The sequence below is a fragment of the Scleropages formosus genome, chromosome 7, assembly GCF_900964775.1.
Source record: "Scleropages formosus chromosome 7, fSclFor1.1, whole genome shotgun sequence".
Lineage (NCBI taxonomy): Eukaryota > Metazoa > Chordata > Actinopteri > Osteoglossiformes > Osteoglossidae > Scleropages > Scleropages formosus.
The window spans coordinates 13,267,108-13,339,196 of record NC_041812.1 but is presented as its reverse complement, the minus strand read 5'-3'; the positions used below and the strand labels follow the sequence as shown (position 1 = coordinate 13,339,196).

Genomic DNA, 72,089 nt, shown 5'->3' with positions numbered 1-72,089 from the left:
GAAAAAGAAAAACTGCACAGTCAGTTTAACCAATTTAATTTTTTTGCACATTTGTCTGACAATGCAGAGACTCTTGCAGCCAGTTTAAAAGATTTTTCTCTTCCAGTGGAACTTGACCTTCAACTGAAAAGATGTTTGTCTGTTTAGAAGTTTTTCTGTAGCTGACCCTTGTGTCTGCCAGCTTTCTGTTTCTGTTTTTTGTATTAGTAGGAACCTGTTGTAAAGCTGGTACGTGTGAAACATTCTGCTGTTAAAGGTGATCTCTGCTCTTACACATGAAATGTGTGCTGTACTGTAACCGCTGCGCTGCAAATGCTCAAAATTGCCGTACTTACAAAGACACATCAAACATCCATGGCTGTGGAAAGGTATCAGATGACCAAAAGGCAGAGCTTTTTAGACCCCAGCTAGGAGGTAATTCAGCCCGAGAGGGACGTTCCAGATCCCACGGGCCTTCATACAGGAGTTTAGTGGAACAATCATAGGCACACATTGAAAAGTACATTGATTTTGACAGGGGAATCTTAATGTGCCGCCGAGCTACAGTTTGATCATTGCAAGGCTTAAGGGCCGGTTTGAGGAACAGAGGCACGCCAAAAATGCATTTTAGAAGGAGCAATTTACTGACATTGGCCTTATTTCCCCCCCTTCGGTCTCACAGGAAATGTTGATTAGACATGCAATGCCATTTTAATAAGAAGCTGACTGGTGGAAGAAAGGAAGGACTAATATGAGCAGTTTAGCTGGTCCAGCATTTCACATGTGCTCATTATTATTATTATTATTATTATTATTATTTATCTGATGCTTTTCTCAAAAGTAACAAACTACTGTAACCAACTAATATTGATTTATCTATTAATGTAGATGGGAGATATATACTGTATGAGTTTAGAGTAAGTATTTTGATCAGCAGGAGAGAAGATTCAAACCCACATTCTGCATCTGCAAGGTGACTGCTCTACCCACACACACACACACACACACACACACACACACACACACACACACACACACACACACACACACACAGAGAGCGAGAGAGTCTGAACCACTTGTCCCATATGGTGTCACGGGGAACCGGAGCCTAACCCGGCAACACAGGGCGCAGGGCCGAGGGCAGGGGACACACCCAGGACGGGACGCCAGTCCATCACAAGGCACCCCAAGTGGGACTGGAACCCTAGACCCACCAGAGTGCAGGACCTGGTCCAACCCACTGCACCACCACACCCCCACCTGTAATTATTAAATGATTATTTCAGTGAAAGCATGTTCTGAGACACAGTTGTTACATTACAGAAACGGTATATCTTCCTGTCAGTATTTACATACCACACTGAGTCCTTTTCCCACAAGTTGATCAATGTGCCAACTCTTGCTAAAGTGATGTACTCACTGTATTTAAATACTGAACCTAGAGTACCATACCCACAGCATGCTGGGAGTTCGGAAGTGAGATCATCCTGCACCGACACTTCCCAACATTCATGAGTCACCGAAGCGGTAATCCTGAGTGCAAATGCACAACCGTGGACCTTTGCAGGATTCCCAGCCGAATGGGTTTTGTGCAACTGTTTGCCCAGCAAATTAAATCCGAGGGGCTCCCAGTCCCACAGAAAGACGCTCAGAGATCTGCCCGAGCACCAACACAAGTGCGGCTTCTCAGCTCAATGCAGCGCTGCCACAATAGGGGAGACTTTGCGAGAAAAAGACACGGCTCCATCTTGTGTGAATCTCTGAGTTTGTTGGCAGAATTCAGCTCAATGAGATTAGAAGCTGGGATGAGGGGGGTGGGGTAAATCCACTGACTTTTGTGCAATTAACCGACTGGGGTGGGTATGGGCCAGCTTTAAGTATTGAGGAGAGGGATGGATATTGAGAGGACAGGGTGGGAAAGTTGAAATGCTTCTGTTAGAGGACAATAAGAAGAGCTTTGGAGATCAGTGCAGCAAGGAAATTGGAAAGTGGGGACTAAGGTAGGTTCCGATAACTACACCCCCCACAGTGCCACCAGATGGAATAGAGCTAGGTCTGAAGTCATCCAGTAGTGTGTTGAGATCTTTCATGTAATCAGATCAATAATCTCTTCTTCGCACTGGGTTTGTACCTCTAACATCTGAACAGCTGAACCGCCATCGACTCCATATACAAAAACCACTGCATCCGCAAGGCCAACAGCATTGTGGATGACATCTCTCGCCCTTCTCATGGACTCTTCGACCTGCTGCCATCTGGCAGGAGGTACAGGAGCATCCACACCACCACCAGCAGATTCCGCAACAGTTTCTTCCCGGAGGCAGTTAGACTTCTCAACATCCAGCTACCTTCCATCACTCAAGCGGCTCCGTTGACCAATTAACTCAGCACTACACTACTCCACAACTGCCTACAGCTCACAGCCGTAACCGCATCCTATCCTGTGTATTTATTTATTTACTTATTCATTGTCTTATGCTATGTCCTGTCTTGCACCATGGTCTCCGAAGAAACGACATTTCGTTCCACTGTAGACAAGCTATGTATGGAGAAATGACAATAAAAACTACTTGTAACTTGTAATGCTATAGAAATTCCTTTGTTGCTTGTCTTTAATTAATATCAACCAGCAGGTTGCTGCCACCACAATGTATCATGCGCCCATATGAGATGGGACAGATGGGGCTTGAAGCTCTCCTTAGACCAAAGTGTTTCACACCAACTGAACGAGGAGAGCTTTTTGGGTCTGGGACCTTGAAACATAAATGATCTATGGTTAATAACTTACTTCTCCTTCTAGTGGAAAATGCCAGCTCTCAACCTTGTTGGCTGAGTGACTTTGTAAAATTCTCAACTGTCATTCTACAAGCAGCTCAGGCTGGTATTTAAAAAAAATATATATATATGCAGTGACATATAGGCTTGTCATAATAGAATTCTTTGAATTTCCCAAAAGTAAAGCAACCCAGCAAAACACTGCAGGCCTTGGAAACCTTTTCTGTCAAAACACACCTCGCATCTCTACAGTTTGTCCGGGAAAGTGCAAGCAGACTGAGCAGCGCCATGGGCTTGACCCGTTTAACTCAGCGATGTGCCAAGGGTAGGGGTGGGGGTCAGCGAGACTCAGCGGCGTGTTCGAACAGCTCATCTTGTCTTCACTGTGATGGCGGGGACTTCGAGCGAGGCTGCTGAGATGAGCGCAGAGGAGCGTGCCGCCGCCGGCTGTTTGCGCAGGAGCTCCTGGCGCTCACATACCCGCAGCCCTTCTCCTTGACTTATTGAATTATGAAGCCCGTGCTGACAGGTAGAATGAGTGCCCCGGAGGCGCCCACACGCTTAATGCTCTCATCGCTCTTCGGCGGCTGTCATTTCTGAGTGGCGGATCATCGGTCCATGTGCACCTCGGTGTTCCCTGAACGCACAGAGGACAGCTGGCTTCGCTCCTCAGTCACATGGTGTCATGAACAGATATAGCACTGCACATACAGAAATACAGACGATTCTTCAGTAATTCACATTTCAGCACATGCGGCCCAATAACGGCGTTTTCAATTCCGTGCAGACAGTAGCATGTGTTTGTTTGGGAAAATGTGCGCTCTTCGCAAGCATCTTAAAAAAAAAAAGGTCCGCAGGTTGACGTCTTGTCTCACTTGGAATTAGGTAACGAACCAACACCTCTTGGTAAGATATTTATTCATTTAGGAGACACTTTGCTCCAAAGCGACTAACAATGTTAAGATACTTGCAATCATTTACCCATTTAGATAGCTGCTTAATTTTACTTGAGCAATTCAGGATAAGGACCTCACTGAAGGGTACTAAAGCTGGAGGTGGGATTTAAACCTGCAACTGCTGAGTCCTAAAACAGCAGCTCTAACCACTATGCTACCAGCTGTCCCTGACATGCAAAAAGTGATCTTGTAGCTCGGGACCTCGGCAACAGTAAACATTCAGATTTTGGATGGAGAAACAGGGAGCCACACAGAGGACACCCCACCCCCCCCCACCTTGAGCCACCCACCTCTCGCTCACAATGCGCCGCCCGCTTATTTTGTTATCATTCTTCCGTCTCGTAAGGTCACTGCTCCTGTCACATTGTGTGGGCCGCAGCCGGAGCGTATGCACACGTGCAGCCCCAGCTGCATAAAGCCGCAGACCCCCCCACAATACGGCATGGCCTCGCTGACAGTCGGGGGACAACGGCGCCAAACATGGGTCACACTAAGCCCCTTCACCGACCCAAAAGCAGGTGTGGCAGAGGTGTCAAAATGTGAGTCGATCAGGGTTACGGTAGGAGGTGTTGGTGTTCCTCATGCTTTTATCATACAGTACCCGATCTCGTTGTGCGGTCTGTGTACCATGCTTTTCCATGTGACTTCCTACCTCAACTCTCTATCTCGTACCCTGGTCCGATAAATGGCGCTGTCTGAAATATGTCGCACATTTAATGGTATTATAGTATTTGCATATTTTAAACAACAGTGGTGATATTTTCCAGTTTTGGCTTTACACATCAATGTGTGACTTTGACCCAGTGGTGGTTAAACTTTAAATGAGCCAACAGTTTTGAGTGAGTTCAGTGTGTTAATAGATAAGACATATTATCTTCATGAAAATATGAAATCTGAGGACGCTTCCAGGCCTGAGGAGTATGACTTAGTCCTCTGCTGCAGAGGGGGGCTTTGGAGAGGCACAAAGGGGGGTGGCAGCAATGGGCTCTGTGGCGCCCCCCGTCTGCGCGGGGGAGGATTCCTCAGCTGTCCACCGGATTAGAGAATGATTACAGCATGGAGACGTGAGGCCGGGTGGCCGTCCGCGGCGCCGCCGGCCCTCATGGATGCCAGGCGTTAAGGCGAGATGGGATGCATTTTTCCGAGGGGCTGACGGAGTGCTGGGACATACCCAGGGGCATATTGTGGGAAGAGGGAGGGGGAAGCTGACTGAGACACAGACAAAGTAAAAGACAGAGAGAAAGAGAGAGAGAGAGAGAGAGAGAGAGCCATGGCTGGTCTTTCAGTGCTGACATGGAGCTCCTGCTGAAGTACACATGTGCTTTCATAATGTAACGCTGAAGTGCCCGTCACGTTGCCCACCATACATAAGCTTGCACTGGATAGCCCTTGGAGACACCACTGTCCCTCCCAGCCACATTCTGCTGTTTCAACACCATAGAGAGCCAAAGTCAGTTTCTGTTTACATGTTTTCTGTGAGCTCCGTGCCCCCTATGTCCAGCCCTCCCTCCACGTGGTTCCTGTCATGGGCAAGTTCGTGGCACCACCACCACTGCTCTGAAGAGTGGTGGCTCTCCATATGTGTTTTTCACGGAGCTCATAACAGCCATAACTGTCAGACATGAGTACAAGCTACAGGTTTATGGTATTAATTGTACAAATGGTTTGCATAAACTGAATAACACAGGTGAGTGTGTGTCTGTGAGTCTGTGTGTGTGTGTGTGTGTGTGTGTATGTGGCTACCCTGCGATGAACTGATGTTCTGTCCAGGGTATACCCCCCTCAGCCTTGTACCCAGTGGTTCCACAATAGGCACCAGACCCCTATGATCGTGATTAGGAGAAGCAGCTAATAAAAATGGATGGGTGGATGGATGGATGGATGGATGGATGGATTCTACAGCATAAAAAGTACAGTATGTGTTGAAGTTGATATAGTATGAGTGGTTCTAAATGTGTTTTTATTTATGCAAAAGTTAATATAATTTCTGTAGAATATCCAGTAACAATCTATAGACCTGTTGAGGCTTTAAAGTTCTCTTGACAAGTCATGAAATTTTGAAACTGAATATAACAGCGTAAAATATACATTACACACTGTCTACAACCACTTGGCCCCAGCAGGGTCAAGCAAACTCCAGCCTAACCTGGCAACTCAGGGCACAGAGTTGGAGGGTGGGGAGACTGCAGCCTGGAAGGGACACCAGTCCCCCACAAGGTACCCCAAGCAGGGCTTGAACCCCAGCCCCACCACACAACAGGCCCACTCAAACCCACTGTGCCACCACTTTTTCTGTAACATCAGTTTACCATGCTGGCCAAGAAAAATATGAAAGCTACGAAATACCTTGTTGTTTAACTGGGTTTTTTAAATGGTCACATTCCCAGCATTTTGGCACCCAGAATGACTCCCATGTGGAGGCAATGCCCATTTCCCGTGTTTGTACTCGTGTACAGCTCTGTGTATGTCTGTCGCCCCTGGTGACACATGGTTGCACATTCTACAGAATTTCTGACAAGGTCTGAAGTCCAGTAGTTTTTACTGCATGGCATCCAGCCGGGCGTCCAACACAAACCCTACGACGGCACCCATCAAAATGGCACGAAACTGCAGGCTTATTCAGAGGTGTTATTTAGATTGATGCAGCATGCTTGGTAACACGGCATCAGCAAACTGTCTTTACTGTTGCTCTTACTATAACTGTCAGGAATTCTCTCCAACCCTTTAGCCATATGTGGAAACTATACACTAAGATTTTTATGAAAAATAGAGATGCACTGTAGTCAGGCTGCTTGTGAGCCTTATTTTGTGCTTTTGTTTGTTATTTTATCAGGGGGAGCAGTGGAGCAACAGGATTGGGTGGGTCCTGCACTCTGGTGGGTCTGGGTTTCGAGCCCCCCTTGGGGTGCCTTGCAATGGACTGGCATCCCGTCCTGGGTGTGTCCCCTCCCCCTCCGGCCTCGTGCCCTGTGTTGCCAGGTTAGGCTCCGGTTCGCCGTGACTCTGCTTGGGACAAACGGCTTCAGCCAATTTGTGTTTGTTATTTATTTAATTTTTTAAAAAATCAACAGTGGTCCATGGGCCATACTTAGTGAAGAAACTTTGATAAGAACACATGGTTTGTGTCATTCCTCCGGATGTCCAGTCCTGAAGCTGACACATGCCGGTGCAGTAGGGAAGGAGTCACGCCACCTGTGCCAAGTTCACCTCGAAGATGGACAGAAGCCCTCAAACTCACCTTCTTGTTGGCATTAAATTCGTCAGGCAAATGCTCGGTAAAACGTGTTAATGTGCAGCCCTTTACAGAGACCGCAGCCTTGTAAAAAAGTGCATTTTTCAGTGCTGAGCATTTAATGCCTTAGTAGAAAATGACCTGCTTACATTGGCCACCTGTGTACATAGAGCGAGTACGGCCACTTACCTCAACGGCCACATTTAAAAATAGGTGCAGTGTTCACTCAGGGTCATGCTTTCATTGCCCATATGTCATTTATGCACAGGAAACTTGGCAGTTTCACCCAATCACGTTAATTGGTGTGTGGCATTCGAGGTTCCCATCCCCAGTATTTCTTATTTCCAACAGGGCTTTGACCTCAGACAAGGTGTCCCGTCAACAGAACACTAACCAGGAGTATGCCTTTCACCTTTGTGTAGCCAGTAAATAATAATCCCTTTTGCTTTGTTATATATGTTGAGAAATTTGGATGGCTGCTAAAACTAAGGGGAATCCTGGGTTCAAGTTGCATAAATGTGCAGTTTTTGTACTTTACCCCCAATAATGCAGAAAAAAGAGGAGAATATAAAATACGCCTCTGTTTTCCTACCCATTCTGCATGCCTGAATCGCTTTCCCATATTCTTGTATATTAAATGAGAGGAAGTTCCTGAAAATTTTGTGTGCATGATACAAGTACATCACGATAAATTTAATTTAGCATGATTATGTTAAAAGCAAATCAAAGGGTAAGACTAATGATTTGCATGACATATCGACATTCAAGCTAACTGATTAAGCACGGAGTTCATTTTGGATTTCTTTTTGTAGTTATTATTCAGAACATTTGACTTTGTAAAATATTTGAGTTTTTAGCTCTTTAGACCTAAATAAAACCATTTATTCGTAAATCTTCTGGGTCTATAATGTAACTTTTTGGATGTTTGGGACATAACATGTAAACAGAAAAATAAGGACAAACACAAAGGGTTGAAGGGAAGTATGAACACCATGAACAACAAAAGGATTACTGTTAAAATGTTCAAATAAAACAGTAATTCAGTTTCCCTAAACTCATTTCTTTTACCCCTAAGCCCAGCTGAAGTGACACAGAAGGAGGATTAGTTTCCAGTTCCTTGTGAGATCTTTGCCCAGTTCCACACCACCCAGATGATACTGGAAACCTCCATTTCCAGGTTTTTTAAACGTTGCCCAGTTGGATGGAGCACTTAACTTTCTAACACACTTCTTCTGCGCACAGTCTGTTTAAGCTCGAGTTTTTTGTCACTCAGCAGAAACATTTCTGTAGTTAGACACCAATCTACTCTATGAAACCATCCAACGAGTCATCTGTTGGCGCATGTAGTCCATTGGAAAGAGCATATAGAGGAGGTCAACGAGAGGAAGATGTTCAAGTATGAAGATGGGGTTTCCTGGGAAACACTCGAATAGGACTTATAGCGTGCCGAGCGTCACAGACCATCCTGATGCTGTTGAGCAGAAGTGAACTGTGGGTTCGAGGCAGTCCAGCCAAGACATATGCTGTTGTCTGATCAGCATTGTTGGATCACCTTGGTAACGGTGTCTGATTCTAGAAGACTCAAAACACGAGATAATTCCAGGTTACATTACTAATGAGGAGTCCGTGAGTATTGTGCAAAAAAATGTATTTTGAACGTAAAACTGAATGGTGACTTCATGAGAACAGGCTTCAGCTTCTTTAAAAAGCTATTTTTGAGGGTTTGAGGGTTGTGCTGGCAAATATTTGGCATTTATTCGGTTTGTCTGCCTCTTCCTTAACCATTGTTTGTGTCTCGTGCTGTAAGACCAACATATAATCCACTCCTTGTTTAATTGCCATCTTGAGAACATTTTTGAAAGTATTTTTCAGCTGTTGAAATCTTTTCCAGATGACCCGTTTGGTCAAAAAAATATTAAACCAAAGAAGACTTTGCTATGTCAGCTAGGAAGCACTTTTTCAGCACTGCTCATTTCCAACTGATTTTCGTTAACCACTTGTCCTTGTCAGGTTTGTGGTGGTCTGAAGCGCTAAGCAAGCAGGGATATGGATGGAATGGGATGCCACTCGGAAGGGGATGCCAATTCATTGCAGGATAGCCACAAATGCACATTCATTCACACACACATTTACACACCACACCAAAACTAGAGTGCCCATCCACCTGAAACACGTTTTTGGATTGCAGCAGGGACCCAGAGCACCTGGAAGAGACGCGTGGAGACTTTTATTTCTGCCCAAAAAAATTTGGATCCATCATGAAATAAGTTAATTCATGGATGTTTTTTTTTTTTTTTTTTTTGCTTCTAAGCATCTTCTACAAATTTGACAAATGTACAATGATTTTTCTGACTCCAGCTACAAAATGTTGGGTGGAAAGTGACAAGAGTCATATATGAAGGAGGGATTAAACGGCAGAGTAAGTGATCAGTGTTTCCTGTCATTGCGTCAGGTGCTTCACGCCAATTGCAGCAGCCTTTGTGCACGACTCGAAGGTCACGCTTGTGCGTCTTGCTGGCTGCTGTCTCCCACTGGTACACACACCTGTGAGAAAGTCGGCCCAGCAAACCAGGGCTTATTTCTCTTTTGAACGGCGTTGCACTCATACATATTCACTCCCCCATCGGGGGCCTGTCCAGCCTGCTTCTGCTAGAGTCTTTAGTGCATTCTTTCCCTCGGAGGCCCTGATGAATAATGGAGTAACGGGAGGTATTTCCTTTTTCAAACAGAATGTGGTGAAGACTGCGCCTCCTTTGGCAACTACACCTGTTTCCTGGTGCAAAAGATGACAGCGCTTGGCTTTGGGTGGCGTTCGACCCCCCCCACCGGGGCCCTTCTTCATACAAGTATGTACGCTGATGAAGAAAACATGCGCTAACATAATATTTATAGATTCATTTGTTTATTTGTTATGGTTGTATTTTTGCGCAAGGAAAATGTTGACTTAGGCGAGCTGAGCGTTAAGGGATTTATAATGCATTGCGAATCCTTTTGGGGCTCAAGCGGAGGTGGAATGTGAAGGTTTTGTCATAAAAAGCTGTTTTTGTGCGGCAGTCTGCAAGTATTCAAATACACCGAAGCCCAAAGTAATCAAGGTAACCCAGGGTCAGCGTCGGCATTTCCAAATGCACCGAGCAACACAAACGGCTTAAATTATACAATGTTTTGCGGATGTCAAACGAGCAGAGTAAATTCGTAACACACGGGGTGAAGTCTCCGACAGCAACCGCAGATCGATCTTTTGGCAACCATTGCAGGGGCAACAGAAAGCAGGTGTTTTCCATAAGCACATGGAGCAGCAAACCATGCATTCAGCCCAACAGAGCAGTTTTGTAGCAGCACAACTTCTCCTTCCAAGGGCTCATTTCAAAAAGTGCACAAATTACTGGCGGAAAAATCCGGATTGGCAAGGACAGGAGAAATGCAGAGAGATCGTCTTTGAGAATTGTGGTGGTTGATTATCGCCATCCACTAAACGAGTCCGGAGTGTGAGACGGATTTATTTAGCTGCGATGAGATGTTGGTTGCGATAAGACGTGCTCCGTGACGCGCAGAAACGGCGTCGCTACACCGTCTCGTCCTCCGCCATTCTCCAAGGCACGTGGCTGGCACCGTCTCCAGCTTGTGAGTGCAAACAAACATAAACACACTTACAGCGTGATCCTTGTCTGCGGTGTGCATGCTTTAGAATTACCTAAATATTTTTCTCTCACTTCAGTATTCTGTTTCACTCTTGTTTTTGAAGGACCCTGAGGGTGTGTGTGTGTGTGTGTGTGTATGTGTGTGCGCGCATGTGTGCGCTTGCAGCAGGCCTGAGGACCTGCTGGAAATCGTGACAGGTAGTTGAAGACAATAAAACAAACATGTGGAAATGTGATTCGTACGGGTGGGATAAACGAGGCTGTTGCTCTATCACACTTTCCGAAACTAATAAAAATGAACAAACGTTTTTATCCGTCAAAGAAAGCATTAAAAAAACTGTAAATTGTAGGGCTGTGAGCTAATTTGTTTGTACAGCAGTGGGTTGATTTGTGATTCTTGAACTGCTCCTTATGTTGTGACAACGCCAAAAACATTTTTTTCTTGAAAGACATCTGCGCAAGAAAAAAAAAGAACTATTGAAATGTAACACCTTCAACCGCAGAAGACTATGAACGCATAAAGGGCCGAGTAATTATATAGCTAAACCAAAATAGCAGCTAAGGTTTACAAGAATGGTGCTATAATATCCTTGCCACTCTCAGGGCTGCCAATCAGTTCTCATCACTGCATATTTACATTTACTTATTTAGCAGATGCTTTTCTCCAAAGCGACTCCCAATGAACTTTATGTAGTGTTATCAGCCCACACACCTTATTCACCAAGGTGTGAATAAGCCACCCATGCCCCATATGACCAGTTCACCTGAATTCATTTACATTTATTCATTTAGCTGACATGTTTCTCCAAAGCAACTTACAATACCAGTCCACTGGCAGTTGTTTGCCTATTTATACAGTTAGGTAATTTTACCGGAGCAATTTAGGGTAAATACTTTGCTCAAGGGTACTACAGCTGGAGGAGAGATTCGAACCTGTGACCTTTGTGTCCAGAAGTAGAAGTTCTAATCACTATGCTCACAGTATGAGGTGTTTGTAATGGATATCTTTGCTCATCTGTATGAGGGGGAGCAGGTAGTGTCATGGTGAAAGATGCAAACTGGGGCTTCTTGACTGTTTTGAATCATTCTGTACTTTAACAGGCCTGCACCTTCAACTGGTTGAGTATACAATATTTGTGCAGTTTTGGATGATTCAATCATACAGCCGTTACCTTTGTCCCAAACATCTTCTAGCTGTTTACCTTGTTGTACAGCTGGGTATTTCTTCAGATAGAGTCCACAGCTGATGCATGACTCTTGGGCTGTCCAGCAGAGGCAGGAAAAAGATGCAACCTTGAGTTTATAAATCACTGTCCCTAAAAACCACATTACTGACCATCTTGAGTGTGAGGACATACTTGCAATCCAAGTGGTTAAGAGCACGGCACAGAGCCATGTTGTTTTCTCCAGATCTTCATTGAGATCTTCCTGTCTTGGGTTGCCTGTTGCTAGAACAGGTCTTGTACCCGTCGTCTGAGATGTGCGGTTCCCTGTAGGGTCACACGTGTTTCTGTTTAGTTCGACTCCTTTCCCAGGGAATCAGTGTTGACAGGCTGTATTGCAGGAGGGGGCCTTCGATCTCGAGTGCCATGCTGTGGTGGGAAAGCGCTGGCGTGCCGTCCACAGCGGGATAAGCGTGGGTGTGATTGAGGCGTGACCTGTGTACAAGTTCTCTAACGTTAAATCTCAGCAGCGGTTCTCTCCTGGATTTTCATTTGTTTGTCTTGAATTTAGCTTTATTTACAGTGTTTTCAGCTTTGTTTATCGCTTAAAGCTGGAATGTTTTTAAATCTAAATAAATACCTTCCTGCCAGGTCTCTGCTTTCTGGATCTGGAAGCGCAAACACCTGAACACAGGTGTGCTTTGCGGTTTAGCCTTGGAATCCTGTAAAAACATTGTTCTGCTGGTTCAAAACAGGGAGAAAGTAACAGGGATACACTATAAAGAGACTAGTGCAGAGGTCTTCTTATCTAAATGTGATGTGACCATGCGAACCAGCAGCACCGGTACAGGTTCCACTCTTTGATGACTGATAAAGCAAGTGCTATCCCACAATTCCTTGGGGGGCTTTATTTCTTTATCCCATGCTTCCCGCAGTCAACCAGGATGGCCTTACATCATCGGACATTAATACACACTATTGTACTTGAACAGAAATGATGACAGGTGCAGTGCTGGACTGCCATCATCACCTGATAGGAGTGCTGACATGAGTGTGTTTAACTGCCCCTCGAGAACAGTGTAACGTTACAATGCAGCAGTGACCACAGTTGACCTGTGCTCCTTTCACACATCATTTTGTCCCTTTTATGATTTTGGATGCTTTTCTGCAGTTGGTTGTCTTTGTCATTGGACAGAATATCATGTAACAGATTATATAGCTAATAACCTTTATTAGGAACACTTTGTACCTCATAAAAACCCACTCACAGGGAAGAGATTTAACTTGTTTGTTCGTTCAACGATACCGGCATGGCTGATGCAGACCACCTTTTGCGACAAGCTGAGTCGAGCCCACTGACCGCTCTCCGCAGCGTCACCTCGGCTCAAGGTCTCCGTCTGCACTCCTGCCAACGTGGCCAGGCCAAATCCTCGGCGAAGCATAAGCAATAACATCCTCTGCTCCTGTGGGGGAGCGGGAGGCCGGAGGGCCGTGTGCTGCTTGCTGAACTCCGGTGGCTTCCTTTTTGTGCTGCTTTCAGCAGTTTCGGGCCTCTCTGCACCAGAAATCTCACGCTTCCAGGGGGCCAGCCCGGCTGGCCGGGGCCCGCTGCCGTGCTGCTGTGTTGCTGTGCTGCGAACCAGGGGACTGGGGCTTGGGAGGGAATGAGCCACACTTCTTTTCTGTTTTTTTCCTCTAAAGAGTCTGTGCTCCAGTTGCACCCACTTCCTCTATAGTCACAGCTGTGAAAACGCTGCAGGAGGCCTATGCAGTGCAGCTGTACGGGGTGTCCGCATTCGTTGCCGGAGCAGGACAGGAAGCAAGGAGGGATTGTTCATACCTGGGCAAGTCCAGCCGCTCAGCAGCTGGAAGCTGTGCAACATGTGTGTGGCTCCACATGCATGTGTACTGCTGAAACGTATGTGCTCAGAATGGGGTTTTACTTCTGTAAGCTGAATTTTTCATTTCTCTCTTGAAGCAGCGCTGGGAGTTTGTCCTCTTTCGGGCCACTGGTGAGTTTTTCTCATGACTCTTAAGGTTGGTGGAAACTCAGGAACCTCCAAAGCGGAACACTGAAATATACTGTACTACAATGCTGTATAGGGTAAGACATCCCAGCTCTCAGGGCAGCTGACATAAACTAAACCATATCTGAGTCAGAGGGTCAAAGAATAATTCATCTGACAACTGGGGTTAGAGCTTGTGTCTTACAAGCTGAAGGTTTATGGTTGAAATTTTATTCTTGCTGTAGCACCCTGGGTCAAGGTATTTCCCTTCAACTGACAGTAAAAATTACCCTGCTGTATAAATGGATAAATCATTTTGAATTTGATTACCTGTCATTGTAAGATGTCTTGGATAATGGCCTCAGCAATATGAATATCAATAACTATATAAAAGCCCCCCCCCAAGCATCTTCCATCGAGAGGCCAGTAGGAGTCGCTGGATTCAACACGAAAGCTCATACACTGTGTTCATAACATTAACTTTTATGTTTTTACAAAGTCTGTATTTGCTTACCTCAACTTTTGCCTTGAGGTCTAAATTTTATCACAAGAAAGTACATCTAAGAAATAAATCATTTGATCAGCTTTTCCACTGGAAACAAAGTGATAACCTCTCTCTGCCAGTGCACATGTGAAAATAACTATATATGGCATGCAGTACTTATGAAGATTATTTATCTGGCAATTTTATCCCAAACGAGCCATAAGACCAACTAGCAGTTCATGGTTGGGCAGCGTAGGGTGTAAGAATTTGGACGTGTGACCAGAAAAATGAAGGTTCCCTTCCCAAAAGCAGAATTAGTGTCATGTCCTTGAGAAAGGATCCGAACTGAGAATTCATCCATAATAAAAATGATAGTTGTAAATCCAATTTACTCATTCAGACCAGAAAAGAGATGAACAGCAGTAATTTAAAAATTCATTTATTACTTCCAGATTTTCTTGCCTTTGTTATACAAAGATGTTAAATAACTTAAATACATTCTTACCAGTCATTCAGAATCAGTTTCTATACCTACAAGCTATACACATGAGGTAGAGGAAAATAATTTAGGTTCCCATAAGACATGAAGAAGAGGAAAAGATGAAGCTCTGTCAGTATAATCCCCATGATGGGCATTAAAGTTTATTGAAGAAAAGTGCGAGCACAAAACAAATCCTAAAGTGGACAGGTCTGCTGAATATCAACACCCCCAGCCCTCTGAACATATATTCTGTTCAATTTTACAATTTTGTTCTTGATAATATGTCTATCATGCAGTATAGTGAGGAAGACAATGTGGAAGTGATGTGGTCTCTGTGGATCAGCTGAACCCAGTCAGGTGTTCAGTGCAGGTGTTAAAAAGGAGCACACCTGAGGCAGGTGGTAACGCTGTGCTCAGTCCCATGGCATTCATCGACATAAATTGCATTACAGAAGAAAAGTGAGAGATTAGTTTGTAAATCTCCTTAGCAAGTATGTAGTGTCTAATAAGTCCAGCTACACGCTTTCCCTGAACTGATTTTTTTTTTCAGGTAAAGCTGTTATGTGTGCATATAAATGAAATACAACCAATAGCTATTTTTCCGACACTGAAACTGTAGATTGCTTCTGAGTATCCTATTTTTCTTACTCTATAACAGATGCTGTGTCAGCTAGCACAGTTCAGGTAATGGACACGTAAAGTATTCCGGCAGAAATCGTGTCGGAACCCATGGAAAACACATTTTGATTTTAAATATGTTAATCACAGCATAGTTCTTTAAATACAAAGTCAGGGAAATTAGAATGTTTGAAAGAACATGTGTTATATAAGTTTACCCTGTGCTAAAAATATCTAAAAAAAAAAAAAAAATCTGCATAAATATTTAAAAAATCCCGGATAAAAACTTTTTTGGCAAATTTGTAGAGTGCCACAGGAAAGAAGTATTTACTGTAAAGTACCTTTTTAAGGTACACACAGTTCATCTTGTAGACTGCTTATTAATGTACTTTATATATACCAAGGATATATTGTATAAATATATATACAATGAATCCCTGTCCGAGACCTTCTACGTATATATTAATTTATATCAATGTTCGACCCCGTATTCTTGCCAAACGGATAAAATTTGAGTCAGATATACTCAAATAACAAAAATAACTTAGTTTAATCATGGCTTTATGTCTTAGGATTGGTTTTGTGCTCAAGTGGCAGGAAATTAAACAAAAATGAATCGAAACAAACAAGTGCAACACAATTCTTGAGTCACTTGAAGTCTGCGTTGCCTTTGTTGAACCCTCTGCCCAAATAATGAAGTTCCCCAGGCCTGAAGTAGGCCACAGTAAAAAATAACTGCTATATAATGGTTTTGACTTTACAGTATGTACACTAAACTCATGCTGATAATTCCAAAAATAATTTAATTTTCATTTCGGTTTTTCTTTTAGCTACAAAATAAGTGTTTGAAAGATCCAAAAGCATTTTTCATCAAGATTTGACTTCAGCAAAACCACCAAATAAGTCTACGACTTGAATCCATGAACTGAAAGATTTTTAAAATCATTTTATAGAGTAGATCTGAATATTTCAAGTGGTATGCAAAGTAAAAAAATAATATTGAATATCTGGACCATGTCAGATAAGCTCTATACAAGCAGAGCTAATTGTATTCCAATTCAGTTAGATTCGGTGGGGAAGTTTTCATAGCATCCAATCACTTTTAATGCCGTGGAAACCAGACCATGAAAATCCAACAGCCCCCCAAGGCCCATTCTGAGCTGCTCATGGTATCCAGCCCAGTCCATCTGCAGTGCTCCATGTACAAGGCCTCAATGGCGGATCAGCACCCCTTAACAGTCAATCACGCGTGATGCGTCCTGCAGATTCCAAGCCAAATAATGGCATCAAGTGCACATTAAGCGGTCTTGCATTCAGCAGCATCCAGTTCTTAGCTCGGCTGAAACCTTTCTTTGTGTGGAACTCAACCACGACACGCAGTGTAGCTGTGAAATCTGTATGTAGAGCTCATATAAATGCATACTATGTGTATGATGTGATTTTGTGAGGCTGAGGATCCTACAGGACAAATGCCAACCGTGTGTTCGTCACACAGCTCATGAGCTTACCCCTTTCCATCTCTTTCCACCTGCGATGTTCTGCTTCTGCTGCTTGAGGCTCTTTGCATAGCTATGTTGATTTTGCTTGTAGCATGTAGGGCTTTACCTGTATATCTCTGACTGCTCATTCATTGACTCACACCACGCTTCCTGAAGTTAGGCTCAGAAGCACCATGGCAGCCAAAGGTCAGCCTCACTGCACCGGATGCTAGGCCGAAAGCCACAAGTTGTGGTGGCATAACCCTGCTATCTCAACTGCATCTGTGCTCTGAAGCGCGAGTAAAGCAGTTATTGCGGTCAGTAGTTGGGCTGTTCCCCAACGTGCGAGCCACGATCACCTAAACAAGGACATAGTAGCATCGGCACTTGCAGTCCCTCGCATTAAGAGGGTTCACAGCGAATGTTCTTTCATACCCTTATTCCCATCCTTCCTGGTTACCACCCAGACTGCCTCCAAAATGGCGAGTTTTATGCATGTGCCTCAGTCTAGTCTCTTTACCACAGAAAAATAAACCTTAACTATTTACAACTTTATAAAGAGAAAAATAAATCCATAATATATGTATTTATAAATACAATTCTTTTAAATACTTAGGAAAAGCTTCCAGGCTTCAGTGCGTGAATGGGGCTATATTACAATAGAGGGTCTTTCACTCAGTAGTTCATTCACACTTGCCTAAGACAACACAAAACATTAATATGTAATTGAATGTTTTATATATATATATATATATATATATATATATATATATATATATATATATATATATATTTGTGTGGTAATATATATACACTGTTTATACTTATATTTGTAGACATATACATATGCTCAGTTTTGAATGGAATCACTAATTTGCATTTATATTCATGCTGTTAGATATAGCACTCATGTGTCGCATACTGATACGGCCAAGCATCCGGAGGGGTTCTTGTCTCCATGTTGTCATGTTCAGGTGAACTAACAGACAACTTTACAACGTGCACTGATTAACCTGCTACCTAGCAACCAAGTAACTGAGGATTCAGCTGCATCTGAACCCCATGTAAGCCTCACAATCTCACAGCAAATGTCTCACTTCAAACCCATAATGGTTGCAGCACAGTGTACATGAACACTGGCCAGACAAAAGTTTTAAAACTTTTGCACTGCAAGCAGTACTTTGGCCAGAGACATGATGCCCATTACACTATTGAATAGCCAATGATGGACCGCTAAAGGAAATCCTGATGGCTTTTGGTTCTAGTGAGGCCTCAGAAGACCAACCAACACCAGCAAAAATCTGGATCCAAATTTCACATAAAAATAACTGGAAAACCATTCAAGTAAATCCACCTAACCGTGCCAGGAAGTCGTAGCAGAAGTCCACAACTGTTGCTGAAAGACACTGGAAATAGAAGAGGTCAGACTGATAAGGTGGACATAATCTGACTGATAAAGTGGGCGTAATATGAGTTTCTAAAGAGTCTAAAGAAACAAGGCACTGCTGTTGCTTTTTATAAGGCAAAGTGAGCTCACTTAGTGATAGCCAAAGACAGAAGAGTACCATGTTGGACCACTGGGAACTTGCTGAGTTTGATACTTAAATCACAGCACACCACACACATTCGCCCTCCACAGGAACCTAATCAATGCTCATTTTCAGTATAGCACAGACAATAGTATTCGTAACTGTGAAGGCACACCACAACTGGGTATTCTTCATTCATTGCAAGTTTCCTAGAGCAGAAGAGCTACAAAAAGCCCAAAGACCAGTTTAGAGCCTATCCTTGTCTTCACAACCAGTTGATGTAACTTTTCCCTACTGCTGGTTTTCTTTTGACCCTCTTTGATGCCATATGTAGAAAAAACTGGAGCCCGAGAATGTGTCGTGTGCCAAACTAGAGGACACGCTCAAGCCGTCATGATCACTGCAATAAAGCATCACTGGCAGCACCACAGACAAGTTGCCACAATGCATGTTGTCTTCCCATCTCCTCCTAAGTGATACAGGACAGGTAACGGCTGCTGCGGTGGAGAAGAAGAATGGAGGTCTTCCATTCCTGTCATTTGGTTCCTGCTTCTCCAAGTTGTGCCATTGACATGCGTCAGCACGGCACCCAAATTAATAGTGGTTTCAGTCATTCCCTGAATACAAAACCGACAAGTTCGTCTCAGGCCAAAGGCAGCCATAAAATATGTGACTGGCAAGAAGAAGATTGTCTATTTCCCTGTACCTTCAAAGCATGAAGGGAAGTCCAAGGAAGCTTCAACCATTTTGTCTGCATTTGAATAACATTACAAATATTGCTTGCTTTGTGGTCGAAGAGTCAACACATAAACACAAATATCTTAGCTCCATAAATTATGTTCACAAGGAGATACACACAGCATAGATTTACTGCTTTCCGAAAGGCCTTGTCAAAGTAAACTAACATTTAAGGAAAAAAGCAAAAAAAAAAAACACACAAACAACTCCAAACGTTTGCATGGTTAGTGGTTGTCTTGGCTATTTAGATAAGTGGTAAATATAATTATAGCATAATTTAATATATTTACATACATATGCATACACACATGTGTGTCCAGGTGTATATATGTGCACGCAGAATGTCTTACACCTTGTGACTTCTCAGTTCCTCTTCAATGGTCTAGGGCATGATTCATTTCCAATCAACTCGTCACCCACTGTGTGTCAGTTACATGTCGCTGCATTTAGTTTAGTCAGGAAAGCGGAAATTACCCAGTCAAATGCCTTTGAGAAATTCTTTACCCTAACAGGACAGCTCCCCGCCCCCTTAATGGCTCATGAGCCCATGATGGCCATGTTCACCCACAGTTAACCTTTAAGGGGGTGCTCCTCCCTAAAGCCAAGCATCACAGCCAGGGGAGCTGAGCCGTTTGCCAGACAGCAGGCAGCCGTCACAGGTAAAAAGGGCCACTTTGAGCAGTTCATGGACGGGTTTCAAGAGTGCTTTCCATCTTCTTCCAGCTGATGTCTCCAACTCAAAGTCTCCAACTACATCCATTGTGGGGTGGGCGGTGGAAGGGTTAGATCTGACACCCCAGATAGGTAAATTCCTCCCGCTTTTCTTTAATAGTCTGCTCCAAAAGGGGTGAGGTTGGATGTGTGGGATGGCAGGTGACAGCGAGCGAGATATGCATGGCCAGGAGACTCGAGAGGAAATGCCTACCCTTTGCAGGTATACACCTCTTCCCTCTGTGTGCACTGCTTGCACTCTACGTAGCAGCACCAGCGCACCTGGCATTGGCAGGGCCGTGTCACCACCCGGCTCTGCGTGTTGTGGCCCCGCCCACAGCAGATAGCATCACAGTTCTTGTCCTTGTAGCACTTGCGGGCAGCGGTCCCTGGAGAATACTTGCTGGGACGGCAGAAACTGGGTGAATCCTCAATGTGGTACAGGTCCATGGTACGTGGGATGGGCTCGCTGGGGCCAGGCAGGGGCTGCTGGCCTCGCGCCTGGGCGATCTCGCCCTCCCCCGTGGCCTCGTTGGTCGAGCTCACCACCTTCACGGAGCTCTCGTAGCGTTGCTTCAGCTGCTTGCCAATCTCATGAAAGGGCAGGAGTTGTCGCCAGCAGGTCTGCACCGTGCAGGAACCTGACACCCCGTGACACTTACAGGTGGTCTCCACGCCAGCCCTGATCACCTGGGAAACGCAGACACAACACACAGTTAATCATCACTTCGCAAACGAAGGCCACGATATCAGTCAACAGAGCTCCAAAGGCACATTACAACAACTGCAACTTCACATCAGAGACGTCAAATTAACTAAACTAACAAAGCACAAAATGGGCTGTGTGATAAGTAAGTCAACAGAGCCCAAGGAGAATGTTGTGATAACCATATCAACAGAAAGTGAAATAGGGATAACCAAATTGATGCAACAAAGGGAAACAGTGAATAGCCAAATCAACACCTGATCACTCCCTACGGCCCAGCAAGAGTGCTGTGCTTCTTTATCTTTGGCATCTCAGTGGTCCCACTTACAAGGGTCAAAAATCGTAAGCCCATTCCTTCTTGGTTTTGTCCCCGATGTGGTGAAATGAGAACCACCTCTCTCCTGATCTGCTGACGGCTACATAAATGAGACTATCACCATCTGCTATGATTATTTATGTATTTGCTATCTGCTGTGAATTTGTTGGTTGTAAGTCGCTTTGAAGAAAAGCATGTAGCAAATGAAAAAATGTAGATGTACACAGAAAAGGAACAAAACAGCAAAAGTTTGTGATGCAAAGCAAATAGTTTAATAGATTCATCTATATAATCTTCTTATTTGTTTTGCTTGGATGAAACTGTGTCAACAAAGGAGTCATAAAAATGATTTTTATAGTTGAGAGATAAAGGCTTTGATTTATTAATGATACTCATAATGACTTAATGAACCTGTTTCTGTCAAATAAAATTTCATAATCAAAAACATCTGTTATTCTTTGCTTCCCTTTCATCTCTATATTAAATAGAACATCAGACAGGCTGCCTCATTCCCTGATAGCGCTGAAGTCTTCTCTGTAGATGACTCATTGCCAAAATACCAATAATCATTTATCAAAATCTAACAAGGAGTTCCACAGGGATGATTAATCTTAATGACATTTTTTGCTCTTTATTATCAAGTTGGAAAGTATTAATTTTCATTGCTCTAGTCTTTAATTTAAAAAACCACAAGAAAAGAAGAGTGTACAGGAGTTTACAAAGCTGGAGAGGCAGCAGAGGAATGCGACTGATATTATTACGATTATCATGGGTAATGGAGCTTGATTAAACCCAATCATAGCTGTTAGTAATAAGAGGAACACTGTATTCCTCAGCTGTGCTTTTTGAATAAAAGACCCATTGAGATGGTCCTGGGAAAAAAGCAAAGGGCAGCCCAGAGACATGTTAAGTGGCGACCGCTCCTCTGCTCTGACTGAAACCAGGTCCATCTGTGACGGACAGCCAAGCTGCGTCACCTGGCCTCACCAGTTCGAGCCGGGTTCAGGTGAAGGCCATGTTCAAGAGGGAGGGAACGGATTGATATTTAAAACAAAGCTGTTGGTCTCAGAAAGTGTTCAGTTGTGGGTCAAGATGAGCCTCCCTGTGCTGGTGGTGTCCTCCTCCCCGACTGTGGGGGCGCAGCAAAAGCCGACCGACCTTAATGCCCCACATCTCGGATTGCTCACTCCAATGCCTTTATTCACAGTGCACTGACAATGAACCGAAATAAATACTCCACATCTGTTCCCGCGAGTGTCCACGTTGCCTTGCAGAGAAGCCCGACTCTGACGTTTCCACAAAATTCCCTGCCACATGTCCCACGTTTTATCGGCCTGTGGAATACGGTTTGGAAGGCAAAGACATGCACTCATTGCTTAAAGCCCACTGAGCCCTGACCCTCACAGCTACGAGTGTTTCCTTGGAAAAATCATCTGCAAGGCAGTTTCATTATACTTTCACAAGTGGTCCATGCTGCCTCTCTAGGGGGTGTGCTTAGTGGTATGGTGGAACTTCTCTAGACCTTCTTTAGAGCTAGGAAGAGCAAATGCAGTGTGTCTTCACATGCCTTGCCTTGCATTTGCTGTGAGATACCGATGATTCAAATTTGGAAAAAAAAAGGATGTTGTGCAATTAAAACACCTTCGGGGAATGGATTTTGACGAGCAAATGGAGGAGCACACGCTTATTGCAAGCCCACGGGGAGCAGTCTGCATCTGATAACATTTGGACTGCATCCTTCGCTGTAATTTATATCCATACAGCACTAAAATGAAAATGGCAACAATAAGAGAAAATATGAGTAAAAAGGAGTTCGTGCCAGACTTGTAGTTAGCTTTGGCACTGGAGGTAGAGCCATTAACCATTACTGTCGGTGACATGGCCAACCCACGCCCACTTCCCCTCCCAGCCGGCACTTATGAAAAGGCCAAGACAACTTCAGCCTCAGTACTTTATCTGAATGAGAAATCAAATAGTGATTAACAAGCACTTTTTGAATTTCACAGTCCATTTGAGCCCTAACATTTGGTTTGGAATGTTATTGTGCCTTTTTGACGATTAATGTTTAATTCTTCAAACGGTTATAGTGAGCAACCAGCCAGTCATTTGTGTAAACCATCAGAAGGGAGTTTTATTGTTCAGTACGAAGCTTACTTTCTTCTGCTGTTATTTCCATTTTCTTAAGAGGGATAATTTAATGAAGAGTTCAAAACAAGGGAGGGATGTTTCATAGGTTGCCTTACAGGAAAAGCACTGTGAAATGTGCTCACCGAGATCACGTACTAATGCTAGAGCCAGACATTCAAAAGCTTACAGCTACGAATGGAAATATCCAAGGAGGATGTTGGAAGGATCTGGAAATATCCAGGGAGGATATTGTCCAAAAAGCCACAAACGTTTGGGAATCTGTGTGTCCTCTGTGGACATTTTTAATGTTTATAAAGCTGTTTATAGCACTTAAGTCCTCGCGTGCACTGACATGAGCTTCTTGAGACCTTCTCAGAACTGTCTGGCCATAAGAGGCTCCAACTGAAAGGCAAACCTCCTCCCCACGGCCCAGACACTGCAGGACAGCGGTATCCTTTGCTGTGCAGATCGTGCCGTCCACCACCCAGGCTTTTCAAGTGTTAATCTGTAGGTCGTAACAGGAATCGTAAAACTCACACCAAGCACTTTGACACATATGGTTTCCATTGCCTATTTCCACGAGGCCGGCCGTTGCCATGGAAACGAGACAGCGAGGTGGAGGAGGTGGGGCTCACCCTAGATGAGTTAACCTGTCAACGATCATCGTGATGGGCCAGGATGCCCTCAGCAAGCTGGGAAGGAGTTCAACATTTCCTGCCATTGTGTGAGTCACAGGGGGGCATCTGATATGGACCCCAACCAGGCTTTTTCCTAAAGCCCACTGTGGCCCTGAGAGCACCCCCATCCCACAGCCGACATGTCCAAATGTAACGTAGGGCACTGAAACCTAATGCTCGACTTCCAGAAGCGCACTGCTAAGGAAAACAGAACCTAGCTGTACTTTGTAAGCAAATGCTGAGGAAAGAGCTCAAGTGCCACTCCATGTATTAGCACTACAGCCGTGATCTCATCCCTGACAAAGTAAGAGCTTAATTTAGTTTGTACTTACATGGCTTTAAAGGTGTTACCTACATTAGCACTTTAAATACACAGAGAATTTCTGCCACAAACATGTAATAAATCTAACTTGGATGTAATATTATACTATGAGAAGAAAGAGTAGCATAAAAATTATACGAAGGACAGACGTATTTATATCACAGCTCAGTCCCACAAGAGGTTAGATTCTTTACAGCTCCCTTTCCATGTTTTCCAAGGGTCCATGCCATCGAAAGCCCAGAGAACCACCTCATCATTCGAAGAGGCTGCAAGCATTGGCCCTGCTCTTACCCTCATGCCCACGTTGGTGTTCTGCATGTCCACACGGGCACGCAGGTCCTTATAGGACCTCTTGCCTAGGAACTCCTTGACAAACTTGTGACTGTACTTGAGGTTGTCCCCACAGCCTCCCCACTGCCAGGCTTTGCGGTTCTCCAGGTCGGGCGCCTCGTCACAGGTGCACCGCTCCATGCGGCCCGCGCTGCAGGCCTTGGCCATGGCATGGGTGAGACCCGCTGAGGAGATGGCATACAGGAAAGCTGTCTCCTTGAAGCCTGGGAGGTGAGGGAGAGCACAGTGCTCAGTGATGCCGGGTGTGTTTCTGACATTTTGTTTTTTGTTTTCCTTCTAGTTTTGGTCAGTCCTCAGATGGCCAAGGCCTATTGACAGCTCACCTGTTTCACTTCAGTTGTCCAGTTAGAAAATTAGTCACACACATTCGCCCTGGATGAACAGTCTCATAACAATTTGTCTTGTTATTACTGTGACTAATGCAGAAAAATCTGATCATTCTCACATGCTGAGGAACTGGATGAAGTAACATTCAAATTAAGAGCGGTAATTGCACCTTAAAGCAGCAGACGTACTAAACCTGCAGGAGCTCAGTTTGACATCCCTGCTTTGACTACTTAGAGGACACTCATCAGATCAAACACACATCTATCATCTGAGGTTACAGACCTTTTTCAAGGGCACAACAGCAGCATCCATTATGGGATCAGCAATCAAAACCCTATGGGAACAGTTCCTTAACCCCTTTGCAACCAGGACCTCACTTAGACTGTTTTTTTATTTGTTCCATCAACAAAAATACTGAAATCTCTAACAGAATTGCATAACTTAAGCATTATCCTTACAAGGCTGTTCAACATCTTCTGCAACAGCTGACGCTCAATAGCTTCGTTGCCTTGTCGCTGACCACTCACACCCATACCCTTACACGATGTACCTCGTTTCAGCAGGTTGGCTCGGTAGCGGCCTTCCAGCGTGCAGTTCCACCTCTCAAAGCGGAACTGGTACTGGCACTCAAGCGCGCTCATGCTGATGGCCTCCATGAGGGTCTCGGCCACACCCGGGTCCCTTCGGCACATGCGCCTCTGTTTCTTCTCCAGCTTCAACCGGTCACAAAGTTTGTAGTGAGCCTTGCCTGCACCCTCCTCTGGCTGCAAGCTCAGTGGCAGGATAGACAGGGGTTCGTTACCCGTCAGCCTGGGGGAAGGCACATGGTCAGAACACAGTCAGACACAGGAACACACTCTGTACATGTTTACACACCAGACAATCTGTGGGCGATGGACTGTGATACAGTGGAGACTTTACAGGGTTACGGTCGCACAGAGCACCATGTGTCTACAGCTCGAATTATCACTCCGAGCGGTGAAACAGGATCTTTTTTAAAAAAACACATCCTGAAGAGCAATGACTAAAATGGTTTGTCTTACTGCATGCTGTTGAGATACTACTTCTTCGCAGTTTACCCCATCGTCACAACGCAATTTGCCGAGCACCATGTGTTCTCGTACAATGCCTTGCTCTTTGTCAACCAAAAATACATCTTATTACAATCAATATATATCATTGGTTTAAAAATACAAATCAGGGGAACTCATATTTCTTTTGATTTCTTCACCCAGAAACATGACTGTCCTAATTTTTACCATTGCCATCAAACCAGGAAGCATGAGGAATTCTCTGACTGCTGAGAAACCGTTGTGTAACCTGCTGGGGATATCTTTCAGTGGCTCATGTGAGCAAAGCCGACTTGCGTTTTGCTCGAAAACTGCCGCAAGCCAGGAAGCAGAATAACTTCTGAACCAAAATCTTCCTCCCAGAACTCCCCATCTGACAAGGCCTTGTTTAGTTTATGACATGAGTATGTCTCTGCACTAAAAGCTGGAGGACACGCTTGTACCTTTCCCGTCTCGCACTCGTGTCTACATCCCACGGAAGCGCCGAAGCATTTGGCTGGTGGAACAGCATGGCCTGTGAACACAGCTTTTAATATGTTTTCTGGCAGAAGGCAGCATGTCTGGAGAGTGTCAGAGCCTCCGTGACCTCTGAATCACTGGTACAACGGGGTCGTCTCAACATCGTGTCTGCCGTCACATTAAAGGTTTCACAGCCTGACACTGCTAAAGACGCAGGAGACCTGTTCTGGTTAAAGACAGAATGGCTGCTGCAAGTTCACATCCATCTGTCAAAACATCCATTTTTTTTCTGGGGCTGGTGGAGTGGGAGCTGAAGAGAAATGGGATGTTACACAAATGTCTTTGCAAGCCTCACAACGCAGTAATTATAGATACAAAGGGCAAATCCTGTCTTCTGTCTTTCTCGTTGGGTAACATCTCACAAAAAAATGCAAATTGGTGCTCAGGACCGCTCCCTGCACACTCCAAGAGCAGAAAAGAAGAGGTCGTTCCCCATTAAAACTGCTGCCCATAGCAAATATTCCCATTATTGCTACTGTGTCCTCAAAATAAACATCAACAGATGAATAGCCAAGAGGGTTAGGGTTAGGATCAGGGTTAGAGTTAGGATCAGAGTTAGGGTTAGGTGCTGAAATGAGCTCCTCAGTCAGCACATTAACGTAGTGTCTGTATCATTTATTCCGCTCTTTCTGCGGTATAAAAATCTTTACAAGTAAAAGAGCCATTAAAACTGTAATTCCAATAAAGTTATCAGATCCGCTCTGCTTGTAGAGATGAGCACAACCTGTGAAAATGCAGAGCGCAGTGGAGCTCAGCTCAGGAAATGCTGCTGTTGTCGAAATGTAAATGTTCAACGCGCAGCAAGGCCGGCATGCTGCCGCACAGTTTCACAACAGCGTCTTTTTAAACAGATGCCACAAATATCTATGCAACTGAAGATAATTCTAGCCTCAGCCTTTAGAAAACGTCAGCTTAAGTGAAAACAGCTGCCTTTTCCTTTAAAAAAAAACATTAGAAACTGAAGCAATGCAAATAAAAGCTACAGATAAGCCGTTCGCCTTTTTAAACAAAGACACCCCAGCTCAGCTCCCGAGATAAACAGGGGTTTTGTGTGTTCCTTTTGAGCGACTATGGCTTCTTTATCACACTAACAGACGTGTGTCTTTGTGAAGAAGTCTGTCCGTGCATAAAAGAAAGTGCAGAAGCCTTTAAACGTCTGACAGTTACTCATTCAGTCGCGGGAAAAAGGCATGACGAATGCGCCCGGGTACAACAAACACACCGAATCCGAAGTCACCCAAAAATATGAGAATGACAGGCCTGACAGGCACACAGAGCAAACAATCGCTAAATGACAACCGCTTCGGGAAAGTGCACCGGCTGCGAGGTGCTGCGCTTACACCACTGTGTAGTGTGTCCCAGCGCATGTATGTTTATTCCAGCCTACTGCTGTGGCCATGTCATAGCCGCCATAAAGCAAAGAAAGGTCGCCTCTGTGGTGACGACCGCACTGACAGCCCCGTTGGTAATGCTGGCTGCCTTCAGACATGGTCTTCCTCTGCCTGGGAAGGGGCACTCATAAACCAGAGATATGGAGAGAGCCACAGACAAATGTAACTCACTGCAGTCCATAAAGTGTAATTTAGTATCATGTTGAACCATACATACGAAAACTTTCAGCGTGGCCGCATTGTTGGGATAATGGCTTTCATGGGATCGTCTTGCAGACTATGTCATCTATTTGTGCTTCTCTGCAGCGGAGGAGGAAACCAAAGAAGTTTAAAATAACAGATGTGACCTGCCTTGTTTAGGAATTTTGCCTTCAGGATAGAGATTCGGAGATGTTGTCAAAGTCGAACAGCTCCTTTATTTCTGAACTTGTTTGCCTTTCCTCGCTCGTGTGAAACGTTGCCGCTGAACTTTCCAGCACAATCCCAGCAAGCTGCGTCTTGACGGCCGAAGTGTTCGCCGAAGCGCCTTTGTTCAGTGAAGGTAAATATTCCTAGCAGGGGTTTGAGCATTCGAAGTCATGTCGCATGTGCAGATCGCTCTGTGGGCGCAACAACCAAAACCAAATGGCTGTTATTAATTTAAAAAGTGTGCACCAGCTACGTGCGTAATCTCCAAAGGCTTATGCAAGATTTCAAAAACGTCTCCTGATTTATAAAATACAGACATATTACATTTACTCATTTATCCAGCACTTTCCTCCATAAGCTAACTTACACTGCTGTACCATTTAGAGAGCAGGGTAATTTTTATTGTATCAGTCGAGTGTAAGTACTTTGATTGAGGGTACCGCAGCAGGAGGTGGGATTTGAATCTAGATCCTTGGAGTGCAAGATGGTGGCTTTGACTGCTGCCTGACATACGTATATAGCCACAGCTCCTGGTCCAACTTAAAGACCAAGATGAACAGAAGGCAAACTATCTACATCCAACACCTTGATGGTTATGAAAAGGTGGAAAGAAATATCAAGGAGACCAGAAGTGCAGTTTTAAACAGGAGGAGAAAGTACTTTAGTGCTGCTGAGGATCATTACACCAGTAGCTCAGGGGCGAAACAAAAGTGTGCCAATCCTGGACAATAAGTTTGAGAAATAGTAAACATGAGGTTTTATACCCGAGCCACCACTGTTTATTTGGTGTCAGTCGCTACAGCGATAACCTGGAATGCACCAGTGTCAATGCATTATCACATGCCTCCGGATTAGCCGTCTGCATGCTCTTACTGAGGGTGGCTTAGCACACGCTGCATAATATTGATCCATCGTTTCTGTAGCACAGCTGTGGCTCCACTAAAGCGGTTGAGGTAAAGTACCTAGCTAAATGCTAAATCCACCAGCCTCCTGTCCATCGCTTCAGGGATTATAGTGGTGCCGCCGGGGTCAAGTGCTTTGAATGTCGGACACAAACACCATTGTGCTGCAGATCTCCACACCTTTATATGTAGATTCAGGCAGAGCCTCTGAGCCAACTAAGGGCCACAGGGCTGAAATAAAAGCTAATGCGGCCTTAGCAGGGCAAGGAAGGCAGGTGTCCTGGTGCTGGTGCATTTGTGGAAAAGCCTGTGAATGCAACTGCTGTGAAACCAGAACGCTATTTCAGGAGCTAACACTAATGCGACTAGTGCTCTGGTTCAAGGATACAGGGTCGGACAGCAAGGCCGAGTCATAACAAACTGTTCACACACGGTGTCAAATGTTAGGTTACAATAGGTTAGAACAATGACAGCCTGCAAAGTGTTGAGTCTTTCATTTACACATTCAGGTGTCCCTTTGCCTGGCCTACCACTTGCATGGCCACAGCTCAATTCACACACACACACACACACACACATTTTCATAACCGCTTGTCCCATACGGGGTCGCGGGGGAACCGGAGCCTACCCGGCAACACAGGGCATAAGGCCGGAGGGGGAGGGGACACACCCAGGACGGGACACCAGTCCATCACAAGGCACCCCAAGCAGGACTTGAACCCCAGACCCACTGGAGAGCAGGACTGTGGTCCAACCCACTGCGCCACCGCGCCCCTCCAGCTCAATTCAATTAAATTCAATTCAGTTCAATCCAAATTTATATAGGGTTCTTCTCACACAGAGTGCTGAAAAAAGGATCAGAAGCACAAAACAAAGAAAACGTTGGCTATAGGTTAAATTACTATGATGATTTAGTAATTATTAAAGCAGTACGAAAACTGGCCAAAGAGGAAAGGAACAAAAAAACTCCCAAATGAAAGGCAAGGTATAAAAAAACCTCTGGGGGTCGAAGTACCTGTGGTTGCCACCCCTCTGGGGAATTCTAGATTAAAAAAAAAAGACTTTTAAGTCCATTTACAGCTATTTATAACATTGTCACTAAATGTCAATAAGTTGATGTCCTGGTTCACATAGGCTCGCCTTTTTCACCATGGCAAGTAGTCATCGTTTTCCCATCAACATAGACGACTGGAAGCTAGCCAGAAGCAAGTCACCACGCTAATCCCTGGGAATCCTGGTCTGACCTGTGCACAACAGACTATTTTTAGGTTTCAACTAAGAATAATTTGAAGGCAGAAAGGGATGCAGTCTTTGATTCCCCCGGAAGGTGAGTTGAGTGAATCCAACGCCATGACTCCAGAATGTAATCCCAGAATGGCAATGTCTTTCCCATAATTCCTTCTGCATGGCTCTGTTTTTTCTGATGAAGGCAAGTATCAGTCTTTAAAGCACCAACATGCTGAAGATTAAAGAGCCTTGATTATTCCTGAGGCTCTAGAAAATTTAGACTCAGCTGTGACACTTGCATTGGTCTACCAAGAGTATCCTGAAACAGTCCTGGAAAGCTTTGCATCACCATCCAAATTCCAGGGTTTACCATTCAAAGACCTGTTTCCCTGACCTTGGTAAGTCACAAGCTTCCTCCGGATATTAGCATTTAGAGCTCGGCATGGAGAGGTTTCAATTTTGATACCAAACCCAGTAATTTCCTACATATACTTCACTGCTCTATGACACTGGCCAAGTCGGTCTTGCTACATGGCAATGGTGAAGAGCAGAGTTTTGAAATCCGAATTTAAATTATTGTTACAGATAGACAATGAAAGACCCCATGAAAAATTTCCACCTTATTCCTGAGAAGGCATTCATATATGCAGATGTCAAGATTAAAGGGATTTCTTTGGTATTTTTCTAATGTGACATTGAGTTGCAATGCAATGAAATTCTTAACATCTATTCAACTATTTTTTACAATGTTCCCCAGCCTTCTGGGACTCCTAGCAATCTGGGCATAGCTTATGGATTTACTCTAAGAAACAGCTAAAAGACATTAAACAATATTTTTAAGTCAGATAACCTAATAGGCTATCTGCAACATGCATTTTGGTCCAATTGAGACATTAAGTGGAAAAATTAAGATGACTGACATACAACCAGAGGTGTTCGAATGGGGTTTTCAGGCAGACCCAGTCATGCATCAGGTCCACTAACCTACTGGGCCTTTGTTTTACACCTGAATGACCTGAGCAGGAATAAAGTTGTTTCTATATAGACTAGTGTATTTCATTTACAACAGAACATGGGCTCGACCATTAAAAAATATGAAACTTTACTCTCCTTTATTTACAAGAAAGAAGACGTTAAGGCAAATGTATGATGTATCAGTTACCATTCGCAGCCACAGGCCCATCCAAATTCCAGGCAATATTGATTTATGGTGCACCTCTCACCTCTCAGCTGAAACATTTTGCCCACCTAAATATTTGAAATGACCTTGAAGGGCCATCCGGATCATATGAGTGTTTTGCTTCCAGCTGACTGAAACACAAGCTCCGCACCGCCCACCGTGCAGGTACATGCACGTCTCTGCCCACCCAACCTACACCATACCACACATTGTTTCCATAGACATTGCTTCATTATTTTAACGGACTGGCTCTGGCAACTGCTCCCCATTTGTGCTCCGCTGATGAGGACCTTGAAAATGGTTCTCGGGCTCAGAAGGCTCGGAAATCCACAGAATGCTCCTCGGCCGATGGAGTTGCTCTCTGGGAAATCGGACCTGGGGGAAATGATTGGCAGTCAGGTTTCTCTGTTGAGTCATCGACACGGCGTGTTCCATTGGCACCGTGCACTTTGGGCCGCTCCAGCCAAACACTTTCAATTATGTCCTGGTTCAAATCCCACAAGGGCTACAGCTGTTGTACCCTTGAGCAGTGTATGTAACTTACAATTACATCAGGAAATGTCCAGCTGAATAAATGGGAAAACTTGCAAGCACGAAGGGGTCTGCTGAGCTAATAAATAATGTGATGTAACAGCTATAAGCAGGGTACTCTGAAGCCGTGCTGGCCTTCACACACCTTGTTAACCCCTTATTAGGCACAATGTGTGCTGAAACATTTCATTACAAACCATCGCTGCTGATTACTAACAAAAATAAATCTAATACCAGTACAAGCCTTAGGTACCACTGCTTCCATGGAACAGTCCGACTGCTTACTTTGTTTCTATTCTGTACATTCATTTATGTATTTTCTGCACGTCTTTGAGCCAACTGCTGCATGCGCTCTTCTCCAGGCCGCTGAAGCTCAGCAGACGTTCCCTCAATGAGGCCTTGCCATTTGCTTTGGACCAGCCTTGTCTGTTGCTTTTGGCTGCCCACCAACCTCTCCAGACTTTGCTGATTACGTCGAGGTAGGAGGTGGTCTGCTGGAGAAGAGGCCCGCCACATGTCGCTCTGACACTACTGGGGAGATGAAGTCCTATAGCAGGGCGGTGTCTCAGAGCTGCGGATAGTGCCCTACTTCATTTGCCACAAAATGTGTGTCAGTTGTAACCCATAGTGCTGAGGGAACATGCATAAGGTCACAGACAGGCCTGCCAGTTTTCATTAGTTCTTTATTACCTCATCGAAGTACACTTTTCAAATCACCTTCACCTCTCGGACAACATTAAGCAGCTAAATTTAGGTATAGAGAGATCATACTGACGATTACACTCCGCACTGATAGTGTCCTTCGCTTGCTAGTTTGCCAGAGATTTCGCAGAATTACTCTGTGATATCAACCCTGAGTTTTCAGTACCACTTTTATTCTATGACTTCGCATATGAGGGAAGAGACTGAAGAAAAAACACAATGTCATTAGAAAGGAAGGTATATAAGGAACTGTCTAATATGTGACTGCTTAGAAACCCATGAAAGAGCAATGATAGACTTCTGTACTTGCGCTGGTTGAGCAAAGTTTTAAATTCATCTTATGATCCGTTTGCTGCTCATCAGAGATTTATATTTACAGTCTATGTGTAAGGGTGACATTTTTACGTTCTCATGAGAATGCTAAGAGTACGAGAGGTGATGCCATATGGCAAGCCCTCAAAGGACAGCACTGCTCATTTATCATTGCGTTTTGAGGCATTTATAGGTTATTTCCAACACAAGAAGCTCAGTGATCCATAAATGACCAGGAGGAAAATTTGGTCAGTTGTGTTCATGGAACATACTTACCTGCCACAAGTGACATAACATTTGGGCTGAACACAGCTTAGCATAGAGCACATATAACTGCAATCACAGGCTGCATTCATTGGAAAGTTACTGCTCTCTCTCTCTGCCATCCTCTTGATTGACAGCAATCACATCCAGTAAGGACCAGGTGACTGAGAGAAGCCAAGTCCATATTCCTACCGGTTATGTACAGTGAGCGTATGGTCATCTTGTTAGGTGTTGATTACAGAGACTATGCTTTGAGAAATATGTGAATAGGGAGTAACGGGAAAGATGGGGAAGTTAGCAGTGATTTAACATCCATAGGGTTAGGGTTTAGGGTTCACAGGGGTTTACCTACACTAACTACTGAGTACATGGGGTGGAGGAAAAGACTAAACATGCTGAATCATTGTTTTTGCTAGACTCTGTCACTAGCAACCAGTGGGAGTAGATGGGGACAGATGCAAGGTGTGTGTAAGGCTATTGAATATAAACGACTCGGGTAAAGCAAACTGACAAGCCTCCAGCTCTGGCTTTTATTCGCAGCGGCTTAAAGTATTTAGAATAAACATAAAGCCAATATAACGAGAACAGTGCTTGGAAACATGGAAGGTGGCAGTTGTTTGGTAACTGTTTTCCACACAAACCTCCACCTGTGCGAAGAGCTGGCCAGTGAAAGTGGAATATAGAATAAAAAGGAAAGAAAGACGGAGAGTGAAAGAGGGCAAGCAAGCCTGTGTTTGCCGTCATGCTCTTTTACACATAAATTCCCCTGCTTGCCTTCACTCGTCATGTGTGCCTCTCCTTGTGAGGGTAGCCAAAGCTTCTGCGTTCTGTGTTTGTACAGTTGTAACTTTTATTTCATTACAGCTGCATTCCAGCCCACCTTAAAGTCATTCCTTGTTCACCTTGTGCATTTCGTCCTGTGGGCGCTGCTCCAGTAGACAAAGTGATACGAGTCATAAACGAAATAATATGCATCATCCCTGCAGCACTTTCTGTTCTTTGCGCTAACATTTTGACAGAGGGTAATGATTTTGACAAGAGTGACTGACTTCATCAAACCATTAGATGCACTTGACCTCTTGTCCATAAACAAGGCAACACATGTTGCCTGGTGACACGTTTATGGGTACCAGGTAACGACAATCCCATAACATGCACCGAGGCCCCAGTGCTATCATAAAAGGTGAAGTGTGTAATGAATGTTGTAGGCAGGTATTTTTAGCCTGAGGAAACTGAAACGAAAAGGAGCCGGGCGGGATGAGATAATGGACGGCCAGCAAGTCGAGGAAGGCGACAATTACACAAGGACTCCAGCCCCGTGGGACACAATGCGGCACTGCACGACTCAGATGCAGTATTATCCTCCGCAGTACAAGTGGCCATTACAGAGAGTGGTGACATGGTCTAGTGTCTGAGATGCCACAGCTTTTTCAGAGGCAAATATAGACTGACAGCTGACAGACTCAGCGCTGCGTCCAGCCGCCACAGCGCACATGCAGAAAGCAACTGTGCTCCGACCGGCGGGGACCTTGAACCTGGCGCCTGGGGGACACAGAGACGAAACAGTCTCATCGACAACGGGACTGAGGGACTCCAGCAGCCAAACTCAAATCGACACATTACTCGCAACTGTGCAAAACGGTAATAAACCTATAAGGGAAAATATGCTCCGTGTGCAAGTCGTGCCTTCTTCATGTGTCACAAATAACCGACACCCACATGGCTGCTCCTTGTGCACTGCAGCAAAATCTTTTCCATATGGCACTCAGTAACACATTCTTTTACGTCTCGTGGAATATATTTCGGCGTGGCTCATTTCACCTTGAAAATGTCTTTTAAACCACCACACACCCAACCCTATTATGTCTGCAGAGTCACTGCTCGCACCCGCTCGCACCTTCACAAGCTCTCATGCATATACACATTTCTCATCTTGCTATGTGTGATGCTCTTGGGCACATTGATATGCTTTTTCGGTACTGTCGTATAATAGTGACACATCTGGGGCATGGCGCAATCAGGTGCAAGATGCTGTGAAATGCTGCTAATATCTTAAAAGTGAGGTGAGAGTCTCGCAGCTGTTTATTCAGCTTCGCAGTCTCCAGTTGTGCACCTTAAACCTTTCCCTCAAGAGCATTTTCTCACAGAGTAATGTCTAGGATTGTTTACCCCACCATTTTATCCCCCGGGATCCAGCATCAACACTTCATATTGCACCTAAAGTTTGCTTTATGTACATACGTATGTACATGTGCACACACACACAGATACATTAGTTTATTACTGTCATGTTTTTCCAAAGCCGAGGCAGAACAAAAACAATCTATTGGGTCTTGGGAGGCCTGAGATTGAACCGATGGGGAAGCATTTATGCATGAAATAAAGACAAATTGTTACTGGAGAGCTGGCCTCCTCCTCAAGGGCTGTGCTGAACGTGGACTGAAGCTCCAGCTACCTGAACTGGTTACACCGGTAGTCTTAACCAAAGTGCTCAAGTGTTGTATCACCATGAGCCTTGTAAAAAAAACACTTCGTAATACTTGCCTGTTTGTTACTGATGGTCTTTGATTTGTTTTCTCAACCCATTCCATCACGTCTACAAGATGGATGTTGACAAGAGCCTAGGACAATCGCATCACATATTATCAATAAAGACTGAAATTAAATTCTTTTGGTAGAGAAAAATGAAAATAATAATTTTAGTCATTTTTATTTTTCTCCATCCCTTATATGCTTAGAGGTGGAGAAAAATTAAAATCATAAAGGGTTTCATACAGAAAAGGGGAAAAGAGCACACTGCTTTCAGTCTGAGAGAATGAATTTTATGTGTCACTCAAGGGCAATGTCTTCTGAGCGAACATGTTGAAGAGGAATGGTGAACCCCCCCCACCCTGTTTCCCCCTTGGCAGCTGCTTAGAGGTGGATTAACAATGACTGACAGTGATATTATGAGCGGAGCCAAATACTCCTGTACTCCACTGTGACACAGGGCTGGGGGGAACAGAAGCACAATTGAGTTTACTATCCTGGACTAGCTACCTCGCAAAGTCAAGCAAAAAGAACAAACATGGCCATTGTTTCCATGGACCTGGCATTTTCACTGCTACTGAAATTATGAAGTTCCTTAGGATGATTAAACATAAGGGCTGTTTGCTTGGGGGGGCACATCGATGGTCTTCATAAATCCCGCTTACACTCAGAATTGTGGGAAGAAGTGGCTTGCTTCAGTTCAATCAAGGGCATTAGTTAGACGACTCAGCCCAGTGAAAAGCCCTCCTCTGGGGTCCCCCACACCACAAGACTGGGTGAGACTCCGCCCTTCCCTCCCACGCCCCCACCCTTAAATAGCGTGAGCTGAGAAAGAATAACAGGGTCCCACCCGGACCACCTGACGGAGCTCTGCAGGGCTGCCAGCAATCAGGGGATTACAGCTGCGGTACCTACAGGAGATGGGTGAGCAGTGCCGTACCCTCTGGAACGTCCTGACCCACTTCCCACTTCCTGCGTGGCTAGGTGGGCTCCGAGTCTCACATCTGACCCCACGGCCCTTCAGTCTGTACTCTGATTTTGCTCGTATTTGACATCACATATTCTGTGAGATATCAGCATTTCCAGACGTGTGTGCCCATATGTACCGGGGCTCTGCAGTCAACAGGCTGATTCTCAAGGATCGTGTGCCTGATCAAAGTCTGCTATCTGGGACTCATTCAAATTTGTCTGTGATAAATTAAAACTCTCACATTTGTAGCTAATGCCTTTCTATGTCTACATGTGGCCTTTTTGTGGTCAATTTTTTTTACACATGTAATTTTGCCACAAGAAGCAGTTAAAAAAACAAAAGGCACAAACACAAAAAATCTAACAATGTAATCTAACAAAAGTGTCCTTATTTCAAGAGAATAAAATGCATTTCTATATTTTAATTCAGCTGAAATCTGAAGTTCAGACACTCTTTGACCAATAGCTGCATATTCTACAGAGAACAAAACCATAACTACACACACTGAATCAACAACATTCCTGTAAGACATTTTTACTTGAGACCAGAATCGAGGGAATTGATTGGTACTAAAAAAACTCTTGAATATTTAATCCCTTAAGAGTCTTAACCAAATCCCAATTCGGCAAGTTGATACAGTACGCATAACTCAGCAGTAGGCAGGGATACACTAGGCAGAACTTGGCAGCAGCAGGAGGAGGGACTGTGCTCAGATCAGAGAGGAGTGAAGACTCTGAAAACACGCAAAAGTCAGAGTCGTTCTAAGAGGCAGCCTCTCAGGCCACAACCAATGGAGCAGTCATTACAGCTTTGGGTCTTATGTGCGTCGAGTGGCACCCTTACTTTGGGTTCGGGAAGACGGGTTGGACCCTTCTGCTTGATCGGTCGAAATGCAGTGACACTATATCAAACAACACACTCCTCTTAAATGTTTTAATTTCTTGCCATTTGCCTAACCCTGTTGAAAATATTTGGTCTGGTTTCCTTATTGCAAATTGTCGGCGACAACATGGATTTTGGCAATCCCAGCTTGCCTCCTTTGCCAAGATCATAGTGGCTCTTTTTCGTTAATGAAAAATTATTTTCTGTCAGAGAAAGAAACTCAGAAGTAGAGCCAGCTCTTGTGGCTCACTTGTGCGGTATGAATCATGACTCCACGAATGAATAAATAATAATTTTGCCCAGGAATTAGGAAGAATATAGGGGAGCAAGGACTAAGAAAAATGAGTGAGAGCCATACACACAAGTTCCCACACGCGTTGAGGACACCAGGAGACCAATGAGGGACTAATCAGGAGCAGATGTGACCAAGGCAGAGGAGCAAAGACCGAGCCTCGCCTGTTGGTACACAGCTGATATATTGTAAGAAATTGAAAGAAATCACAAATGCCCTGACAACAGCCACAAATTTTTAACAGCATGAAGAACGAGCTGTGTGCGCAACTCTGTTCCAGTCGCAGGCTCCACTCCAGTGTTTGCGCACATTCATTCAGCAGCCCTGACGACAACCGTGGCCCCTAGCAAAAGGTTCCTACTGCGGCATGCTGCTCCCCCTGGACTTCCACCTAGATGGGTGACTAACCTGCGACGCTTGCCATTGAAGGAAATTAAAGTATGGCTTTGGCCCGGGATAAAGGAACAAAAACATAACCTCACTGGGGTCTCGAGTCTGCCGGAAAGAACTGACTTAAGAGCTGCTTTAAAATTTGCTGGAAGTCAGTAGACCTTTTAATAGTCCACAATGTGCAAACCAGGTTTCATGGCTTCCTACAGCCCAAAGTTTCAAATCTGAGCATGATGCTGTGTGTGTATTATTCATACATGAATAAACACGTTCATCTGTCCTGCTTTCTCCTTTCAGACACAATGAAGTGGCTTCAAAAGAAAGGAAGGACTGGCAGTTTCTGAGAGGGAGGACAAGAGCTTGCATCCAGTTTGAAGGTCTCAAGTAGGTGGGCTGAGCAGTGTCTATCTGACCAAGAAATTCCCTCTGCATCTGCTCCATAGGCTGCCCGAACCACTAAAACGGCCATGAGGCCCAGCTATCTTCGCAGCCCAGAATGGAGGATCCAGGGGTTGTGAGCAGGAGGCCTCAAAGCCCACACTAACCAGAGGCTGAGATTTAGTGCACTGGTGTGGGGTTACTGCACCTTACTCTTCTGTCCTCCACAGAGAAATCAGACAAAGTAAAAAGCAGAGGAGGTGCTACGCTCGCATCATCTGGGCAAATAGTCTTTTCCTCCTGTTACCGCACAACTGCCATTTCAGGCTTACACATCCAGTTCTGCGTTTGACAGTGATTTTATCCATCTTTGTCTGACTGCCAAAACCTACTGTTCCAGATGTTCTAGACTAGAACCAAAAATCTGAGCTGAACAAGTCAACTGCTGTTGTCCTTAAACACCCCATTATCCCTGTGAAGACCTTGTTATGGCTGATGAATTTGGGTGTACAGCTGTGCTGCTGGACAAAACTATTACCAAGAGTCGTGTTTGTTTTCACAGAATGGGATCAAGAAGAAGATTCCAACACTATGACCAGACAACCTTTCAGCTACACATACACACACCTCTGGCCCATCAGCACTGCCAAAGGAACCCACAGATGTGTCCATGAACAACAGTTAGCTAACGCTATAAAGCAACGAGACAACCAGGAGCATCAGTTACAACCAACACAGACAGGGTGAAATGGAAGCAAGTGGTTTCAGTTCACTGCAGTTCCCCCTTCGAACAGTGCAGGCTCAAGTCTTTAATGTAACTCTGGCTCTGGGTTTTCGGGACTGATGCCCAAGAACTAGCCATCTGGTCCCCATCACCTGGAAAGTGCATGGAGGTGATAACAGGAGATGGTTTCCCCCTCCTTCTCAGAGAGTCCGGCAGTATGGAACACATTACCAAGCCATGCCTTCCAAGCAGACATGATGTTACAGTGTGTTCAAAAGGCAAAAGGCAGTAAGTGGAGGGCGTCGCCCAGCTCTCAGTTCCAAGGCCAACAAATTGTTCAATAAAACCGGAATGCCAGTCACAGCATTAAAAATGTATACTCACTGCTCTTGTTCAAGAGAAAAAGAATACTCACTGCTGATGGCAATGTTTGATGTGCTAAAACCTAAAATACATCATCAAAAAAGTTCTCAGAATGCTTTTGAATGTATAAAAACCAAAAATCTATTTCAGTGGGATTCTCTCAACCCTTCAAGCACAGGTAGGGAATCAATTGCTCAGATGTCAAATGCAAAGCAGTTTTGATTTAGCTTGGCAAACATTCGCTGATACAGCTAAATACTAGGAACTGCACTGCCTGAAGCTGTTTGGGTAACTCTATAAGTCAGGTGGGCTACTTCAAATTGGTGTAGAGCATAGTAAATTATCATGGTAATAATCGGTATACAATAAAACTTGTACAAAATTGCAATGAAAACAGGAGGGTCCTGAAACAGCACCCTGCAGTACGCACCATCCTGCTCCCCGTCCCATTGCTCCTCCCAAACAACAGGTGCAGTCTGTGTATGCACGTGCACAGGTGCGACTCTAGGTCTTTGTATGTGAGACCCCGCTGAACGCGTGCAGGTGATGGGGACAGCGGGGTAATCCAACATTGCATTAAAACCCACTGACTGTGTGGTCCTGCCCCTACTGGTCCCTCCAGCCCCCAGCGATGTAATTATCTCCAATGACTGCTAATTGTTCCCTCCAGTCGTTGACCCAAACCCCTCTTAACACTCCCTGCAAAACCAGATCATAACAGCCAGGTGAGATACAGAAACAGTTCATCAAATAGGTAAGTAAAACAGGTGTAATACTTCTATATTGCAAGAACCTTTCCAAAACAATCTGATCCAAATTTATCAGCAGGAAACCCCAAGAGTGTAGAAACCGAGGCAGCACTGCTAACAATGGGGTTTGGTTTAAAACAAGCAAAAATGGAACCGGACTTTTAAAAAATCAAAGTTGGAAGAAAATGTTGTGACATACTTGGATCTGTTTGCTTGAACAACATGTTCTACTTTGAGCTAAAGTATCTTTCAAAAGACTCAGGTAAACTCCTGACCTCAGCATTTAGGTCAAGTCTGGCAGGTCACTTCCTGTAAGGGGCTGCCGATGCTTCAGGCCATCCAGTTCTTCAGCTCTGGCTGATTCTAGTTCTGCTTCTGGAATCAATTTAGACCGTGTTTAAGGAGAAAAGACAAAATGACAAACTCCATTAGAGGCTAAAAAATGCATTGCCATCAACACACTCTTATGGTGGGCTTCTCTTGAAAACATGCTGCTTGCTCGACCTCTTTGAAACTCAGTGAAACTCTGGAACATGCTGGAAGGATGCTTGAGAAACTGCACGAGGGACTAACTGCACAAGTGCGTTCCAAGCATTTACTGCTCAGTTACAGCTCTTTGTCACCATTGCCGTTTCAGCTATCATAAAGGAACAATTCTGTGTAAGGTTGATGTAAGGACACTTAACTGTCCCACAGCACCCTCTACTCAGTGACACGGGACATGGGACGTGTCATGGGCTGCCTGTTCCTTCACCGCACATGAGGGCTACATGCATTCCAAGCAATCAGATCAGTCGGCCTCACTGTGCGCAGATTTCCACGTGGCGAGAGCTTGAAAAGCTCCACGTCAGCACCGAAATGTGTCCAACGATGAATAATATGAATGTGACACAGAGTTAAGGGAAGACTCATGCACAGAAACTCTCAGCTTTTTACCCCTCCAGGAGGGCACACGGGACTGAAATGTACAAGATGTGACCAAGTGCAGCATCGCCCAAGTGTCATGGATACTGCGAAGCTTTAAATTTCCTTTAGGCCCCAGCGTGACATGGGAGACCCCCGCTGAACTCCTCGCAGGGCGATCCTAGAGCAATGCAGACATATGCGTAATGTAGGTCGTTTGAGCCAGTGGCACGAGCTGAAGCAACAAGTACAGACCTTAATCCAGCATGCTTGGCGTGGCTCAGTGACAGCGGCACTGGGTGAGGGTGGCGGGGTGCAGCTAAGAGGTTTAGCGGTGAGAGGACCCCGGGCTCCGTGGCTGGCACAGCAGGCGGGTGGCCGCCACTCAGGGGCCACATGACCCCTGAAGCACCAGCTCACGCCATGGCACCTGGGCGTTCCCAGCACCAGCAGACACACACACATACACGTGCAAGCGCACAAAAACTCCCGTTGTCTGTGTCACACACACGAGTGGGAATTTCTTCTGTGAAAGGTGTCTTTAATAAAGGGGACTTTATAGTCACAGGGGTTATACGAAGCTTCATTCCCAGGAATTAACTGGATAAGTGTTTGGCAACAAGGCAAATGGCAATCCAAAAGAACAAGTGCTCTGCAACCCCTGTTTACTTCCTCGCTCATTAGTCATCTCTTCTTTTACCGTAAATGATGACAGCTGAAAAACAAGTGACTTCTCAAGTTAGAGTCACAATGAAAGCAGATGAGGCAGCATGTGAAACAGGCCAGGTTCATTCAGATCATTTACGGTTAGTTACAGCTGCCGATGAAGGATTACGTGGTTTATTTATCACTGGATGCGACGGAATTCACATCACTTGTCAGAGAATCTAGGCTTATTTAATTTTCCCGCGGTTATCGTCACACTGACTGCACACGACACGCAAGAGAGCCAACTGAACACTCTCTTGAGACTCTCCGTCACCTTCTTCTGTTGTTCCTTCAACACCACGGTACTGACAACAGTATTGTTCATAAAGGTACTCTGCGGTCTTTTGTGGTGACGGACAGGTGACCTTCCACAGGTAGCCGTGAGTGTTTAATCGCACACGACAGCTGGAATGAAAATTTGACTGAAGCCTGACATTTTGTGCCTTATGGATGCTGTTTGTTGTTCACACACAAAGGAACTCATACAGTAGTACCTGATCGTGTTCTCTTTCTTGGAGATGTTTTGACTGGGACTGTAGCCTCATGCCAAGTATGCACATAGCAGGGCTGAATCTCCCCAGCAGCAACAATCCATCTCTCTAGTAACTCTGATTACAAAGGTTTTTGGGGATGTGTTGTGGAAGCCACCACATTAGGCCACAGTACTGTTTCCTCCCCAAGTTCCCCTTTCAGAGTCCATCAGTCATTGACTATCGTTGCAACCATCCTGCAGGCCTAATGGCCCTCAGAACTGCAATGCTGTGGGGTAAACCACTCAAACTCAAGCTTACTTCCTGCGGACTCCCTCTGGGCATCTGTCTTCCAGTCAAAAGCTGAATGCGATGATTTTGCCAGCCTGCAAAGTAAAGACCTTGATCTTGACTGGAAAATTAGCCTGACTGTTAATGTGTTTTTGAAATTTCTTGCCCTGGGAGAAGAAAATTGACTATAAAGACTGATTGACCTGTAAAGTGATCAATCCTCTTTTTACAGCATTTCTCCTTAGATGTGTCCTCCTTTTTTTCCATGTTCACACTGTCTAGGATGTCTTAGCTTAAGATGACAGGGAACTTGAAGTTCTCACCCACTATATGCCTTTTCTAATCTGATTTATCCATGGCGGGTGTTGGTAGCAGAGAAACGCCGGTTGGAAGAGGACTTATGTCAATCCCCCGCAGTTGAATACGGAATGTCTTTCACAACCTTCCCACAAGACAGTAGGGGAAATTGTGCTGTGGTCTGGAACGGAAAGCTGAAGACATGGCAAGTGGCAGTAATTAATATAACCAGTCCTACACAAACACTGCCATTTGCTTTCCCACAATGCATATTGGCCTTGTCTTCTGCGTGTCTGCGATGAAGATCTGCGTATTCCCTCTGAATGAGATTTTCCCTTTCGTATCTGAGGATTAGCCATCCATATCATGCACAGTTGACTGGTCGAGCAGGATTGGAAGCTCTTCATCTGAAAGCCCATATTTCCGAACTGTGGTCTTGCTGGCAGTTTGCAATACCAAAACGACAAAACCTTTCGGATGTGAGCGTGCCAAGTACATTTTAAATACATTCCCGATAGCAATAAAAGTGTGCAGTTGCCTTCAGTTACATGCAATTGCCTGGTATTAGTGTACATTTTGAGGTTTGTTAAAAAGACCATTCTGTAAATAGAGTAAAGGGATCATTGCTGCTAGCGGTGATTCCTCTGATGATATTTCTAAAGACTGGACCAAAGGCAAATGTCTAGTGCTGAATGTAAATGACACGCTATTATTACTACTGACAAAGCCAGCCCGTCATAAAAGCCAATTTTGCATGAGAATGTTAGATGTTCCATAAAATACACAAACATTGAACCAAATTACACTGCCAGGTGTTCCTGGGCTTTCATAAAGCAGTTTAAAGCTGAGCCACCAGCATTAAAATACAGTTCTAAATTTCGATAGATGTAGGAAGGGTTCTTTGAGTGCACTGGCTGGGCTGCAGCCAAGGCGGATGGTGGCAAGATGTCGTGTTTTGTACAACATTAATGCCACTGAATGAGAATAGCTCTCCAAGGCCAGTGAAAGGGTCCAGACCAAGGTCAGCATGTTATGACTGTAACCAGGAAACAAATACATTAGGCTGGCATTTCAAAACAGTGCCCTCGGACACGGGAGCGACGCTGGCCTCAAAACGTTATGACATCATGGGAGCGACAAACTTCGGACAACCGGGCAGATCAAATGGTGGGGAGCCGAGCCAAGCAGTCCAGGAATACAGTCAGATGGAACAAAGTTGAACCACTGGACACCTCATGCCCAGCATGCACTGGAACTGGGGGGACACGGTGAATTCAATCTGTGGAAAGAGATCAAAGTGGGGTGTGGTGGTGCAGTGGGCTCAGCCGGTGCATGCTGTGTGGAAGGTCTGGGGCTCAAGTTCTGCTTGGGGTGCCTTGCAACTGGCGTCCTGTCCTGGATGTGTCCCCTCCCCCTTTGGCCCTGCGCCCTGTGTTGCCAGGTAAGGCTGCAGCTCACCATGACCCCACTTGGGGACGAGTGGTTGTTGATGATGGATGGATGGATGGATGGATGGATGGATGGATGGAAATCAACACTTCACCTCTTGGTCTACCAGGTCAGCCCATTAATGCAACATCTTTGAATGGTCAGTCACTACAACAGCACTAATATTAGATGTCTTTAACTGTGAGAAGAAAGCATGTGGTAAGAGGAGTAGCCAAGAGGGGGGAATAATAGGCTTACATACAGACCTAAATTTTACCTTCTGCGCACATTTAACGCAGATGAATGCAACATGACTTTTCATACACGTCCATTCCTTTTTCGTCTCTTTAATTACAAATTGGACGTGTCATGATCTTTTCTGTGTAGGCTAGCGCTGATTCCCTGAGTAGAAACAGAATAAAATATTGTATGGTAATAAAGAAAACATCTCATTTGTAGTGTGCAAACATCTGTCAGGCGCCTTTGTTCCACAGTCATGCAGCTGGTGGAAGGAAACAGGCACAAGGAACGAGACTGCCGTCCACAGACTGACGGGGCTGAGGGGATGGAAAGGCCCCAAACAGCCGTGCGGATCAAAGGCACTCGCTGCCTCAAACACGCCCGACCACATCTGAGGCAGCTGGAAATTGTTTTTTTACTCCACGGTTTATATGCACAGTGATCATGTGCCCTTTGATATGGCTCCTTTTGCAATTAATTTCCCACGTTCCTTGAGTTACGCTACAAAGTGTTGATAGAGGACCAGGGTCCGAGTGGAAAGCGTCCTGCTCCCCCTGGTGGACACCTCCTGTACTACAGGCATCCCACAACGTGTTCCGACGAGCCACGAACCCGTCCCCTACGCCACTGCCCGGACATTAACAATCTTCAGAGGGAAGGGAGAGTCTATGCTGAAGTTAAATGAATAAACGGAACCAAGAGTTCTGCACTGACCCTTCTGGCTAGATTATGGAGTTTCCGGGGTCCCATGGTGTCCCTGTGGCCACAGGAAAGCACCTCCTGCAAAGAGAGTGGCCGCTCTACCCTTGCCTGGACACACCACCTGCATCCGAACAACCGGGCCCTAAGACCCTGTTATGAGTCTGTCCCACAGCAGCCCACCAACCCTGATGAGGGGTAATTACAGAGCGTCCCCTATCTGAGCACCGCGGTACCAACATGCCCATGAAACCAAGTCACCAAACTGTGGAAACAGCATGGATAGAGGGCAAAGATCTACACCGTGATCAGGACACATGCCATACGTCTCATCTCATAAATGTGCATAAATGAAATGGCAAATTCAACTGTGAAAAAGGTTGTGACCTGAAATGGCTCTTTCTTTCGCACAGTAAATTACGGTACCGCAGCAGGAGTCAAAACGTCTGCAGAGAATCTGCTTCAAATGCAGAATGCAGAATTCAGATGTTTCCTGAATTTTCAGCTGTACAAATAAGGTTTTTTCCTTGTAACGCAGGAACCCAGAGAAGGACCGGTGATCGAAACACTTTCAAACTCTTCACGTTACAGCTTTTCATATCCGTGCAAACGAGCCGGTCTGACAGCTGCAGAGCACAGATCCAGTGGCAGATCTATCAGAAGACAATAAGGAAGTCTAGAGGGGACACCAGCTTCATTTCATTGCTTCCATGGGGCTCCCCTCGGATGGACAGCCCTCTGGAACACAAAAGAACTCCAAGGTACGACTTCACACCAAAGTCCTGCTAATTGTATGGTTGTACTGCAATCTCACAAATATGAGCACAAACTTGACATTCCGGTCCATCTGAGCTGCATGATCTGAGCTCTTACCCACATAAAGGGCGTGTGCATGGAAAAAAACATGTTGCTGGAAATTCATCCACACTCAGACAAGCATCCCTCCTTCTAGCAGTTAAATGACACGACAAGATGAGCCAATTTTTTTCTCTGCATTGCATAGTGTTGCACATGGTCTAAGAGGAGGGTGTCTTTACGCACGGAGAAACACAGCAGAATGATCATTTACTCTGAAACACAAAGGGCAAACCAAAGGCACCAATTGATGGTTAGGGTTGTAGACACATCATGATGTTCACGCTGACTTTGGGACCACTGCCTGCTGTACGGCTTGCTCCAGTGCTGAAGTGACGCAGCAAAAGTGGACGTCCAAATAATCGTCTCCGGCTGAGACGTGTCCTCGAGTGGCCCCTGGAGCACGCCCGTGCCGTCCTGCCCACACCTCTCGCGTTTGGCTTCAGGGAGAGCAGAGGGATAGCAGCAGGTGGGGCAGGAGCTCATGCACACCTGCCACAACAGGTCAGGGAGCAAAGAAGCCGTATTGGCATTCTTGTGGCTTTGGGGAAGATGGTTTGAGCGGCTGCTCGTCTCCAGCAGGAATCCCATCCTGCACTGAGCTATGAGGGGGCATGTACGCCCTGTTTATGTTACCCTCATGCCCCACCACGCGCAGCGAAATTGGGTATGCAACATTTACCATCTATTTCAAGGAAGCCGGCAGCGCAACAATCCTCAGGGGAGGGTATCTCACTCGCACACTTATTTATTTGAAGAGCCGACCGCTGGTGTGTGGCCCCGCACTCTTTTTCATTGTCTGCGAGTAACTTTTCAGGGTCATCTGCTTTGGGAAGGTCACTTGGGTACACCCGATAGAGCAGAAACCACTGTCTGTGTCTGTGCGTTTTGAGTGTGTGTGAGCATGTGGGTGTGTATGTCTGTCACTCTCTGCAGAAGGTGAACTAGTCCTGATGACCATTACAAAGTTCCAGCTGTTCCAAAGTCAAGATCAGGGAAGATGTTTCTGAACTCTGAGCCAAAGATGCCACTTGGGAAAGTGAAACAACCCTGGCTTGAGGTTCAGTGCACTGCTCACTGAGACTGTGCTCACCATGGTTTTCCGCAGCAAAGCATCACATGGAAGTGATCACAGAGTGAAACGGCAACACAAATTTTTGGAGCTAAAGAAGCAAGAGTGATGTTTTGGCTGGTCCTGATGATCACATGGAGCACCTGGAAGGTCAAACCAGGCTGTGTGAAGGGTTGCAGTCTCCGGGCATCTCCAAAACACCTCTTAAACACCAAAGAACCTCCCAGCTGCTTGCCACTCCCTGACGCTAAATGATTATAGCCTGACTTTACGAGTGTGATGATATAACACTTTGAGCAAAATGAAAAAGTTCCATCAAATTAAAAGGGTTAGTTTATCGTTTTAAGGACAACTGTTCTTTCGACTCTCTGTTGAGCGTACATGCTGCTGTTTGCAGGAACACAGACCGTGAACACCTCTATGCCGGATGGGTCTCCTTCTCCCATCTGCCTCCCAGCATGTCCAGCGTTGCTAGGAGGAACGGGACTCTAGCTGTTCTCAGAGCCATGTGTGACCCCTAGTTCAACGTCCTGTCAGTGTCCTGGTTAATGAGCGATGCGGGACACCCTCGTTTGCTATTAACCAAATAATATTTTACAGTGCGTAACAGGGGCAAAGGTAGGTAACCAGGGCTTTTTTGATGCTTCACTAACACATTCAGTAACAGACAAAACAAAAAGAAGGCATAGGTACATGCATACATGCATATATATCTACATGTATGTATAATTTATATTTATAATTTACAAGCATATGTAAATGTCAAATGAAATGCCAGATGACTGCAGTGTATAGGATGGAAGGTGAAATTATGAATCAATCAGGCATTCTTTGCTTGTCTTTAAAGATGTATTAAAGTTGTTGGGAGCACGAAAGGCTGGTCGGGCACCAAATCTGCTCTATCTATGTGGTGGACAGCGGACAGCAGGTGGTGGATGATGGACAGTGGGCTCTATTCATTATCGCTGCGGAGAGAACCTCACCTACACATCTTGCAGAGCTCCTCTGTGTGTCTAGTGTGTCCGTCCTCTACATCTCCTGGACAGATCTATGGTTCGGTGTTATGACTGCTCTGTTATGACTGACCTTAGTGATAGCGTGACACCTTGGCTTGCGCCCTGCGACTAAATAATGACACTCCTTCCTCCTCCTGTGTCACTCACACCTTCATTCCCTGGAAAACGAGCAGCTGAAGATCACTAAGCTGAGCAGGATGAGTAGAGCGGAGCCTCTCCACAAACCATCAGCGGATCATCATCCAAAAACCACCCAGAGACCATCCGCATCCCAAAGCTCACGCAGCAAAGAGTCACTTTCCGAGACAACCCCACGTGCCCCGTTCACCGCTCGTTCCTTCCTCATTTTCTCGCGCCCACATGGAGACGCCGAGAAGGTCCGCTGAGCTCGCGCGCTCCGGCACCGCGCGTGCACGGACTCCTTCATCAATCAGGGTAACACATCAAAGAACCTGCCGGCACCCGGCAGGACAAATGTGACAACTGACTGACATCCATTACTGACAGAACACAAGTTCTCACGCCATAATAAATCACTCTTCTACTAGTATTATTATTACTGTTATTATTATTATTATTATTATTATTATTATTATTATTGACAGCATTACCATCATTGAAATAAAAACTGTTTCACTTTTAATTTCTATGAATGGGGTTTAACTACCGCCAATAAGAATAACATTAAGGATGATCAGGAAACCGTTAATATGAAGTTATTAGAAAAGGAGACCTAAGGCTAAGCCCCTCTCGCGCGCACACGTGTGTTTGTGTGTGTTTGTGTGTGAGTGTGTGTGTGTCGTCGGTGAAGGCGTCCTACCCGAAGTAGGCAGCGCAGGGTCCCGGGCCGCCGATCAGGAGGATCAGAGAAGTGATCGATAACCATCCCAGGAGCAAGTGTCCATCCAGCATTTTGCTGCGGCTCCAGGGCTGATCATCTCGGTCCTCCTCGGAGTGTGTGTGCAGTTCCCACTGCCGAGACCCGGAGCTCTTATACGGCACCGAGAGAGAGCGAGAGTGTGTGTGTGCGCGCGCGCGATTGTGTGTATGGGCGTGTGTGCGCGCTCCTCCCTTTAGAGCTAGAGGGCAGAGCGGAGAGAGAGAGATCAGAATGTGTGTGTGTGTGTGTGTGTGTGTGTGTGTGTGTGTGTGTGAAATAGAGCTATAGTTCCTTTTCCCATCACTTGTTCACTCAAAGGAAAGTCAGACCGCACGGATTCAGTCAATTCATCCCTAAAAATCTCCATTCCAGGGACGTGTGTTATACAGACATGTCATTCTATTTAGGGTCCTCTTTGTGGACCCCCCCCTGGAGATCTGTGCTGGGAAACCTGCTGCTGTATTGCTTCTCACTGAGTCCAGGGCTGCAGCTCCAGTGGAGAACACATGACACATGACAAGGTATCAATGGTGCAGTGACGGGGACACTAACCCTAATCAAAACCCTCACTGGAACCCGCACAGGTGACAGACTGCAGGTAGGACCATCAGAAAGTGTACAAATGCTTGTGTGTCTGTCAGACCGTGGACAATGAGGGTTCGTGAGCTCCATTACATGTTCTCCGTCAGCCCGAAAAAAATGCCTGGAAGTGATTTTTTTTGTTTTCAGAAAAAAGCAATATTAACCACACCCAAAAGATCTGCACTGGTTCAGTACACAAAAATAACAGGTGTGAGTTTGTCCCTGAGTCGTCTTGTGCCCATTTCAGCTGGAATGGTTGTGTTTCATTTTTCCTAAAGCCACTCAACATTCTGCTGTGAGAAGGAGATACTGGTTGTCCATGTGAAAGTCCTTCCTGAGGAGCTGCCAAGGTGACACATGGGACGGTTAGACACACGGTCAACTCCCTTTCAAGTCTGACTTTGCTTTCCTGGCTCATGCTCCGAAAAAGGGTACGTGGAAGCAGCGATTCTCATGTGCGGATACTCCAGGTTGCTGGCAGGTGCACATGGGTTGAGCCCAGAAGGTCAGGGTGATGGGTCTCCTTGGCCCTGCGCTGCCTTCGTACTGGCTCCATTTTCCATCTGTTTTCTGTGTTCACAGCCGCACATGCAGCACACACAGCCTTCAATCCCAAGTTTATTCGTTTTCCCAGACCTCTCCTTTCTTGAAAAAATCTTACCATTAAGTGTGATTTTTTCTTTCCACTCTCATTCAGTCTGGCAGCTTATCTAATCGCACTGTGCTGATCCAGGACATTGTCTTGGCGTGCACACCTGGTCCCACGAGCAGCAGCCCCACCGCCCACCCGTGAACATGCATGAAAATGGTTATGTTGAGAGGAACACACAAAGTCTGAACTTCTCTTGATCCACAACTCTTACTGGAGCGTTTTTCCACATGCCTGGTGGTTGACATGTTTGGGAAGTGGGTGCCCAGCGTGGCCGAGGCTCTCCCGGGGATACGGCACCTGTAGATCAGTGTTATAAATGCTCAAATGTGGAACTTTGCCTTCTGTTGGATCACCTGGAGTGACAATGTCTGGACGTAACACAAAACTCACAGAATTGCCCAGGGCTTGAACACGCAGAAAACTTGCAAGATGTTGTTCAGCTCTCGTGTAACACTGTGAGAAGGTGCTCCTAGAGCATTTCAGAGTTCTGGGCTGTCTGAGGAATTTCCACCAGCTTACTGCGTATTTCTCACTTACTTTTATTACTATTCGTCACGTAGACTTGCAAGACTGATTAGGATTTATCAGCAGTTAGCCTTCTTTCCTCGCCGGGCTCATTGCTCTCAAGTCAGAAGACCCACATCAGTTTGTGTTTGTTGGTTGTCGTCCCAGTCAACAGAGCCAGAGTTTGACTTTGCCCTCACTCTCTCTCCCTGGGGCACCTGCCCAGCGATGATGTCATTGCATTTCACTCCACAATCCAGAGCGACTTGCGAAGAGCGCTGTTTGTCGGCCGCTCCAAAATGGGGCTCCTTCGAGGCAGAGCGTTTACACTCTGGAATGCTTTCCACCTGGGACACTTTTCTGAGCTGTGGTCTCGACCTGGACCACTGCTCAGGGTATGGTGTCCCAAAGCAAATCACTGGGCTAACACACTCAGATTGGATGGGATAAGAACCTCTACCATGTACTTCTTGACCAACACAGCAAAGTAAGGAATGTATGCGCTCCTACATAACATGAGAGTTCCTGCAACAGTTCTTCTCAATTAAAATCACATCTGCCCTGAGTGTTGAAGGTTTGATGGGTGTCTCCCACAGCTGAGCTGCACGTTTGCGATACACCTTCTATTGTGAATTTGTTGGGCCGACTTCATGAGAGCTGCTTTTCAAAGGGGTTGTTTTGTCTCCCTATTTTGACCCATTTGCCTTTGGTGGTCCACTCTCAAGTATGTCCCGGAGGTGGCACCTGGCTCCAGATCCAGCCCAAACACCTCTACTTTTCAGTGTAAATCAATGTGCATTGGGTACTGAACAGCACTCTATGCGCTTTAAGTCTTACCATAGAATGGCAGAAGGAGAACCATAGGCCTTGACAGATTTGTTTATAAACACACCTTTCATTGGGTAAGTACTTCCAAGAACTGGTCAGCCCTTTTAATAAGTACACATATTACTACGCTGAGAGCAATAAATCACGCTGATAGTTTCCTGTTGGCACACATAGTTAAGACAGGACTTGTCCATAATGTGTTTGCTATTGCTGCTGTCGGAAGAAGACTTGATACTTTAATGAGCCACTGTATGTTAATGACACGTCTGATGAAATCGATAAGGTCAGCAGTCACTGGTTTTACATGATTCATTAGTATCCTTGTCATTTCTGTGTATATTTACATTTATATATTTATCTGACACTTTTCTCCAAAGTGATGTACAACCCAGAGTAAGCAAAAGTGCTTCAGCAAAAGACAGGGCTTTAGGCACAGACACAGGATTATTGACACGTAGCTTGTCTGCTACCACCATGTTGCTGGTTCACATCCCTCAAGCAGCTGCCCATAGAAGTAACATTCAGATAGCAAATATATAGATAATCAGAGCAGATGGTGTTTGACTCATTTCTATAGCTGTCAGGAGTTCAGGAGAGAAGTGGCTATCAAAGAGATGGGTTTGAGACCCTTCTTGAATGCTAGGAGGGATTAAACAGCTCTGAGGAACAAAGGGAGTGCATTGAGCTGAGGTTTTTTCCACCATATCAAGATCATAGTCCAAAAAAAGTGCTCTTTAATTTCAGACCTGAGCTGGAGGAGAATAGTGAACTTGATGTGATGTGATCTTGGAGGTCCAAACAAAGCCATCACATCACCTATCATTGGGTTCGGTGCCAAACACCCATCCAAAGATAGGCTAATGAGCAATCAGATGACCTTCTGAGAGACAGACAACTCAGCCCAGTTTTATTCCACTGCACCTGGCAACGGGCATGTGCCTGTACCTAGGAAGAGACCTTTTCATTCCACAAAAATCAACAAAATACCTGTATTCACAACGTGAGCAGGTGGGTGAACTCAAAGACAGGGCTACGATTCTGTTTGCCAATTGTCCCACTCCACAGGGGGCATACAATGGGGAGATTAATGAACAAGGAATTACTGAAGATTTATGCAAACATCAAGGTAGCATGCATGTCTCCTGGCAGGCTGAAAGATACAGCCTGGAGGCAACAGTAATCCCATGTGCTCACCTGGGGAGGTCACCAGAGTGACATGTGGGAGAAAGCATCATGTTATGTGTGGTACACTTGGACAGATGATTTCAAATCTGTTCAGGCACAGACACAGGATTATTGACACGTAGCTTGTCTGCTACCACCATGTTGCTGGTTCACAGGGGGTTGAAATGACAAAATAGGGTCTCAGCAGTCCACTGAAAACTTGCAATCTCCTCATGATTTTTTAAATTGTCACAAATCTCAGTCCACCACTTCTGTAAAGCTGGGCAGGCATTCCTGAACCTTGTTCAGTGTTTATGTACTCACTGAGAGGCTGAAGATCCACTTTTCAGCGTGTAGTTCAAGTTCCTCATTGTCATCTAGTTTTTTTTGTTCATGTTCATTCACTGTGAATAAGATTCGCACCTGGGCTCTTCACCATTCAACGCCTCTGTGCTTGTTATAAAAATTCTGAGGTCATAACTACGTCTTTTTAGAACATGCCAGGGACATTTCTCTGGTGTTCTCTATACGGGTTACTCAGTGTCATAAAATTTGACAGATATGGGGGATCAAAGCATATTATCAATAGACTTGTTACATCCGTGAATTTCCTGCCATGCTCCTATGATTCATTTTCTGTCCGGGGACGACAATGGCGTGAGAATGAATTTGGGCAGAATACCTCGTACTTCCACAATTACTTCTTCTTATCCGGAGAGGTTTGGGCTGATGTAACGTCTACAGCTGAAAGGCAGTTATGCATCTCAAATGCCTAAAACTAGCTGTGTTTGGCTTAGATGTATTGCCAGTATGTTCAGGCCAGATGTGTAGCTATTGTATTGAACAGCAGTAGACAGATTAAACACCATGTTTAAAACATAGTCTCAAGATAGCCGTGTTTAACTCTGGTTTCCTAAACCACTCATGACGTCAGGAGCAGGACATGTGCAGCTCTCGATGTAGACAGTGAACCTCTACAATCATTCATGCAAAGCATGAGGAACAGTGTCGTTTAGCTAATGAGGTGGACCAATCGTTGAAATCCTGCTGTTCCATTACTTTTTCATCCTTCATCCAAAGCAAACACAGCCACATTTTGCCCAGGGACTTGTTCTTCAGGAGTAAACAAGAGTGCACCGATACAAAAGGAGGCCTCTTGGGGAAAAGTGACCAGAAAGCTCTCTCAGTTTCCCAAGAGTCCCGGAGATCATTTGCGCGTGCCACCAAAAAGGGCGAAAGCACAACTGGAACTTCAAAAATAAAATACAAGGGCCCCGTGGGACGCTGTGATCCCAGAATGAGGACAAGTATATGTTTTCAGATGCCGGCCTGTTGTGTCTGTTTAGCACGCTTCCTAATTCGGGGCTGCCACGTTCCACAACGGATTGCTAGCGGCCTCCAGAAACCATAGCAATGCAATCCTGCGGCCTACAGAGCTGCCAGTTTATCATTATGAGATTTCAAGTGACAGCCGGGGCCACGGTGCAAAAATAGCTCGTGGGGCACCTGCACCCAGCGTGATCTTCTGGGGACGTTGGTGGAAACCGACAGCCATGGGTCCCATCTACTTGGAGCGGTGAAGAGTAAGATGTTTGCTCGTATTCCAGGAAGCGTGGCGAACCCCAAAGAAACGCAACAAAGGTCTGAGGTGAGGGGCCTCGATGGGTGCAGCACTTGATCCAACCATGCAGATGTGGTCGTTTGAAGGAAATCTGCTCCACACATGCGAGCCCATCCCGAATTTGGTAGGAAGCCTCTACTTCAGCTTTTCTGGTGAAAATTCCACTTCACACTTGCTTTATTTGGCGGCACACTTTCTGCATTGTGAGATGTCTATTTGCATGCGTAATATAACCAATGCACTTGGCTATTGCTGCACTTGCCCAAAACTCAGAGAGCAGCCTTATGAATATATATAAATATATATATATATATATATATATATATATATTTGTCATTTTAACTGTTTGATGTGAGTGCATTTTCCTTGGCGCTGAGAAGAAATATTCCAAAAAGGTGATCCCTGAACCAGAGTCTGCTTTATTTGAATCACGTCCATCCAAGTTCGTGTTATGGCCGAGTCTTGAAACCAGTTTGGGTTCACACCCTTTTCTGGCACACCACATCACATGATCTATTATGCAGATTAAATTGTCAAGGACAAACGTTTGGGTCCAGTTACGGTGCTTTGATGCGTACTGAGAATTGACAGTGTGGTGAAGGTGGAACGGGCCGACGGCACGCCGTACAACCTGGACCGGTGCAACTGAATGGTGCACGAGTTCCCATGTTGACACAAGTTGGGTTCAGCTGCGCTGATGCCTTTTTCAGTTTATTTAAATCGCTCGGTCAATATTTAACAGCTCCAGCTGAATGAGGTTAGCCAAAATGGTGGATACCACAAAGCGCTGGACGGCTGAACAATGGAAACATCGGCCCCCGGGGACCGCTATTGAAGAGCAAAACACTTGAACTGAAGCAAGAAAAATTGATGTTGAAAAAGCACTTGGGCAAAGTGGGAGTTTACACTCAGACCGTTGTGTTTGGGTTGGCTACCGGACTGCAGCTTGCTGACTGCACTTTTTTCCTCCCCAAGCTTTAGGGACACTTTTTCCTTCCTTTTTTAACGTGGCAACATCTGGACAAGTGGCCAAATTGCGCCACAGTGACAACTGTACAACTCGGCAAAGCTTGGCGAAGCAGCGAGCCGATGATTTGCGGGATGAAAGCGCAGCCGTCCTTATCCTCGTCCTCGTGCCCGTCCTTGTCCCTGCTGCTCAGCGACAGCAGTCCAGCAGCACGTAGCTCGTATCACATTTGTGCTTTGCGTGAGGCCTGGGAAACAGGCTCGCTAGCTAGGGATCCTGTAGTCACTTTGGCGACACGGCTATGCTAAGCTACTTTTCCAGCCCCTATAATTTGGAAACCGGGGCCTCACGGTTCAATGATAAAGCGAGGGCTAAAATAAGATAAATTAAAGTCACTCAAACATACATTTAGGATGTATTTACACTAGCAGAAACCAGGCAGCTGCGATTGGCATTCTGCATAACGTGCAGATTAAAAAAAGTGTTCCAAAATCTGAAAATTGATGGCTGCCATCAGCAGAAGGTTTTTGTAAAAAACATCTGGAGAACGGTCGTTTTATAACCTGATTGGAGGAGAGATGCGCGCCCACAGGCCAACCCATTAACTCTAAACGCAAAGCTTGATGGGTTAAATGAACATTACAATTTCTGTGTTTTTACTGAAAATTGAACGAGCAAAGAGTTAATAAGGAGAGGAACTCCTCTCATACCCGATGCCTTGTGCAATGAGCCCATGGGTCTTGCTTGGTTCATTCCTACAAAAAAATGTTTCAAATGTCAGAAGGGCAAAAAGCTTCACTGGTGATCACAATGCAGCCAATGAAATGATCAATAACAGTGACAAAGACACAGAGACTCTCGCCCACCCGGAGATGCGGCTCATGATTCCGATGAGCTAATTCGCCATGGTGCTAATGGAAAGCTGCAGCCTGAGGGCAGGTGTGTGAGGCGCCTCCCTGCTTTGTTTGGCACGCGCCTCTGCTGACCTCACCACCTGTTTACAGGCACGTTTGCTGTGGACACCAGCCAGGGAGAAACACAGAGGCCGGAGTACAGACTCGGCCGACGGGCGCGGCTTTGCCCACCTGAGGGCAGAGCGAGTGGCAGTCCGCTGCTGACAGGTACCCTCCACCTGAAAGATCACACCTGTCTGATTATTTTGGATGACAGGCTGCAAGGTTGGGATATGAGCATGTGCAGAGGTGATAATGAGAAGCTCTCGTTCAGACCAGTGGAGGTCAGCTTCAGGAAAGCGGAGTTTTCGGCTGCACCGAAATGAGTAACTTTTCCACCGAGCTGAACATGTACGAAAGAGCGGACTTTGCTCATATGCCTGACAGTCGCAAGTCTGTACGCATCTGTATAGTGTACGCTGGTTGTGTACAAACACTTCAGGTATGAATTTTGAAGATCCAAACATTTTCCATTTTATTTGCTTACTTTTATTTGCATTTTCTGTCATCTCTGCTGGTTGCGGCGCATATGCAACCTGTATTTCTTCTCCCAGCCGTTAGTAGGCAGTAAAGAGCACTCAAACAGAACAAGAGAATGGGATCACCTAAAGTCAACTGACTTCCACAGTGTTTACAGCTCCTGTCTGGTGTTCCGTGGTGTCTGTGATCAGTAAATAGAAGGCTGAACATGTTTATGGGATGAATCGGTCAGGCGAACAGAATTTTATTGAATAAATGGAGGGACATCTTTAGTGCTAACCTTCTACTTGATTGTGACTTAGGGGAAGGGCTGACTTATGAACAGATCAGTTTACGAACAAACTGAGTTAAACACTGCCTGTTTCAAGTGAACTATTAAGTTGAGGAGCCAATTTAAAGTGATCTGTACGAATGCCAAAGGTCCAGTCATATAATGTGGTTGTTTGCCTCTCCGGATCTGTCCAGGTGTCTTCTGTACCTGTCTGACAGCGAGAGGCAAACGGTTCTGTTGTTTCTGCCCATCATTCCCTGACAGTGGACTAGCGTTTACCAGCTGTGTGCAAGGACCGCAGAAGAATGTGCATCTGGACCAGGCCTGTCGGGTTTGGTTGTTCCTCAAAGCCGAGCCGTCTTACGTGTCGGGAGCATGTTCGCATGTGCTGGGATGTAGCACAGGATGTTGACGGGAATTGCAGTCCCAGGACGGGGCTTTCCCCACGTCGAGGCGACTGCTGGGCCGCACCACGCCACGCCTGCCCACGTCCGGGGGAGTTGCACGACGGCCGGAGCCACGCTTCGCCGAGGCAAATGTGTCCACGTGTGTTTAGACATAGACGTGTCATCTTTGCTAGATTTTTAGAGGGAAACTTTGCTCACCGCTGACACTTCACACATGCCAGGAGAGGGAGAAAGGGAGAGAGAGAGAGAGAGAGAGAGAGAGAGAGAGAGAGAGAGAGAGAGAGAGAGAGAGAGACCCAGAGACCCAGAGACCCAGGCCACCGGTCCTCGGCACGGCGTGCTCTTCTCACACGGCTGTGCAATGGCAGCCCTCCCCCCACCCTTCCGCTCTGGCCCACATGATGTTTTCCATGCCCCACACATCATTTGTGGCCTGCGGTTTGGAGGCTGACAGCGCGTCTGCACCGCTCTGCTCTTTAGGCGTCTCCCACACATTTACCGGCAACTGCCCCCCACCCCACCCCCTTACATGCCCCTGCGCCCCCTGGGCTGGTTCATCCTCCACTCGGCTACTGCGCCGTCATCTTCCCCCTGTCCCCAGTGGCTACGGCCACTTGGGGGTCCTGTCCTCAAACACTGCTGGTTCCCATGACGACAGGATGCATCACCTGTGTGCTTCCACTGTGCGAAGAGCCCAGGTCATTCCTCTCTAAGTGTGGGTCACGTTTAACCATTTTTACCCCAAGACGGGCTTCATCGATAAGAAGCAGGCATATTAGTGTGTCTTTCACTTGTGTCGTCTGCTCATCGCTCATTGCTGCTTATCGGGAAATGCTACTGCTCACACTGTCGCGCACATGGACGCACACGCTGCTTGCGTGCGGCTTTGCACTTATGCGCTGCTGCTGTGGATCAGCAGCACGGAAGATCCAGTCGCAGGAAACCTCTAAAACCGTTGCTGAAAGGTTCCTCTGAAAGGAGGGAATTCCTCACACCAGCGGAGGTTTCGTCTCATTGACAAACACGCAACACGCTCCGATGCTTTGAACAACGTCTGCGAAGCAGGAGGAGCAGCCGCTCGACACGCACACGCGTGTAACACTCCCGCTGTGAACTGTCTGGGGCGCTGCCTCTCGTTCCAACACAAGTGACTTTTAAAGACCTCGCAAGCCATGTGCTCCCACTCATGCTGGGCTTTTATCCTTACAGTGTACAGGCAGTAAGCACACAGCGCCATCCGGTGGCCTATACTGTCTTAGACCGGCACAGAGACACTCCTTACTGAACCGCATGCATTACTATTATCACAGGGTATTTTTTTACTGTATACCTTCATAAGAACAACCTTGATTAAACGTACAGCTGCTGTGGTGGGATCTGAAGGCGAGTCTTTCCAGTCATAAGGTAAGAGCGGTAACAACGACACCACCTGCTGCCTCCTGGCTGTGACACACCTGGAGCTGGATTCATAGCCGTAATGAAACAGAGATGGGCCACATGTGCTGTGCTTCGTGTTTCCAGCGTGTTTCCAGTGTGTTTCCGTGCAGCAGCGAGTTAACGGCTCTGTCAGACTCTTTATGCTGCACTTCCACCTAGTGGTTCGTAGTTACAGTCGCAGTCATGATGACGAACGGTGCTGGAACACTACAGAGCAGCAGGTCTTAATAAGGAGTAATAAGTAAATTAGTTAGTTCAATAATTCTAACTCCATATTAATGATTTATTGATTGGTTTTGTAAGCAAGGCGCATTGTGACCGCAAGTTTTAATTTTGAGATGGTTTGGAATACTACGGTAGGTTGGCGTTGACTCCCATCCTGTTCTCCACACTGACGGTTCACTGGAAGCAGGGGGAAACAAGCACCAGGTGTGGCCAATTGACCTAGTGAGAGAGATGCTATAAAACACTGCATTCAAGAGGATGGGAAGTGAATCTGTGTGAAGTTCTGTGACATGAGTGGAGTTTTGGGCATTAATTTGAAACTGTAGCGTTTGCATGGTTTGTGCCTCTTGCTGTGTTTTATTTTAGAGTTCTCTTTTTTCGTTTGATTTTCCTCGTCCCACATAGCGGTGTAGCTCAGAAGCCACCTCAGTTTTGGTAATGGTTTGTTACTAAGTTTAGGGTAGGAATGAGAGTTATGAAAATTAATAAATTGTTTGCTTTGCTCTATTAAAATCACGTATTTCATATGTCAGATTTTAAAAAAATTACAACTGGATGAAATATTTTTCTTGTCATATCGTAAATATAAATGTTGTTTTATTCTGTTCAATTTAAGGGATCACCTTGGGTAATAAGAGTTGTGGTCCAAGGATTTCCAAAACGGTTGAAGGAAATGGTGACAGCTGCCCTTCCATTCTTTCATTCAGAGCTGTGAATGCCATTCCATCCGTGGTCGGTGACTGAGGGCACGGGACTGAGTCCCCACTCGCCCCCGCATCACGCCGTCTGACATCACCAGCACCATTAGGTCACCGCAAGCCTGTGGAAGCTCCAAACCCGGGGCCACAATGTGCCTCTGTTCCACGCTGGGGGAAAAAGTGAATGGAACGCCCGATGAGATAATAAACAGTCAAACTTGGCTCCCTGTGGCACGGCCGAAGCCCACGTTCGCCCAGCGGCCAGGAAGACACTCGATGTACCCTAAGTACCATCTTCCCCCTTGGGAAGCTCTCATTCGATGGACGCTTTGTGTTTTTCAGGGAGCTGCAGGAGAAGACTGGTGGCCAACAGGCCGCGATAGTCTCAACTCATCTTGTGGGACCTGTTCCCCAGACAACTGCCTGATTCATTTGTTCCCTAACGGTGCATTAAGTTCTCTCTGTCCCTCAGAGCTGCTGCATCCTTCGCTGCATCACAGATCCATCGCTTTCATGTCCAAGTTCCTCACGAAATTGTGAAAATTTTTGCCCTTTGCCACCTGCTACTTTTAATTGGGCTCTTTGTCTGTGCATCACTTGCACATATGGCTACTGGAATATGGAAGCCTTCTGATACTATTTCTTCTCAGAAATTAGAAACAGGTGAAAGTCAACAGGCTGTAGTTTCCTTCAAAGACGGGATCCAACTCCGAGGAGGATGGTGCTAGGGCACCTAAGAGCTCCATGGCATCGCCGTGGTGCCATTCTTCGTAAACAGCGTTCTGCTTGTTTTGTGCATGGACTGGATTTTTTTACATGAAACAATGTGCAAAATGCAAAAGAGGACATATCTGAATTTTACTATTAGGTTTCCTTTCCTACCATAGTGCTACCAGGTTTCTTGAAATTATTCCCAAATCCAGAGCAAGAATAAGTTACATCACGCGGTTCTGGGTCCCCCGTTCATCACAACCTCATAACATCTGATAGGTCTGCTTATGAAAGTGTTACTGTTTGCAGATGTCTTCCTGCTGAGGAGAAAATGTGTCAAAAGTCAACCAATGTCACGTGTGATGTCATATGTCAAAATTCACTGACAGTGACTGTAGTTGTACTGTGACTCATAAACAATGTACAAGAGCAGGGCTGAGGCACACGAATGTTAGACATCAGCTATCAGTTGTTCACCGGAAAAAGCTATGAAGAGAATGTGTAAATAATGTACAGGTATGAAATCTGTATAAAAATGGATTTCTCTGTGGCTAATCTGGTAAAATAGAAAATACCTATGATTCCTCACATCTGTTTGCACATATATATATATATATAAAAATATATACACACACATATGTAATATATTTAGATCAGAAATTCATCCCTAAAACACATCATTGTACAGTTACTAAGTGAGTACAGTTAGTAAGTGACTGTTATAAAAATGGCAATAATAAATGTTGCCTTAGAAAAATACACATATGCACATTTTTATGAAATCACTGAGAGAGCAGTAGTGTTAGGGCAGTAGGGGGCGCAGTGGTAAAAGCAATCACCTTACATGTAAAGGAGCCAGCTTCAAGTCCCATCTCCTGCTGTAGTAATCCCTCATCAAGCTACTTGCTCCAAACTGATATTGTAAAATTACCCTGCTATATAAATGGGTAAATCAGTGAAAGTAGCTCAGTGTACAAACCTCTCACCTTCAGTCACCTTGGAGAAAAGGGTCAACAAAATATAAAGTTTTTAATGAGACATTTATAGGGTTTGACAGGCAGCCCTGTGATCCTGGGCCCAGCTGTGTGTGTGTATGTGCGCGCGCGCGGTCGAAATGACCGTTACTTTGTTAGGAAGCAGTGCTATGATTCTGGCACTAAACTCTGTGCCTTTTAGTAGCAATGAAGTCAGCCACTCAGAGGTCTTTATTTCTTTAAAACCCGTTCCTGTTTGTTTGTTTATATGTGAAAAGGTGCTTTAGATATTTTGACACTTAAAAATATTATCAGTTGCTTTTAGGAGCATTTAATTGCTGTGAATGTAATGTGTGTGTAAATATACTCCAAAAATTCCACTATTTCTCTGAAAAAGTCATGTAATACATAATAATGCAGAAGTTGCATTATAGATTAAATTCCGCATAGGCTCTATGATTTCTCTAATTCTTGAGCCACTGCATATTAATTCTTAGAGTCCAATATAGTTGCATCCCACCATTGGCAGGAGTATGAACACCTGCAGAGCTCTGCTGCCAAATTAGGTCAATTATTTTGTCACATCTTGATATGTCTCTGTTTCATTAAGATTATTGTAGACTGATGTTACACTTCAGCATCCTGTCATTTCCCAAGCCGCTTGGCGTTGAAGCCGCTAAGACTTGTTGTCCGCACCCCTGGCTCTGAGGGATATTTATATATATTTATTGTGCCTGATGGCAAGCTGTTCAGTGCTGGCTGTTTGTGCTGTTGTTGTCATGACAACCATTTGGGGGCTGGATGCTCCGCACTTCTCCTGCTTTCTCTTGCTCCACAGCTCTCAGTCTGAATCGGTCCCACAGCTACACCTTGCCACCTCCACCTAGAGCAACATCAGGACCGTGATGGAGTGTCTCTGTCCATCTGTAGGAGGGCAGGCAAAGATCTGGCACAAACACAGCACGCTGAAAAACACACTGTGCCTAGTTCGAGAAACTCCACAGGATACTCAACAGCAACATCTGCCTCCCAAATGGCATTCATTTACGTTCATTCACTTAGCTGACACTTTTGTCCACAGCATCTCACAATTATTTTCCCATTTATACAACTGGGTAATTTTTACTGGAGCAACTTAAGGTAAGTACCTTGCTCAAGGGTACTATAGTAGGGGGTGAGACTGAAACTTGTGACCTTTGGATCCAAAGGCTGCAGCTCTTTACACTACATAACCAACAGCCCCAGTAGGGCATTCAGGACCCATTCAGGGTGTTTTGACACAGCTCTGTGTGTGTTTGTAGTGTGTTAATGTCCATGACCCTGATTTCCATTTTCAGGCAGCTGCTGTATAAAATACTGGGAACATCACTGATTAAGACTAGGCTGACTAGGGTAGACTCTGGGTTTACTCTCAGTTCCAACTCTGGTGCAGTGTCGTCCCCTGCTGGTTTTCTCGAAAGACACGCTCAGCACGTACTCTAGGTCAAAACAGTTATGCTCTGACAAGGTCTGCCATCACATCGAGGTATAATGAAACATCTCAATGCTCAGTCCTACTGCATACAGTGAACTCAATCAAATTCTCCATTCTTGTGAAAAACTTAAAACTTATAGATAGAAAGATGCGCAAAGTAGTGAATACTCCTGGTGTACTCAACTACAGAATTTCATAATATGCACAGTCAGCTTCAATGTGTATTTCTGCAGTCCTGTCCCTTGCTGGACATATCTAGAGTGCCGCTTACGAAAAGAGTCATGGATAATTTTTAGATCAGTAACAGCTGTCACCCAGAGGCCCATGAGCTCTGATTGGGCACCACTGGGCCCCATGTGGATCTACTGCTGCTCTGGGACAAACACAGTAAGAGCTTACACTGAACACACTGCAATTCACTTCATGTTGTTCCATAAAAATATGCATCAGAAAGGTCAGAGCATAAAAAACTAAAATTTTTCTGTTGACCTGTCTACATTTCAGTGAGACACTAGAAACGAAAAATAATGAAGTCATGAAAAGATAAAACAATGTCTTGGACTTGCAGGTAGGTGGCGCTCTGTCAGATACCTTCCTCCTGAAAGGCTCCACTGGCGTTACATGGCCTGGGGTCGATCACGCTGATACACAGCATTTCGACTGGGCCGACACTCACCCCCCGCCATCATGTGCGTGTGAGCTGCTGTGACTGATCCCGGGTCAGCGGCTGCAGAGGCACATAGGCCTGTGGTGGGTGGAGGACCACACAGCGACGGCCCATAATGCCTTCTCACCACGGCACCTTAATTTGTGGTTTGGCCCTGCCAACAGCCCAAGGCAAGCTTTCAGCATGTTTTCATAGCAACCGTTGCCGGGGCAGGCAGCACTTTGCTCCGCAGACTTAGGGCCTCTTCCCGGAATCGTACAGGGCTTTTCCTCCATTTCTTACGCAGCCCATGCTGGTGCTTCTCCCCGTGTGGCCAGACCCACCTCCATGCATGGTGTCCTGTTCCCGCTCTCCTCACATCTGGCCGCAGAGGTCATTAACGGACCGCTACCATTTACGAAGCGATGCCCAAGAAAGCCCCACTTTTTCTTGGAAGTATATAAAACACTGCATGGGCTCATGTAAATTCACAGTTAAAGCAAAACACGATTAAATCAAAGCTGAAATTAGCTACACCTTCACATGCTGAAGAAAGATGACGATACTGACTTTTAAAAAATCACAGACTAAAACTCAGCACGCATGGCAGTGTCCAGTAACCATCTCCTGGAACTGCAGCCACCAACATCTGCAAGGCTGTGAAGTCCACACTCTTCTCTCAGAAAAAGCTCATTATTCTTGCAATTAAACCTGTTTATGACAGCACTAATATCTACAAAAACACAGGGCTGGAGCTCAGGATCTCCGCTGGAAGGCATCCAGGTAGAGCCCTGGTGGGTGTTCACATCCAGCTGTCAGTCACAGGCTATTCAACAGAAACCCGGATAGAAGAAGATGGAGCTCCCAGATCTGGCCATCTTTCATTTTTGAACTGGGAGGGACTGAGCTGGACGGAATCGCACCCTGTTGGCTCGCAGAGACAAACAGAATCTGAGGACCAGTATCATCTGTCTGAGCTGAATCAGCTCTGCAAGGACCAAAAGTGTGACATGAAGATGTCACCTACCAGGTGTGAGTGACAACGTCACAGTGCTATATGAGGGATTCAGGACTTCGGCATCATTGAGTTTGTTCCGGTGCATTCCACAGCCACTCCGCAGTGGACACAGGGATTGTGACAGTAACTGGAACAAGTGTGCGTGGAAAATCACCGATGGGCAAACCAGGGAAGCCCAGCCTCTGATGTCAGAGCGACAAAGCCTGTTTGCACCTGTATCGCGGCTATTTCAGGAATTCCACGATGGATCCCGTGACAACAGAATCAACAATGTTAGACAGATGTGGAAACATCCATGTATGGTGTGAGGATTCACCACCTGAGCACTGTCATCATCTACTGGAACATCCCTGCAGACCTTTGTGATTAATTCTGCAATTTTTTCTTAAGGAGACAAAGTGTAGTATTATGTGGTAAACCTTGACAATCGACAAATTTCAATATCTAACAATGTAAACATATTTCTTCAGAAAAGCATTCATTAGTTCAAATCAATGGTTTATTCACAAATTATCCTGTTTTTAAGTGCATGGCTGCATCGAAAAGGAGCAGCAGGTGACGTAACGGTTAGAACTGTTGCCTGGTCTTCAACCCCCCGCCCCCGCTGTAGCTCCCTTGATCAAGGTACTTACTATAATAATGCAGACAGGCGAGTTAAAAGTAAATCTACTTGCAGAGCTGAACTGACAGTGACAAAAGGTGTGATGTTCCAGAACAGATCTTCACACAACAGACACAGCAGAGAACAAGCTGTGTGAGAAGGACTGTTGGTCAAATCCCAGACTGTTAGGAGCCAACACACACGGTTCAGCAGTGAGCTCTTGAACCAGCTTCTCCTTGAAGACACTCCTTAGCGTGCGCACACACACACACACTTGCATAAAAGAAGCTACTAGAACTTGGGAAGGGAGCCCCCTGGCGTTCATTGGATGTGCAGCCACTATGGTGCAGCACGGTATAGCAAAAGTTACCCAGCTGTATAAATGGGTAAATCACTGTCAGTAGTTTACTGTATATCACACTGTATGTCACCTTGGAGAAAAATGTCCTACAAATAAGAAAATTAACAGTTTAGGTAAAAAAAAGTTACTAATATTTTGCACATAGACAGCAGGAAAATACATTAACATTTGTGTCACAATGGTAGATCCAACCAAAATCACTTTGAATGAAAAAGGATTTTGAAGGATGCGAGACACCTGAAGGACATGTGAATGCAGGAATATGCCAAGAGTGTCTCCTAGAGCTCAGGGTACAGAGAGAGGGGTCTCGCAGACCTCTTTGCTTTAGTGCACTGTGGCCCAGCACTGAGCAGCTCTGCAGTGTGTGCATCCCTGAAGGAGCAGCAGCGCCATCCTTCCACCATCACTAACCATCACTGGTGTCCAACTGCAAAACAGTGCATTTCCTCCAGAGGACAGATGTAAAAGCATCTGTTGCTTGCTGGTCCAATATACTGAATTCAACAAGCACAATATCTGGGATGTTTTTCCCTTCTAGCTTTTGAACCAGAAATTCACTGTTCAAATGTATGGTAGAGAGATCTAATATGGGACACAGTTACTGCAGTCCCGAAAGGTGTGTAACACATTCAATATTTTACCCAGGTGAAATGAGGGACAGGTGAAATCTACTACAAATTCCTCGTTCTGACACAAAAACAACATGAATTGTGTCTAATGAATTTAAATTCACATTTTGAATTCTTCTTCATAAATATTGTTGACTTTGGTAACTCTGAATTGCCTGTAGCGTCAGTGTCAGTGTCAGTGTGTGCGTGTGCGTGTGCATGTGCGTGTGCGTGTGCGTGTGCGTGCGAATCAAAATGAGTGTGTGCAGTCGCCCTGTGATGGACTGCTGTCTCAACAGCTTGTGTTTCCGACACAGGCTCTGGACAACGGGGACGTTGTATTGGACAAGCGGTTATTGCTGTTATGAACTGAAAAAATCTATACAGTATATCCCGCTGGCTCAGAATTGATTCCACTGTGCAAGTTTCATGAATGCCAGCCTGCATGCTTTCCAGAGAGACCTGTTGCAGCAAGGTTTCGTTGCGGAATGTTCCGGAATTTTCCCAACATGCCCTGCTCCTGGTTGGCAGGCTGAGGACTGACAGCGAGAGCCATGAGGAGCACTTGGCCCATGATGCTGCTGACACAAACAGTCTGGAACTCCTTAGGGCCTCCACTTCATGTGTGCGGTAGTGAAGCCTGCATTATCACATAACCACTGCTTATCCCGCTACCAAAAATATTCAACTGCATAAAATGATCAAAACTGTAAAATTATTATAGATGCATCATGAACAACCTCAGAGACTGACCACATGCTGATCACCTGAAAATACTGATATTGATCACCTGAAAATATTAAACCACTGATTGACTGGATCAACAAGCCACACCTTGATTAATCCTAAACTTTCCTGCTCTCATGGAAAGATGAGTCTCCAGCAAAAAAAGAAATATTTAACCAAAATTTTGACAGGTGCAGACTGAAAGTCACTACAGAGAGATGTAAATACATTAATTAAAATAAATTTCATACTTGATATGCATTACAGATCATGACTTACTTCTTTGCAATTAGTTAGGGCTGCTGCCTTGCAATCCCAGGTTCATATCCCAACTCCTGGTATAGTACCTTTGATCATGGTACTTACCCTGAACTGATCCTATACCTAACCTCAGCCTTGCACCCTGTGCTTCCAGAAAAGGGTCCTGTCCACTGCAACCCTGCTCAGGAGAAGTGGTTGTTGACATTGGATGGATGATTATTTAACTCTCTGAATTTGGACAAAGGCATGTTAAAGAAATGTTGTCATTTTTCTGGAACTTTTCAGGTTAAATGCGATGCTCAAGGGCACAATGTCAGACCTGAACCACAAACTGGCAAGTCAAAATCTTTAACCACTGCTCAGCCTCACTGTGCCTTTGTCATATCATTTTACTCAGTGAAATGTCACCACAAGAAGCTCCTATTCTATCCCTCTGACATTAAGTCAAATTGGAGGTTATTTTAAGAATTCCATAGTGTTTATTTTGAAAAAAGGATAATTTGGAGGATTCATTCACATGTGGTCTGCTGGTTTCATAAGGGGTATCAACACTGACTGATTAATGAGTTTTTGCGAACGTGTGGTTTGCTTTGATATGGTATGCATTGCGCACACTTTGCCAGGTTTCTTTCCTTAACTACCAACCAGCACCTCACCAAAAATGTGAGGCATGACGAGTTGTAAATATATAAAGTTAAAAAGAATTCCCTCCAAAGTGAAGCACTTTGGAAACAATGCTAATGTGGTCTAGTAAAGATAACAGAATCATGGGAACCCCACGGTACTATTTATTACACGTTTGAATTAATATACTGTATTTCAGGAATGTCCACTGGACATGTAACATCACTAATTAGTTTATGCAGCAGTAATGGGCTATACAGTGGTTTTGACTGTAAAATAATTGCTTTGCGTGTTATCAATTACTTGTTGATGTGAACTTTTCTGTGTTTAGATTAATTAATACTGACTGACTACAGATGGCTGCCCCTTGCAGTTACCAAGGCCTCACCAATGTTATGAGCAAAGAGTGGTGAGAACATACCAGCCGTACACTGTGACATCACTTGCTGTATGGATGAAAACCTTGAGTTCTGGTTGATGGGTCTTTTCATAATCTTCTTCATAAAGTGGGGAAAAGCCTCAGACCTACTACATTACTGGGGAGCCCATCTATGAACCAGTTGCTGGGTTTAGGAAAGGTTTAAATTAATCTAATGCTGCTCCTAATGCTAGAGGTACTACCATATAAGCCCTTCACACCAAATTTACTGCAGAATGTTTCTGATTTTTAAAAGGAAATTGTTGAAGAGCATTGCTAGATCTTAGACCCACCTTCCCAGCCACCTTCAATAACCCAACATGAATGTCACTAAAAGCACAATAAAAGGCTTGATGCAATGATGCCGAAGTCCTAGAGAATATTGACATGTATGTCACTGAGTTTGCTCGGTCTACTGAGAGATGTATCAGGGCATTCATTACGAAGGGGATGGGTTCGGGAGTGAGGATTATGCAAAAAGATGAATCCTTGACCAAATTTCTCTGGTTTACTGACTTGTAACTTTTGTCACAGGAGAGCAGTGAGACCAACCTGGAGACCTAGGGCAGGTGTATGTTGACCCAAAGAGGGGGGGTCAAAAAAAATGCTAACTCAGCTTTGGCTAATGTCAGTATCTATGGGAATGTCATATCTGTTCATCTGTCATCAGTCATTATCATCATTATCATCATCTGTCAAATGATCTCGTGAAAGCGTACACATGTTCTTCATACCAAAGTTGACTTCCATGACACCTGGGGAGAAGTTGTGGTCACTAATGGTTTACAATAACTTATTTGGGGCATTTGGACAATTACTATAGCTCAGTGGTTTATAACTTATGTCCATATATTGATTCAGTTTTACTAACCACATGTCTTGAGCTGGGCTGCGGTGAACTCGAATGATTAAGTGCGTAGCCAAGTCACTCACCAGTTCACACACAAGGGGCAAATTAGAGACGCCTATTCACCTGCATGTCTTCAGACTGTAAGAGGAGACCCATGCAGACAACATGCAAACTCCACACACAGTGACTGGGAATTAAACTCATGTTTTCTCGCACAAGCCAGGCACTGTGAGGCAGCAGCACTACTCGCAGCACCATAGTGCCATGTGAATTGTGTAATTATTATAAAAGCATGTAGTTCAGAACTAAGTTCAGAGAAAGTTCAGATTTCCTTATTAAACCAGTTGAACCTCACAGCAGAATTTTGAAATGTACATTAGTAAAGTATAATAAAAATATCTTCAGTTGGAGACACATGCAGAAGTAATATAAAAATATATTAACTGATAATGCAGTAATGCAAATCTCTCATTTTCAAAAAAAAAGAAAAAAGTGAAAAGGATTTTAATAAAAGATAAAACTTTTCTACCGCTAACACTCACCAGTGGATATGATAATTGATACAAATATCACCAAACAACCAGAGAAAAGCAGTTCAAATGCATGCACATCAAAAAACTGCCATACAAAACACCAGTACAAGTCTCTTCTGCAACATCTGAAATTCTGAATGTCCAAGAAGACAGATGAAGAACAAATATGTTACTATAATAGCACAGTGTTTAAGAATTTGGTTCCATAAAGGCAGCAAGTTAGTGTGTGAAGGGGCATTGGGCAAAGAGCCGTGCTTCCAACAAGGCCTGTACTGTTCCTCCTCAACCCCATGGCAGTACAGCTTCACAGTGATTCCCTTTGGCCTAAACAAGGCCCCAGTAAATGCAGCTAACAAGCTCAAGAAGGGAATCCAGTGGTAGAGCACTGTTTTTCAGTAAAATTGTGTTCTCAGTGTTGCAGAAGAGAGGTGGGACAAAAATCAGCAGTGAAAAAGAGGTGCAAAGCTAAAAGTGATGAATTTTCTCAGGTGATGGCTAGAGAAACACACCTGTGTGGCATACAATTTAGATATACTTGTTCGCTCTTTCGTTCTGAGGAACAAAACCAACTGGGAAAACCATAAATAAATTAATAAAATAACTTACCATTCTTTTATTCGTTAAAAGAATTATAAAATATATAAATCATAGACAAAACCAGAGATGAAAAACAATCCTATAATAGAAACCAGGGGTCTCAACCTGAATTAATGGAAGGCCTGTGTATTTTGAATGTTTTTGTTTCTTTAGTTCAATCGTGTCCTCAGTACCTCTGCATTTTGGTCGACAGTATATTTGAAAACACAAAAAATAAGTTGAGGTAAATATTTATGTGGCAAACAAATGGATTTACTGGGCCAACAGCCAGTAAACTAGTTGGAGCAAAAATCTGCATGTATAGCTGCTCTTCATGGAAAGTTCATGATAAGAAATGTTCAATATTACCATTGTAGATTTTTTTTATGCACAAAAGGTTCATTTGTAACTTGACAGCATTGCGTCAAATCATTTTAAGACATACTACGTGACTTTTTCATGTACCGTGAAGAGGCAGCAGTTTAAAATGGCATGATTACAATGCATGATTATGACCAAAAGACTCATTGTTCAACTCACTCATATGCCATCTGGTAACCGATAAGAGTATATTGCATATTCAAGCAAATTAAAAGGCTGAAAATTCATCTAAAAACTGTATTGTCTTATAAATATATAATGATACATCAATGCAGTGCCAGCCTGCATGTCCCAGATATGATACACTACAAAATAAACCTCCGTAATTTGCAGATATGTGGTACAAATGACCAGCAATCAATTGCCCCAAATGTCTAGATATATCATCTAGTTGTATGCTTGTATAATGGACACTCTTAGCCTTTAGAATCTGTTATAGTCCTTAACTGCTAAAATGGACAGATAACAGATACTTAATGTAGGTTTCATTCACTGAAGAGAGAAAACTGAGCGCAAACACACACACTGCTGAAAGAGCAAACATACACACTGCTGACAGGGAGATTTGACTGTCATTGAGGCGAAAGAAGAAAAGTGAGTAATAAAGTGCATTATTCAAAAAATGCACAGAATCTTATTGCAGAAACAATAAAATGCAACGAAAAGACTGGAAAGCATTCCTACAATTGTCATACTTTGCGCAGATCAATGGCCATCACCGTTAGCTTTGACTTCTCTGTGTGTCTCATGAAGCCAAACAAAAGCAGATGGGAAAGTGTAGGCAAAAAGCTAGTGATCCATTTTTGAGTACTAAACTGCTATCATCTCCCCACCGATAGTCAGTGCCCACTTAGAAACAATTCATTTCCATCAGCACCTACATCAGCAACATACCAGTCCGGCCTGGGAACGGGAATGGTGATCCCAGCAGCGCCGCAGAGTTAACCCTCTCGTTGTTCAGCCCCAATACCGTCCTGCACATCCATCCTTGGGTTTCACCGCAGTGACACTTCCGATGTCTAGGTAGAGAGGTACATCGGCGACAATTGGAGGCATGTATTTTGAACTACGCCCACCTCCTCACCTCCTCTTTCTCCCACACCTCTCCACCCAGGTAGTCAGGAGCTGCCAACATGCAGCCCTTCTCCATGTGGCCACTACTGCTCAGAAGACTCCTAGGATAATTCCAAAGTTAAAAACAGTGAAAAAAATGACAGCATGATGCGGCGACGCCCTGGCTAGGACGATCAGTCCCCAGGGGTGGGGGCTCTGCTCATTC

The 72,089-nt window shown here is 45.0% G+C and overlaps 1 protein-coding gene across 1 annotated transcript; it reads right to left on the bottom strand.

The window, feature by feature from the left end:
* Nucleotides 1–18,618: 18,618 nt before the first annotated feature.
* On the bottom strand, nucleotides 18,619–49,366 carry wnt9a (wingless-type MMTV integration site family, member 9A). The gene is made up of 4 exons (XM_018757666.1): nucleotides 49,200–49,366; nucleotides 25,168–25,427; nucleotides 24,231–24,493; nucleotides 18,619–20,481 (listed from the first exon to the last, which is right to left on the bottom strand). Exons 1-4 carry the CDS (start codon nucleotides 49,289–49,291, stop codon nucleotides 20,002–20,004), a joined length of 1,095 nt encoding a protein of 364 aa, XP_018613182.1. The 5' UTR covers nucleotides 49,292–49,366; the 3' UTR covers nucleotides 18,619–20,001.
* Nucleotides 49,367–72,089: the final 22,723 nt, after the last annotated feature.

Coding starts and splice junctions, on each gene's coding strand:
- wnt9a (XM_018757666.1), bottom strand. CDS start 49,291: ATGCTGGATGGACACTTGCTCCTGGGATGGTTATCGATCACTTCTCTG. Junction 25,428..49,199: donor CCCTGCGCTGCCTACTTCGG/GTAGGACGCCTT, acceptor GCCTTCCCCCAG/GCTGACGGGTAACGAACCCC. Junction 24,494..25,167: donor AGCCAACCTGCTGAAACGAG/GTACATCGTGTA, acceptor CTCACCTCCCAG/GCTTCAAGGAGACAGCTTTC.